Here is a 55,418-nt window from a genome sequence, read left to right as displayed (position 1 = left end):
TATTAAATAAGGGCATTAGCCAGTGTATCCCATTGGGTAATACATTTAAAAGAGCGAACACAAGTCCTGAATGGCTTTATTCCAGTGTAAAAATGCATATAAAAGCAAAGGAGAAGGCCTTCAAAAAAATACAAGGTTGAGGGATCATCATCAGCATTTAGACTTTATAAAGAATGCAACAAGAAATGTAAGGGTGCAATTAGGGCTTCACTTCTCCTCCTTCTTCACAAAGGGAATCAGGGGGCTTCAGTACCCAAAACTGCAGTGTTTATCCTTATGACACATTACAGGAAGCACCTCCATGGTTAACAGAGGACAGAATTAAAATGGGAAACTTAACATTAATATATCACCGGGACCAGATGGCTTGCACCTGAGGGTACTTAGGGAACTCAGTCATGTAATTGCCAGACCATTGTTCATCATTTTTACTGACAGTCGACTGGAATGGCATGCATTAAAAAGGGGATCAACTCCAGAGATAAAACGATAATTCTCCTGCTCTACAAGACTCTGGTCCGGCCGCACCTAGGGTATGCTGTCCAGTTTTGGGCACCAGTCCTCAGTAATGATGTACTGGAAATGGAGCGAGTACAGAGAAGGTCAACAAAGCTAATAAAGGGTCTGGAGGATATTAGTTATGAGGAAAGGTTACGAGCACTGAACTTATTCTCTCTGGAGAAGAGACGCTTGAGAGGGGATATGATTTAAATTTAAATTTTCCCTCCACTTCACAATTTTGTGCCATTTTGTGTTGGTCTGTCACATAAAATCCCAATAAAACACATTTACATTTTTTGTTGTAACGTGACAAAATGTGGAAAATGTAAAGGGGTATGAATACATTTTCAAGGCACTGTATGTATTTAGCTGTGTGCCTTGAGTTCAGCTATACGGCTCATGTGCACAAGCCCTTTTTGGCACGTAAAAGTAAATTGGAAGCGCATTTCTATAGAAAGCCTTTTGACGCAGACTGTGTGCTCCCAGGGTTGTATCTAAATTTAAAAAGGTGCGCTGTCCCTTTAAATGTATAAATTGGTGATGAGTGCAATAAAGCAAATCTAAAATCACAAATAAGTGCAAAATACACAAACAAGCAATGAATAAATGAATGCAATCCAAAACGCATGCAAAAAAATAAAATACAGTGATTCTTAGGCCTCGTACACACGGACGGACCGTCCGCTCGGAGATTTCTGTCTGATGGTTGTACACACCATCAGACAGAAATCCGCGCGGACACGATACGCGGTGACGTGGCCGCGCCGTCGCCGCGTCATCGTCGCGGCACCGCGGCCCTGGAAGGTCAATGCTTCCACGCATGCGTCGAATCACTTCGACGCATGCGAGGGCTTTCGGCCGAGCGGACATGTACGGTGAGTCTGTACAGACGACGGAACATGTCCGACGGACAGGCTTCCAGCGGACATGTTTCTTAGCATGCTAAGAAACATTTGTCCGCTGGAAACCTGTCCGATCCACCGGAAAATTGTCCGGTCGGACGTACAGACGACCGAACATGTCCGCTGAAACTGGTCTGCGGACATGTTCGGTCGTGTGTACGGGGCCTTAATGGTATCAAGTCTGAGGCCCCATACTCACGAGCAAACATGTCTGCTGAAACTGGCCCGCAGGCCAGTTTCAGCAGACATGTTTGGTCGTGTGTGGGCGCGAGCGGGCCGAATTCCAGCAAACATTTGCCCGCCGGGCCTTTTCCCAGCAGACAAATATTCCTGGACTTGTTTTAAAACAGCCCGCTGGAATTCAGCCCGCTCGGACATGTACGGTCGTCAGTACAGACCTACCGTACATGTCCAGCCGCCCGCCGTGCCTCGCATGTGTCGAATGACTTCGACGCATGCGTGGAAGCATTTTAAAGGCGGGCCGCCCACGTCGCCGCGTCATTGTCGCGGCGACACCGCGTCATCGACGCGGCGACACCGCGGACACGCCCCGCGTATTGTTTACGCGCGGACTTCTGTACGATGGTGTGTACAACCATCGTACAGAAGCCCTCTGGCAGACATGTATGGTGAAAACGGTCCGACGGACCGCTTTCACCATACATGTTTGTCCGTGTGTACCCGGCCTCACACAAAAGTCCCCTGATATAATACAAAGTCCTTGTGCAATTGATAGTGAACAAAGTGCTCAATGCTGCAAAATGGAGGGCGGGACTTTTATCACAGCGCGCCCAATCTTTTCACAGTGAGCTCCGTGACACAGCAGGAGCAGGAGGTGCCCAATGTGCGTAATGCACACACTGACTGGTGAGGCTACATTGTTTGGCACAGTAAGGCTGCAATGATGTTGAGGGGGGCTGCAATGATGGTGAGGGGGACAGTAATGATGGTGAGGGGGGCTGTAATGATGGTGAGGGGGTCTGTAATGATGGTGATAGGGGCTGTAATGATGGTGAGGGGGGCTGTAATGATGGTGAGGGGGGCTGCAATGAGGGCACAGTAAGGCAACAATGATGGTGAGGGAGGCTGCAATGAGGGCACAGTAAGGCGGCAGTGATGGTGAGGCTGCAATGAGGGCACAGTAAGGCAACAATGATGGTGAGGGAGGCTGCAATGAGGGCACAGTAAGGCGGCAGTGATGGCAAGGCTGCAATGAGGGCACGGTAAGGCTGCAATGATGGTGAGGCAGCAATGATCGGCACGGTGAGGTGGAAATGATGGGCACGGGTTGGGGGACTTTCAGGTATTTTTTGGCGGGGGGGGCGGCATTGAAGGACCCGGCCTTGGTGCGGCAAAGGGAGTAAATCCGGGCCTGCTGATCGGTGCTCATGTGATCGGCCGCCTTTCTCCTCTCTCGGCCTGACAGCTGCAGCCGGTGGGGCAAAGGATCCACCGCTGACGTCAGTCAGGATGGAAGGAGGAGAGGAGGAGAGAGGCGGCGGGTCAGCACTCGCAAATCAGGTATATAGCAGCTTAGCAGAAAATGACCGTAGTGGGCAATGCCCTTTATGGATACCGGAAGTAGGCAGCCTGTCCAGCACTTATGGTAAGGACAGGCCCCTCCCCCCTTTTTTGGAATTGTGCTCACAGTACAACTGTGACTGGCACTGGTTATAAAATGTTGAATGTTGAAAACGTTATGTTTGCTTTAATAAAGCTGTGGCCTTGCCCTTTCCAACTTAATGGTTGTAAGAGTGTTTATTTATTGGGATGAAGGGGCAAGGGGGAAGGTTTATGTACATAATTTTGTAGTAAGGGCTACCTGGGATCATTGCGCCTCAGCAGTCATGGATTTTATTTATTCATTCATTGCTTATTTGAACTCTGTTCGCTTATTTTGCCCTTGTCTTGTCACATTCGGCTCCCCATCACAGAATGCTCCGGAAGTGACGTTCCGTCGCCGCCATTTTGCTACACCCCACCCCACACTCCTGCACAGTAATGCTTGAGTGAGAAGGGGGCAAGTGGACATCTTGGGGCAGATCCTCGTACAGCAGCGCATTTATGCGCCGGGCGTAGCGTATCTAAGATACACTACGCCGCCGTAACTTACTTTTTTTTCCACAAAGAATCCGCGCCGTAAGTTACGGCGGCGTAGTGTATCTTTGGCGGCGTAATGGCGCGGAATTCAAATGGCTGTGATGGGGGCGTGTTTTATGTAAATACGTCGTGACCCGACGTAAACAACGTTTTTTTTTTAACTGCGCATGCGCCGTCCGTGGGGGTATCCCAGTGCGCATGCTCGAAATTAACCCGGAACAAGCCAATGTTTCCGACGGTGACGTCATTCTACGCAAATCCCTATTCGCGAACGACTTACGCAAACAACGTAAAAATTTCAAATTTATACGCGGGAAGGACGGCCATACTTAACATTGAGTACGCCTCATAACAGCAGCTTTAACTATACGCCGGAAAAAGCCGAACGTAAACAACGTAAAAAAATGCGCCGGCCGGTCGTACGTTCGTGGATCGCCGTAATTAGCTAATTTGCATACTCGACGCGGAATTCAACGGAAACGCCACCTAGCGGCCGCCGAAAAATTGCAGCTTAGATCCGACGGCGTACTAAGACGTACGCCTGTCGGATCTAGCCGAGATGCCGTCGTATCTTGTTTTGAGGATACAAAACAAAGATACGACGCGCAAAATTTGAAATTACGCGGCGTATCAAGAGATACGTATCAATACCTTTGTGGATCTGCCCCCTTGTTACACCCATCAGAGTTTTAGAATTCACAGTTATTTTCAACACAAAACAGAGCTTATATGCTTAAATACAGTATTTTGAAATCCGACGGACTGTTTACATGTTAAATGTGAAAATCAGAGGTGTTCTGTCTGTCACATTAGCATTCATGTAAGGTCAGCAGGTTTGCTGCTGCTTTTAAAATTTAACATTTAACCACTTCCAGACCGCCGCATGTACATATACGTCGGCAGAATGGCACGTACAGGCACATTGGCGTACCTGTACGTCCCTGCCTAGACGTGGGTAGGGGGTCCGATCGGGACCCCCCCCGGTACCTGCGGTGGTCCCCGTGGCTGTCCGAGCGATCCGGGATGAGGGGGCGGCTGTTTGTTTTTGTCCGCCCCCTCCGGATCGCTCTCAGCCAATCCGCGCGCTCCCCCTGCGTGTCACTTCCTCCTCCTGTGTAAACACAGGAGGAGGAAGTGATGTGATCTCTCCTCTCGGAGGTATTTTCAACTGCCGCTGAGGAGAGATCACATCACACAGTAAGTCGCACCAACACTACACTGACACACACTACAAATAGGCACATTAACCCCTTGCGATCACCCCCCCCCCCACCGTGTCACTGAATGCAGTGATCATATATGTACTGATCACTGCATTTAGTTTCAGTGTGACAGGCAGTTAGTGTTAGGTCCAGGGTAGCCCCCGTACCCCCCTAATAAAGTTTTAACCCCTTGATCACCGCCCTAGTTAACCCTTTCACTCCCTATTGCCAGTGTCACTAAGCGATCATTTTTCTGATCGCTGTATTTGTGTCGCTGTTCCCGCTAGGTAGCTATTTTTTTTTTTTTATTGCGATTGTTTTTTTACTAAAGAAATGTGGCTGAATACATTTTGGCCTAAATGTTTCACTAAAATTTAGTTTATTTGATTTTTCTTATAACAAAAAGTAAAAAATATTGTTTTTTTTTCAAAAATGTCGCTCTATTTTTGTATATAGCGCAAAAAATAAAAATCGCAGAGGCGATCAAATACCACCAAAAGAAAGCTCTATTTGTGGGAAGAAAAGGACGCAAATTTTGTTTGGGAGCCAAGTCGCACGACCGCGCAATTGTCTGTTAAAGCGACGCAGTGCCGAATTGTAAAAACCCCTTGGGTCATTTAGCAGCATATTGGTCTGGTCCTTAAGTGGTTAAACAGTCCGTCGGATTTACTGTATTTAAGCATATAAGCTCTGTTTTGTGTTGAAAATAACTGTGAAATTTAAAACTCCGGTGGGTGTAACAAGATGTCCGCTTGCCCCCTTCTCACTCTATCATTACTGTGCAGGAGTGTGGGAAGTAGTAAGATGGCGACGACATAACGTCACTTCCGGAGCATTCTGTGATAGGGAGCGGAATGTGACACTACACCCTCACTCACTAATTTATACATTTAAAGGGACAGCACACCTTTTTAAATTTAGATCAGTTATTGGCCCAGTGTCTGGGTTGCATGAGCAGCAGCAGTCCACTATATCATCTAGTTTGGAACTGAGTGCAAGAATTTTTCTCACTTACCAGGGTTGTATGCCCATACGTACGCCCAGGTTAGTAGCATCGCAAACCCGCATATAGCTATTTTTTTTACAGTTGTACGGAGTATCTGAGCATACTGAGCACAGGAATATACTCGCAGTTTGCGTTGCATGACAAAAAGCGCTCATTTGCATATGGCATTAGCTGTATTTTTGGAACAGCAGTTGTTTTCTTTAGCAGATTAGTCACTTTAAAATTTGTGTTCTCCTTTATTATAATAGTAACAGTTCTCAAAAAGGGACAAAATATTTGCCTAAAGTCTCCCACCGTGTAGGGCTTTACTTCCTGCTCAGGGACTTCAGTTGGCCCAGTGTAGATATATTCACTGCCGTGACCTCACACTTTCCATAAAGGGGATTTTTATTTGCTCCGTGTGACATTTAAAAGCAACAAATGTAACAAGCAAAGAGCATAACAGAAGTCTGAAAAAATGACTGCAGGCATGGAATGCGGAAGTATTTTCTTATGATGGCCTATATGGAGAATAAGCTGTTCTTTATCATTTGTGCTCTTAAATAAAAAGGTTATTGTTTCCATTTGTGTTTTGTGGTTTTAACCTAGGGGCCCTTTCACACGGGGCGGATCAGTAATGATCCGCCTCCATGTGTCCGTAAGCTCAGCTGGGATCGCTCCGTATATCCCCACTGAGCCGGCGGCTGATAGGGCGGTCCCCGCACACTGTGCAGGGACCGCCCCTGTCTTTTCTCCGCTCTCCCCAATGGGGGATCGGATGAACACGGACCGTGTGTCCATGTTCATCCGATCCGCAGACGGAAGAAAAAATAGGGTTTTCTTCAGTCCGCAAAATCGGATCTTTGCGGAGGCGGGTGATTACGGGTGTCAGCGGATGTTTATCCGCTGACACCCGCAATCACATAGGGACCAATGTATGTCCCTTTTTCATCCGCAAACGGATGGATGAAAAAGCGGACATACGGTCCGCACATGTGAAAGGGGCCTAGCTCTTGATGCAGTGCCATTTTCATTATTATTTATATATTATTAAACAGAATTTATATACAGTAGCTCCAGCAGTTTGTGCAGTTCTTTCAAAAATATTGGGAGATGACACAATTACAATGCAATTCAATATATGAGGGTTAGTTGGGCCCTGCCCATGAGAGCTTGTAATCTAAAAGGGAAGGTCAAGTGAAACAAAAAAACTTAAAAAAATAGGCAAAAGGGTGAGCAGTTTAAGAAAATACAATTTTAGTTGTTAAGGGAAGAAATGGAATAAGCTTCCCCGAAGAGATGAGTATTCAGGGATTTCCCCAAAGGCAGACAGAGTTCCAGAGGATGGGAGAGGCTCTGGAGAAGTTTTGGAGAAAACCAGGGGAGGAGACATGGGAGCTAGAGAGCAGGAGGTCTTGAGAGGAACAAAAAAGACGTCTTAGGCAATATTTGGACACTAGGGCTCAGATTCTCAAAGAAGTTATGCCGGCGTATCTCGAGATGCGCGGCGTAAGTGTATATATACACCGGCGTATCTATGCGCCGTACCCACAGAACCAGATACGCCTGAAAATAGGCTTCTTCCGACCGACGTAACTTTTCTACGCCGGTGTAGCGTGGGCGCATATTTACGCTGGGCGCTCACATTGATTTTGTATTCAAATATGCAAATGAGGGAGATACGCCGATTCACGAAAGTGGGGGGGGGGGCGTAGTGCCGTATAAGCCCGATGCAGGCTACGCGCGGTGCGCGTAAGCTGTACGTCCGGCCTAAAGTTACCCCTCATAAAGCAGGGGTAACTTTGCACCAGACATGTGCAGGTCAGCTGGAGAGCAGCTTCAGCAGCACCGTTACGGACGATTTGAGCAACCACACTTGCAGGACAACACATCCGTATGCCAACATGCCAGGGGCAGGCATGGTCATAGCACTACTAGTGTGTGCCCAGGCGCGTAGAAGGAGGAGGGCGCATGAACGTCTTTGGCATGGGGGATTCGGAGGTGCATCGTATCTTCAGATTCAACACTGATGCCATCCTGGAATTAGCCACAACCCTGCATGATGACATCACCAGCCAGACACACCACTCACATGCAGTGCAGCCACTGGTCAAGGTCCTGGCAACACTGCATTTCCTCGCCAGTGGATCTTTTCAGCGTACAAGTGGAGTTGTGGCTGGGATGTCACAAACCAGCATGAACAGAGGTTGTCCCCGCAATCCTCAGACGCATGTCCCACCACATCATCAGACCCACCCAGGAGCACCTGCGGCATAAGGCAATGGTGGATTTTGTCAGAATTGCAGGATTCCCACGCACCGTGGGGGCCATTGATTGCACACATGTGGCACTACGCCCCCCCCCCTCGTGCAACAGAGCACATATACTGCAATCGGAAGCACTGGCATTCTATCAACGTACAGGTGATAGTCGATGGCCAAGGCCTCATATGGCACGTCCGTGCCAAACACCCAGGGGCCAGCCACGACAGCTACATATACCGTCAAAGCACCATCCCAACGGAATTTGAACAAAACGTGTATGGGGACAGCTGGCTGGTTGGTGAGTGACATGGGAGTCAGGCATGACTGTCTGACCCCATGATGCAGACATCACGAGGGGCACATGCACGACTAACATTCTCCTGTCTTTTCCCTTCCAGGTGACTCTGCATATGCACTTGGGCCCCATCTCATGACTCCATTCCGGGATCCCCAAACCAGAGGAGAGAGAAACTACAATGAAGCACACATACGTACCCGTGCAGTGGTGGAACGCACATTTGACATCCTGAAGTCCCGTTTCCGATGCCTGGATAAGTCCGGGGGGACCCTGTTGTATTCCCCAAACTTTGTGTGCCAGATCATCGGTGCGTGTTGCATGCCGCACAACTTTGCCGAGAGAAAAGGGCCTGGAGATTGACATACGTGATGACCTGACCCCCGAACCAGACATTCCCCCCCTGCCCGAGGCTACCCCATCTGCTGAGGGAACAGCAGTCAGGAGATGCCTCGTGGAACGCATCTTTGCACGTTAAACACTCACATTCATCATGGCACAAGGATAATGCACACATGCACACCACTGTGGTCCCTAGCTCACACACACCACATCCACATCACATTGGATTAGCCCAAGTCCACCATGCAGGACTTGGGAGCAGCAACACCACGCCAAGGCCCCAATTATGTCCCTGTCCATTCATACCACATTCACACGGTCGTGGGGATAACTTCTCCCCAACGACCGAGGGTGACACCCCTTTGCTGGCAGGAGTGTCACCCCCCCCCATTCACACACCAGTCACACTATAATCTGCATGCCTCACTGTGTGCAGTAATTAAAAAAAAAAAACAACCTCATGACCTGAGGAAAAAAAAAACTCATGACCTGAGGAAAAATAAACAAAAACGCTCTTCACCAGAGCAAAAAAAAGGCAAAACCAAAAAATCAGTTGCCCTGTCGTGGGCCAAGCCTGCTGCCACGGCTCCGTAATTGCCTGGTAGAAGGCTCAGGTGGGGGGGGGGCATCAGGTGGAGGAGCATCCCCTGGTCTCTCCCTGGCTGGAGGCCTGCCCTCTAAAGCCACAGCAATGCGGGTGAGGATGGTATTTGTCTCTGCCTGCACCAGTCGCGACTGCCTCCCCTCCGCCTCAATGGCAGCTGTGTTGCCCTGTACGGCCTCTGTCAGGGACCTCACCTCTGCCATGAGCGTAGCCGTTGTGGCCTGCAGCTCCCCCCGGCAGGTGATCACCGCTACACTGTTGCCATAGAGATCTTGAAGGGCGTCATTTATGTTGCCCGTGGAGGCAAGGCTGTCTGCCACACGCCGCATCTCCACGGCCATCTTACCCATATGGCGGGTCTGGGAGTCCTGTGCCATGGTTAAATGTTTCGGAAGGAACTCAGGAACCCCCCTGGTCTTCCTGGTAGCCTTCCTGGGGCCAGGAGAGGCTTGAGGCCTGGCATACGAGGACGCACTTGAGGGAGTGGGTGTGTTGGGGATGGATCCTGAGGGGCTGGAAGAGATGGGGCTTGACGTCCGCGACGGCTCAGCCGAGAGGGAGGATTCCTCCAAATACAGGCACACCTCCTCACCCATAGGAACAACATCATCCTCCACCACCTCTTCATTGGAGGTCTGGGCACTCCCCTCCACCAATGTCTCTTGGCTTCCCAGGGGGTCAGGGGCATGATGCTCAGGGGATGATGGTGTGGGACGGGCAGAGGCAGATGATGGCCCAGCTCCCTCCTGGACATCTGTGGATGACACAAAACATTCACATGTTGGAGGACCCACACACTTGTCACATGTTCCCTTCAACCCCCTCACATGCTACACACCAGATAGGAGAAAAAACACACTTACCTGTCCTCAAGGCCGGCTCAACTGAGTGATAGCCCTCCACTCCCTCCACTTGCTCCCTCTCAAGGCACCGGGCAACCACCTGCTCCTCAGGAGTCAGCCTAAGAGTAGAGGCTGGTCCACCTCCAGTGGGGCTGGCATGCTTCCTCATCTTGCCCAGCTTCTCTTTGACCCTCCTACGCAGGTCGTTCATTTTTTTAACAATGTCCTTGGGCCTCCTCACCTCATTCCCAAGGGCATTGACCTGGGTGGTGATCCTCATCAGGATCTCATCCCTCTTCCCCTTGCTGGTGTCTTTACTTGCCCCATGGAGGCGAGCATCATACCTCTCCATGGCCGATATGATAATGGTCCTCTCCTCTGGGGAGAAGTTTTTCTTCCTCCTATCACTGCGACGAGCAGACATGGCACAAAGGAAGACAGCAAAAGCACTTACACCACTAACAAACAGACGGGTGTACTTTTGCACTCGACGGGCGCATGTCTGGGCGTATTTATGCCCTGGGCGTAAACGGTGGGCTGGCGTATCTCAGGGTTTAAGCCGGGCGTAGTTGTGAGCATGCGCAGAGGGGCGCGGGACATACGATTACGTCACGACGCATGCGCCGTTCGTTCGGCCCTTCATTTGCATGGGGTCACGCTTCATTTAAATGGATGACGCCCACTTCCTTCTTACTTAGAATTATGCCGGCTTACGCCAACTAATTTATGTTACGCCGGCGCTACGAGAATACGGACCTTACCTCTCTAAGTTACGTCGGCATAACACATATGAGATGCGCTACGCCGGCATAAAGATGCGCCGATCTTCATGAATCTGGGCCTAGGTTGGTAATGTAACTGGGGGAAGAGTTGTGGATGGCTTTCTTTGTTGAGGTAAGCATTTTGAGTTGAATTCATAGGGCAGGTGGAAGCCAGTGGAGGGATTGGGTGGAGGACACTGAGTATTTGCGAAAGGTGGATGAGCCTGACAACAGTATTCCTAATAGACTGAAGGTGGAATTGCCTGTGTACAGGTAAGCCATAAAAAGGCAATGAATTAGTGAGAGAGAGAGAGAGAGACTTGTAAAGCGCAACACATGCGAACTGAATCGCCTAGTAGCTCCCTGATGAAAATTGTTGGTGAAATTGGCTAAGAAGGGGCATATTTTGGAAATATTACGGAGGTGAAGGCAGAATTACAGCTACTACACAAGTATAAGGGGAGGTAAGGATAGCTGTGCTATTAATCTTGATGGAGAAATTGAGGGAGGGAGCCTAGGGGGGAGTGTGTGAATGCTCAATAAGCCAACTGTTGGCTTTCTGATGAAAGCGTTCAACTGCATCTCCTGCATGGTGGGTGCCACCGGGTGGAGTGGAACATCCATTTACTGATCTCTCCAAGCTGTCCAGAACCTGGAAGTGACATGTATAGTGTCACTTTTGTGTTTTATTGTAGGAAAAAAGATAAATGGAGCACATTAGCTCCCATGGAAAGCAGATGAGACGAAGGGGTTTAATAGACCCCTCATGTCCCATTAAAGAGAACCTATCACACCAAAACTATATAACTTATGTAATATAAATAAGATTTTAGTGTAAAAAAAGTGACATCAAATAAAGAAACATTCAAGCACTAAGAACCACCAAAGTAATTTTTGAGTCTGCCTGAGCCACACGTACACACAATCACAAACACTCCCATCGGGGGCACCTATGTGTGGGGTGGTGCAGCATGTTGCAGCGTTAGTAAACACTCCACATGCAGAAATAGAACTGTATTGTATATGTACTTTAAACCAGTACAAATACCCAGCGGGAAGTCAACTGGAACGGTGCACTCACGGTATGTTGCAGCAAACAGTGTAGCAGCAGGTTTTGGATTCGCTGACAGTGTCTGTCGCGAGGGATGGAATGTGGCCTGGCTGGTCTGCGCTCAAACGGAGAGGCTTCCATGATGAATAGCATATCCCTGCTTTTTCCCTACTCGCCTGGAACCTTTCCCCATTGCTGATACTGTCCCTGAAAGATAGGTGACCTGTCCCTACACTACCCACACGCGAAATATTGAGTATCCATTTACTTTGTGCAACCTTATATTTTTTATTTATTTTGGATAATATATTGCATGTGTGTACCCTAAAATAAACTTAGGTGACTTTACTGAACATGTGCTCTTGGTAAACCACAACTAGGGAGATGCTTGAATGGATGGGTAAGTTTTCTTTAAATAGTAAAAACAAATTAACAAGGCGTTTTCAGTTTGTGGTGTTCAGATACAGTTAAGTTCCTCCTTAATTTAGATTATGGAAAGGAATACACCATGTCAATATTATATGTCATTTTTTGCATAAAATAAAATAGATGTTATTCACAAACCTGTAACATAAATCCACACATTACAAAAATACATGGACCACAAAGAAATAGTCCAATAAAACTGTGGCTTTCCAAGTGTTCGATATGAAGGGCTTGTTCCTGAGTGTTGCATTTTAAAAGGGACATTTTCTGTGTAGCTTTGCCCTACCGTTTTCATCCCATGACTTCATCAGGGTCGCCCCTGATGAAGTCATGTGTCAAAATGATGTTTGAAGGAAGAAAAATTGTCGAATTGCACATGGATCTCAAATATAGGAATTCTGTGCTTATGTGACCTTCTGTAATTAAAAGGTCAACCAACTCTGGTTTGCTCTTCTTACTAGGCATCAATACTATAGTGATCGCTGCTAGCTTCCATGTCTCATGCCAAATGGCTGCCCTGCTGCTTAGAAACACAGGAGTTAACTTGTTCAGCATAGGAGCCATTTAGAGAACAGTGTGCATTTTCTCAATGAATGCAAAGCCTTCTCTGATTGGACAAGGTGGAGATTGAGGGAGCTCCCGACATTGATGCCCTTGGATGGCCCGTGGTCCTTGATATCATGTCTCCAGCTGCTATTACACTTGTAAATGATCTATTGGGGACGGGGGGGGGGGGGAGTTCCCATTTATGCCCAACTGTGACATATGGTGGACTCTGTAACCTTATCATGTTACCCCATTTTCAACCATGTTATTAGCAGTTATCACTGTTTTAGGAACTGATGCCGCATGTCATGTGTATTCCTATTTGTATATATATGGAAAATTTTGTGTGTAATTTTGTTATTTACGGAATATTAAATATCTCATATCCCACCATTGTATTCATTTCAACCACATGCTTCGCTCAAAGTCCCACCCTTCTGTTTCTAATTGAAACAAAAGGTGGAGATTGTGGCGTCACCACCGTATTTTCCAAATTTCAATAGTAACTAATGCAAAATAACGAAACAAAATTTCAGACAAAACTCTAATTAGATTCGTAAACACTTTCAAAATCAATTCAAATCATTTTCAAATTGTGTTTGAATTCAATTTAAATTAGAAAAGAATATAATAGAATAAAATGGAATAGAACAGAGAATACAGAAATAGAATAGAAAATAAAGGAATAGAAAAGAATAGCATAAAACAGAACAAAATGGAATAGAAAATAAAAGAACAGGAGAAAATAGAATAGAAGAATAGAAAATAAAGCAATAGAATAGAAAATAATATACCATATATATACTTGAGTATAAGCCGACCCGAATATAAGCCGAGGCACCTAATTTTACCACAAAAAAATGGGAAAACTTATTGACTCGAGTATAAGCCTAGGGTGTCCAGCTGCATGCCTCACTGTGCCCATGCCTCACTGTGTCCATGACTAGACTGACGTTTAACATGGGAGTCTATGGAAGGGGTGCCCGGCTATGAAAAATCGGTGCTCCCCAGCCGTAGGTCCCCCAGACAAAAAACTTTGCACACTTGTAGCGGAGAAATGTGGATACATGTGTGCCAAGTTCCGGGTCCAGGAGATCTACGACCGGCTGGTACCGGGTCTCCAAAGTCACTGAAGAAATGACCGTAACATGGGAGTCTATGGAAGGGGTGCCCAGGTTTGAAAAATTGGTACTGCCCGGCTGTAGGTTCCCCGGACAACAAACTTTGCACACTTGTAGAGGAAGAGTGGGGCTATATGTGTACCAAGTTTGGGGTCCAGGGAACCTAATGCTGGCTGGTACCAGGTACCCAAATACGGGAGATCAGGCACAAAAAGGTGACTCGAGTATAAGTCGAGGGGGGCATTTTCAGCACAAAAAAATGTGCTGAAAAACTCGGCTTATACTTGAGTATATACGGTAATCCTTTTCTGAAATTCGAATTACAAATGGAATAAATTCAAATTGGAATATAATAGAAAAGAATAGATTAGAATAGAAAATAATAGAATAGAATAGAAAAAAACAATAAATACTACTACTACTAATACTGTACAAAAACATCTGTACAACTCAGTGTACCAGCACACATCAAAACATTTGTCACAGTGTACCATTGCACAACACCTCTGTAATACTAGTGTCCCAGGAACATCCGAAGTGAAAGCTGAAAAATGGCCCAGGCAGGAAAGCATTGTCCAATATTTAGGTGTTAAAATGAAAAATATATGTGCAAGGGCTACCTGAGCTGACAGAAATAACAATCTAATATTTCAATTGTTACTAATTCCAATAGATTCAAACCGAAAACAGAATCAAAATGAGTAGTACATTATATTTCTACTGAATATGATGGTCATATTCAGGTTGGTCAGGTTAAAGCATTTGGAGATTATTATACCTGCTGTAAATACTTTTGCTGAGGGTTGCATGTAAAGTGACATTATGGCCGAGTGGATAAAGCCATTGGATCCGAATTTTGTGCATGCATTTGGTTTGAGTCGTGAATCTCTGTCTTCACCTCAGTTTTAATTTAACTACTTGAGAAAAAGAAAATTCACAAAGTTTGTGCTCTTGTGACAAATGAACTTTAAATTGAGTGCTTTTTTTCTTGCTGCTAACAGTTAACTATTCTCTTGAGTTCTTTGCTAATAAACGGTGGTTCAGAAGAAAATATTTCAGAAACAAGAAGAGAAAGACAGAAGAGGAAGACAAACTGAAGTAGACTGTGACTTCATGGGTGTTCTCTAAATAACCATCCCTGGGGACCTTCTGGTTGGGTGTGTTCAGATCTGCTTCGTTAAACTTTGGTGGGAAGATAGAGGAATGTTTGTTGGGTGGCAATTAACATGTAAGTGTGAAATCAAGCTGATATCGAAGAAGAGTGCGCACAGAGTGGGTGGGTCCACGTGATGCTTAAAGAATGGAGAAGTCTATAAAGAACATGCACACAATCTCTAAAGCGTTAGACTGGTGCTGGGAGCTCCGTGGATGCTAACATTTGCATATAGAATGCTGATAGCATGGATTAGAATACTGAGTCTGCAGAATCCCTGGGAATTTAGAGTGGTGTTAAAATAGAGTGGTCTATAGAGTAGGGTAGTCTATAGAGTGCTGATTGAGTGGAGTGGTCTATAGAGTAGGGTAGGCTATAGAGTGCTGATTGAGTGTAGTGGTCTATAGAGTAGGGTAGGCTATAGAGTGCTGATTGAGTGGAGTGGTCTATAGAGTAGGGTAGTCTATAGAGTGCTGATTGAGTGGAGTGGTCTATAGAGTAGGGTAGGCTATAGAGTGCTGATTGAGTGGAGAGGTCTATAGAGTGCTGATAATGTTGAGTAGTCTATAGAGCACTGAGATTTGATTAGTGTTGGTAGAGCTGAGTAGTCTTTAGAGTGCTGATAGAGTTGGAAAGTCTATAGAGTGCTGATAGTGTGAACTGGAAGATTGAGTACACAGAATTCCTGATTTACTTTGATGATAGAATAGGGTGGTCTAAAGGGTGCTGATTAAGTGGAGTATTCTTTAAAGTGCTAATAGAGTTGAGTAGCCTTTAGAGTGCTGAAAGATTTGAGTAGTTCATAGAGTGCTAAGAATTGATTAGTTTATCAAGTGTTGGTAGAGTCAAATAGTCTTTAGAGTGCTGATAGAGTTGAATGGTCTATAGAATGCTGAGAGAGTAGACTTGAATATTGAGTATGCCGAATCCCTGATCCTGTGGGACTACAAAGCGCTGGTAGAATAGAGTGGCCTATAGAATAAGGTGGTCTATAGAATGCTGATAGAGTTGAGTAGCCATTAGAGTGCTAAGACTTGAATTGTTTTGAGACTGTCAGTTGGGTAGTCTATAGAATGTTGATAGATTAGAGTGGTGTAAAGAGTGCTGATAGAATTGAGTAGTCCATAGAGTGTTGATCATTTGGAAGGGCATAGAGAATTTTGCTACAGTGGACAGGACTTTAGCTCTGCTAGTTTGGAAAGGTTTGCAGAATGCTTACATAATAGACAGTTCTATAGAGTACCTAGGCTGTGGACAGCTTGGTCCAGTGCTGGCAGTGTGAACTGGAATATTTTGTGGCCACATGTAGAGTACCAAAGTGTAAATGGATCTTATAGGCATACAGTGCTAAGTATAGCATGTAGAGGTTTGTAGAGCAATAATACATTCTCACTTTTGTAAAAGTATATATGGTGTCAGTAATTCAATCAAGTCAGTTGCATGGTTATAGGAATAGATTATGAACAGGACTGTAGATCTCTAATAATAGATAGCTGTACTTCTGAAAATGCACATAGTGTGTTAATAGTGTGCTAAATTAGTGCTGGTAGTGTGTTAAGAACACCCTTTACAGAATGCAGAACGTTTACTCAATAAGACAACAGAAAAAAGGTAACATGGATTACTGGGTTGGGAAACTTCTCCAGCTAATATCATTAGGAGAAATAATGCAGTCAATGTGCGTTCATCCTCAGCATGCGGCATAGTGGATGACGATGAGGATGATTATGAGAATGTGAGCGACATTACCAGACCAGTACCTGTGCCAAAACGAGAGAAGAAGATCGGCAACACATGCATGATGGAAGATCTGCAACTAAAATGTAATTATTATTAATATTATTATTCTGAATCCTTTACATAAATTCACGTGCTTCTTCCTTGGATACTGGTATTTACTGACTACTGCAATATTCTTTTCCGACTGCAGTTTTTAGAGCAGGGCTATGTATGTTAGTCCTACTTTAACTGGCTGATAGCAATTTCTCGCACGAGTCTCAGTACACAGAAGTGGCAGTTACATTTGCACAGAAGTGGCAGTTACTTATTGATGGCATCTGTTGTCATTTTTAACTGTAAATATCTGTTGGCCAAACTGACCCTTTTATCTGGCTACAATTCTGTTTCTAAGGACAAAATATTAAGAAAATGCTCTTATTTATACTCTCTCAGTCTCTACCTTTGTGATAAACGCCTGTGTAAGGACTGTGTTTGCCCACATGGGATGCACCGGTGTTCTATGCATCCACGTGTAGGCAGTCCCATTCCTGTCTATTGGGATGCAGCAGTTGCACGTATGTCAATTGGAAACACAGGAGAATATTTTCTGTTTAACACAGCATACAGAGGTACTGTTTATACTTTTTTCTGTGGACTATTATTTTTTTGCACATATACAGCGCTGCATATATTTTATGCTTATTTTGAAGGTTTTGGTATATTAACTTTTTTGCTAGCAGCTGTGTAATAGGGTACATAGCGCTCACTATTTATATATTATTTATGAATCAGTAGCCATGTTTCGCGGACACTGCTCCCACTGCTCCGTTTTGGTGCAGGTGTGTGCAGGTGCGTGTCTCTGAATGCAGACAGAGTTTGGAGACACGCACACACAAAACACCCGCACCCACATGGATGTCGAATTGAGAGCAGCAACTAGATCTGTGCAGCTGCTGTGTCTCAATAAGCATGTGTGGGACTGCCTTCACATGGATGCACGGAACACCTATGTGCTCCATGCAGGCAAACACAGCCCACGGATGGTTGTACCCTTAGATATGCCCATGTATACAAAGCCTTAGTCAAAAACATATATCAAAAAATATATCAATGTGGATTTAGCACAAAAGATGTTACCTTTGGGAAAAAGTAGTCACATGCCCCTTCTTTCAAGAAAACGTCATTATGATTTAATACATGACTTCAGAGACAATGTCGCATTTCCTTTTAAAAAAACATACCAAGTGTTGTAGACTGGAAAGGTATATAGTTAAAGACACTGAAGCTAAATAACATAGTGTTTTATAAAACCTAAAAAATAGTAGCAAGTCCATGTGGAAACAACATTTCTATGAAAAGCCAATTTTAGATTAGACTTGGGTCGCACAGAATCACATGAAAATAAAAATCACATTAATTTCGATGGTGTTCATTGCTATTGCTACTTTGGTGCGACGCAGTGCGTTTTTTCTCAGAAAATTAGAATATTACATACAGTACAGACCAAAAGTTTGGACACACCTTCTCATTCAAAGAGTTTTCTTTTTTTTCATGACTATGAAAATTGTAGATTCACACTGAAGGCATCAAAACTAAATATAAAAATAAATAAAATATATTTCATATTCTAGGTTCTTCAACGTAGCCATCTTTTGCTTTGATTACTGCTTGGCACACTCCTGGCATTCTCTTAATTAGCTACAAGAGGTAGTCACCTGGCGCAGCACCCCATCACTCTCCTTCTTGGTCAAATAGCCCTTACACAGCCTGGAGGTGTGTTTGACGTCATTGTCCTGTTGAAAAATAAATGATGGTCCAACTAAACGCAAACCGGATGGAATAGCATGCCGCTGCAAGATGCTGTGGTAGCCATGCTGGTTCAGTATGCCTTCAATTTTGATTAAATCCCCAACAGTGTCACCAGCAAAGCACCCCACACCATCACACCTCCTCCTCCATGCTTCACGGTGGGAACCAGGCATGTAGAGTCCATCCGTTCACCTTTTCTGCGTTGCACAAAGACACGGGGGTTGGAACCAAAGATCTCAAGTTTGGACTCATCAGACCAAAGCACAGATTTCCACTGGTCTAATGTCCATTCCTTGTGTTCTTTAGCCCAAGCAAGTCTCTTCTGCTTGTTGCCTTTCTTTAGCAGTGGTTTCCTAGCAGATATTCTACCATGAAGGCCTGATTCACACAGTCTCCTCTTACCAGTTCTAGAGATGTGTCTGCTGCAAAAGGTGGCTACTTTGAAGAACCTAGAATATGAAATATATTTTCAGTTGTTTCACACTTTTTTGTTATGTATAATTCCACATGTGTTCATTCATAGTTTTGATGCCTTCAGTGTGAATCTACAATTTTCATTGTCATGAAAATAAAGAAAACTCTTTGATTGAGAAGGTGTGTCCAAACTTTTGGTCTGTATTGTAAGACCAATTAAAAAAAAAGTTTTTAATATAGAAATGTTTTCTTACTGAAAAGTATGTCCATGTACTGTATAGTATGCACTCAATACTTGGTCTGGACTCCTTTTGCATGAATTACAACCAGGGAGCATTGATAGCGTACTTTTCAGTAAGCCAACATTTCTGTATTAAAAATTCTTTTTTTTTATTGATCTTATGTAATATTCAAATTTTCTAAAATACAGAATTTGGGGTTTTCACTAGCTTTAAGTCATAATCATAATAAAGAAATGCTTAAAATACATCACTCAGTGCGTAAGGCCTTGTACACACAATCAGTCCAAACTGATGAAAACGGACTGAAGTTCAGTTTCATCGGTTCACAGACTGATGGTCTGATGTGTGTACACACCATCAGTGTGGATTTAGCACAAAAGATGTTACCTTTGGGAAAAAGTGGTCACATGCCCCTTCTTTTGAAGAAAACGTCATTATGATTTAATACATGACTTCAGAGACAAGGGGTTATAGTTAGGCTGCGTACACACGGTCAGTCCATCCGATGAGAATGGTCCGACGGACCGTTTTCATCGGTTCACCGCTGAAGCAGACTGATGGTCTGATGTGCGTACACACCATCAGTTAAAAAAACGTTTGAGTCAGAATGCGGTGACGTAAAACACACGACGTGCTGAAAAAAACGAAGTTCAATGCTTCCAAGCATGCGTCGACTTAATTCTGAGCATGCCCGAGTTTTGAACCGATGCTTTTGTGTACTAACCATCAGTATCACTATCCATCAGTCCGATTTTAAAGCAAGTTCTAAAACTTTGGACTGAAGGGCAAAAGACTGACACACGGTCGGTTTGGATCGATGAAACTGAACTTCAGTCTGTTTTCATCGGTTTGGACTGATCGTGTGTACAGGGCCTAACACATCTATATAAAATATGAGTTTCACTTTTTGAATTTAATTACTTCAATAACTTTTTGATGATATTCAAATTTTATGAGATGCACCTGTATAATAAGAATTTATACATACACATACTAGGGCCAATTTAGACAGCAGTTAATGAACCTACCAGCATGTCTTTGGAATGTACAAGGAAACTGGAGTACCTGGAGGAAAGCCATGCAGGTACAGGCAGAGCATGCAAACTCCAGGCTGGAAATACCGACGTTGGGATTCGAACCAACATCCCTAGTGCTGCCAGGAAATTGTGTCTCAGCTTAAAGTACAATATTGGGCAAAGCCTAACTAAGTCTTCCTCAGACCTTTGCAATCCTGTCTCAGTTGTGCAGGTTTTCAAGTACAGGGGTTGCAAATACACACACAAACTGTTGCATAGACTTTGCTAAATGAGAGGCAGCTTGCTGTATATCTAAACGGGTCACTAATTTAAATTATATATTTCTCCCAATGCCTGTTCATCATCAGCATGCAGCATAGTCGATGATGATGACGATGATTATGAGAATGCAAGTGACCTTAGCAGGACGCCAGCTGTACCAGCCCGTGAGAAGAAGATCGATACCACTGGCAAAATGGAAGACCTTCACCTAAAAAGTGATGATGATTTTTATTATTTCTATTCTTAGGGCTCACCTCTCATTGGCGCATCCTCCAGTTTAATATAAACACAGTGGAGTATTTTGGTGCTCAGGCGCTCCTGGTGCTTCGTACAGTCGCCCATAGACATGAATGGTTGTGTGCAGCTATGTGCTATCACTTGTATAAAGCGGCACATGCGCACAGATGTATGTTTCTGAATGTACACTATCTGTAACTAGCGTGCACAAAGCTGTAAATTCATTACTGGGAAAGGATCACTGAATTTTTGGGTTTTAAACATTCTTAATGAACAGACGTGAAAGGACCCATGGGCAGTGTTTTCTATAAAACTAATATCCCATTGAAAAATAGTGGAGGTTCCATCAAAAAAACAATTTTCCTTTAAACTGTAGCTTACGACTAAAAAATAAAAAAAATAAGACATTTTTTTTTTTACTCATCTGGAAATGACTGTTGCTATGCGGTCCCACGAAATCTGCCTTTGAAACCACCTAGGATTCTGACATCATCTCCCTCTAATGCTCCTGGGAAATGTGTGTCATCATTTCCCAGGATGCAGTGCGCTGCCCAATTATCACTCCCCATCCAAGACTTCCAGGAAGTAAGTGCCTGTAGGCTTCACAATGCCCACAAGCAAAATGACAACGGTGTAGATATAGTTTTATAAACTATCTTTTTTGAATATCTATGCGGATCGGCGGCGGAGTGTAAAATAGTAAGTGACCAGATTTATATTATAAAAACGCAGGACGAAAGGACATACATTTAAAAAATGCTAATTGTGGTTGGAACTCCGCTCTAGAGCATTATCCTTAGACATACAAAATCACCTTCTCTGCCAAAAGTTTACAAATGGATAAAAGCACTCAATGCTTTAACATAAAAAAGAAAAAATAACAAATACAGCCATGTGTACTTTTCACCGCTTTATTGTACACCAGATGGATTGGTTATTTATTTATTCTAGTGAGACTTTCTTGGTGCCAGACCAATTAAACATCTTTAGCCATATAAAAACATATATTTTTATTGATGAACGTTAAAATCTTTGCAATAAAAAAAAAAAAACCTTACACACCATGCTATAATGTTCAATAAAATCTAAACCTGTACAGAACTGTTATGTGTCTAGCTAGTGCATTGTATATTTACTTGCAATAATTAGGGTGTAGTCCCTTCAAAATTTTAACACAAATCTTGTTCTTACACAATACAATTTTCATGTAGCACAATACAGGGGTGACTGCTCTATTTTGATACATTTGCAATTAGCTTCTTCAGAAATACCGTATTTGCCGGCGTATAAAAGGACTTGGCGTATAAGACGACCCCCTATTTTTTCTGGAAAAATGTTGGTTTTGGGATATACTCGCCATATAAGACGACCTCCTTCTTACTAGTCTTTCTGGAAGCTGAGGGGTAGCCGGAACAACCACTGACAGGAACATGCTTTTTTCAAATCTCACTGTGCCATTACATTACATTACATGCCTCCACTGTGCCATTACATTACATTACATGCCTCCACTGTGCCATTACATTATATGCCTCCACTGTGCCATCACTTGCCTCCACTGTGCCATCACTTGCCCCCACTGTGCCATCACTTGCCTCCACTGTGCCATCACTTGCCCCCACTGTGCCATCACTTGCCTCCACTGTGCCATCACTTGCCCCCACTGTGCCATCACTTGCCCCCACTGTGCCGTCACTTTCCCCCACTGTGCCATCACTTGCCCCCACTGTGCCGGCCAAGACGATCTCCCTACCTTATTTTGTTGCAGATTCTGGCATCCATGATTCAAAAGCTGTGCCTTCTCCTCAGACTGTTCCGTGATAGGCGGAACACAAATTTTCCCAGCCGTGCCTTTGTTCAGTGTTCCGCCTATCACGGATGTCCTCTCGTCCGAGGATGAGAAGGCATCCGTGATAGGCGGCTTTTAAATCATGGATGCCCGCAGCCTGATGGAGACTGTCACCGGAGTATAAGACGACCCCCGACTTTGGATGCATTTTTTTGCATCCAAAAGGTCGTCTTATACGCTGGAAAATACGGTAGGTTTAATTTTGTTAAGTCAATGGAGTTGATTTACTAAAACCGGAGAGTGCAAAATCTGGTGCAGCTCTGAATCTGCAGCTTCCAGGTTTTATTACCAAAGCTTAATTGAAGAAGCTGAACTTAGAAGATGATTGGCTACCATGCACAGCTGCACCAAATTTTGCACCCTCCAGTTTTAGTAAATCAACCCTACTGTGTGTTTGTATCAGTGGTAGCTGGTGCTAAACTTTGTTTTGGGGGGGGGGGGGGGCGGCTAACAAATCCCCTACCCTTCCAGTGTGACGGCACCATGGCTTCCACGGCTAATCTTCCTGGCTAACCTGGTCTTTTTTAGATCCGCCTTCTGTCCTGATTGGCTGGGAGAAGAAGCCGGAAACCGATAGCGAATATTGATTCGCTATTGTCACAAGTAAGTGGGTTCATTGCACACCAAGCCCAACCTTTTCCAATTAGAGTCTCAGGCTCTAATCATGTACTTGATAAAACAAATCTCATAGAAAGCTATGAGTCCGGTGCCCCACATGCCAACTGCATCCCCATTACAGACCAGCTGCCACTGATTTGTATCGTACTATAAGGGGAGAGATGTGCCAATGGTTTAAATCAGGGGTCTCAAACTGGTGGCCCTCCAGCTGTTTTGCGAAAACTACAAGTCCCATGAGGCATTGCAAGGCTGAAAGTTACAAGCATGACTCCCACAGGAAGAAGCATGATGGGACTTGTAGGTTTGCAACAGCTGGAGGGTCATTAGTTTGAGACCCCTGGTTTAAATCTATCAGTGGTTTCAAATGCCCTCACTTAATTGTTCATGTCTCACTTGAATTCACACCAAACTGTTTCTCCCTTAGGATTGCCTCCTACAGCAATACCTTCGTTATATTGGATCTAGGCATTTTTAAAGAACAGATGTGAGTTTAGGCACGTTTAATTTTCTAATACGCCTGTAATATCTATGTGCATGACCACATAGGCTAACATAAAGGGGCAATTAGAGGCTGAAAAAAAAGTCAAACTCCCACTGTCCCAGTGCACATGAGGCCTTAAAGGGGTTGTAAAGTAAAAAAAAAATCCTAAACAGCTTCCTTTACCTTAGTGCAGTCCTCCTTCACTTACCTCATCCTTCCATTTTGCTTTTAAATGTCCTTATTTCTTCTGAGAAATCCTCACTTCCTGTTCTTCTGTCTGTAACTCCACACAGTAATGTAAAGCTTTATCCCTGGTGTCGTGCTCACCCCCTCCCTTGGAATAGAGGAGAGTCAGGACTCCCACTAACACACAGCTCCTTTCTCTATCTGCAACGTAGAGAGTGTCCTGACTCTCCTGTAGTCCAAGGGAGGGGGCGAGCACGACACTCCACACCAGGGAGAAAGCCTTGCATTACTGTGTGTAGTTACAGACAGAAGAACAGGAAGTGAGGATTTCTCAGAAGAAATAAGGACATTTCAAAGCAAAATGGAAGGATGAGGTAAGTGAAGGAGGACTGCACTGGGGTAAAGGAAGCTATTTGGGGGGGAAAAAAATACCTTTAAAGCAGAAATAATGTTAAAAAGTAAGAAAGTAAAATAATTTGGCAGAAAAAAATGGCAACAGAGTCTCAGGGGGTTTTGTTTTGCTTTCCTTTGGACTGCACTTGATGAACATCAGACTTTTTTCAAACATAATAACTAGATAACTATACCTGTTCACATTTTATTATTGATCTGTCTTGACTGGAGTTTTTTAACTTGTTTTTTAGGCTTACCTAAACCTGTGAACTTTAGCTGTAACCAGGATCATCTTAATGTGGCATCAGGTAAAAGTATACATAATTATACCCTGTATATCTAATGATATATCGAATCCTGTACCAGTGGCGGCACGTCCATACGGGGTGCAGGGGCGCACCGGTAATCATCTTTATTCTTTTCCCCTCACTGTCAGCGCTAGGGGAAAAAAAGCTGATGACCGCCTTCGGTTTACATCATATGATCAGCTGTCATTGCATACCTCCAAACTGTCCCTGATTTAGAGGGACTGTCCCTGATTGGGAACAAAGTCCCTCTGTCCCCCTTTCCTCCTCATTTGTCCCTTATTTTGGTCTGATCTATATAGTTGTATATAAAATGCACCATTTATCTATTGAAAAGTGTTTCCCAGTGTTAAACCTTTCATTCAATTCCTAATTGCTGCATTTGTAAATTCCAAAAGCCAATACAAAGGAATAGTAGTGGTAATAAAAAATTGACAGCTGATCACGTCGTAAAGGGCCGTGATCACCCTTTACTCCATTCTGTGATCAGCCGAGTCCCAAGGACATCCATGGATGCCCACCTCGGCATTTTAAGCCTACGCTGTAGCCGTCTTTTGGGCTATAGCACGGGCGCCAAGAGGTTAAAGTATATGTAAACCCTAACAGACTTCTCTTACTTGCTCCTTATTGTTCTGTTAAATATACCATTGGAGGTGTTTTCTTACCGTATTTATCGGCGTATACCGCGCACTTTTTTGCCCTGAAAATCAGGGCAAAATCGTGGGTGCGTGGTATACGCCGATACCCGCTTTCCTGCGCCGAGTTTTGAATACTGCGCCGACATATACCGAGCGCAGTACACTCGGGTATAGTCGGCCAGTCTCGGCTCCTTCCGCGCTCACATCCTGGACGTACAAGACGTGAGCGCAAGTGTTGCCGAGCCTGCCCGACAATACACAAGTGTACTGCTCTCTGTATATGTCAGCGCAGTATTCAAACTCGGCGCGGGAAACGAGCGGGGGGGACGCGGGGACGCCGCAGAAGGACGCCGGACCCGACGAAGAGGACACCCGAAGCCCGCAGACGGACCCCGGACCCGACGAAGAGGACACCCGAAGCCCGCAGACGGACCCCGGACCCGATGAAGAGGACACCCGAAGCCGCAGAAGGACGCCGGACCCGACGAAGAGGACACCCGAAGCCGCAGACGGACGCCGGACCCGACGAGGCCGCCGATGGACGCCGCGCAAGACACCAAAACTGTAAGTACAAAAAAAACTTTTTTTCCACAGGATTGGGGGCCACTTTAGGGGTGCGCGGTATACACCGGAGCGCGTTATACCGCGATAAATACGGTATATCTGTTCCAAAATTTACAAAACACATGTTGACCCTACAAGAAATCTATTAAAGTGGATGTAAACACGATTCATGAAATTTGAGCTGGGCACATATATCTGCAGTATTTTGTTATCTCTTTTCAATGAGCTAAGTCTTATAGCCATCTTCTGAACGGTTCCTCTGTTATCAGCCTGAGAACTCCTGACATTTTTTTTTTACTTTTTAGACAAAAGCAGCCTGAATCTTTTGTCAAAGGAGGTTGCTAAAAAAGATTAGCAGAGAGCAGCTCCTATTAAAAAACAGCTCTGAGAGTCTCTGCCTATGAGGAGAGGGGGGTGTGTGCCTTTCCTCCAATCAGCAATGTTAGCTATCTTGGCTTTATGCCCAGACATCACACTCTGTGTTAACCAGGAAGAGAAAATCTCATAACAGGATCTCTACTTTCTAAACAGTATATAAATGTGAAGACAGCAGATATACATATAAAACTTATGTAGGGAGATTTGGTTAATCTCTGTGTATCATCTGAGGCTGTTCACTTCACTGGGTGTATGGAGGGTTTACATCCACTTTAAGCTTTTAACTTCCCGTGCCCTTTGTCTGCTCTGCGCTGCTATCTGTTGGCATTATTTGTATCTGTCCTTGTGGACTAGAGAACACCTCCACATAATGTATGTTATGGTAAAAATAAAAAGTGGAATGTGACAACAGTGATCCTCCACAGTCAGGTACAATATGGTGATTGGGCATGATTACAGGAAGTCTATTTCTAGGATCACCAGGTGAAAACAAGAGAACAGAAACCTGAAAAAAATAAAAAAATGTATGCAGACACCATGGCCCAGATTCTCAAAAGAGATACGACGGCGCATCTCCAGATACGCCGTCGTATCTCTGCGTAGCGCCGTCGTATCTATGAAACTGATTCTTAGAATCAGTTACGCATAGATATTTATTAGATCCGACAGGCGTAAGTCTCTTACGGCGTCGGATCTAAACTGCAATTTTTTTTTTGCCCGCTAGGTGGCATTTCCGTTGATTTCCGCGTCGAGTATGCAAATTAGCTATATGCGCAAATTCACGAACGTACGCGCGGCCGACGCAGTAAAGTTACGACGTTTACGTTAGGCTTTTCCTGGCCAAAAGTTGCCCCTGGGTCTATGAGGCGCAGCCAATGTTAAGTATGGCCGTCGTTCCCACGTTTAAAATTAAAAAATGTACGTTGTTTGCGTAAGTCGTCCGTGAATGGGGGTGGACGTCATTTACGTTCACGTCGAAACCAATGACGTCCTTGCGATGTCATTTGGAGCAATGCACACTGGGATATTTTAGGGACGGCGCATGCGCAGTTCGTTCGGCGCGGGGACGCGCTTCATTTAAATGAAACACGCCCCCTACCCGCCGAATTTGAATTCCGCCAGGTGATTTACGCTACGCCGCCGCAACGTTACAGGCAAGTGCTTTGTGAATAAATCCATTTGACTAAAAAACTTGAGGAGGCGTAACGTAAATTAGATACGTTACGCCCGCACAATTTTGCGGCCATCTACGTGAATCTGGGCCCATATCTACAGCTTGGCAAGCTGCAATATATTATATTTTTGTTTTAGATATGCTTTAATCTGTGTATATATTACTGACTTTCTGATGGTTTTTCATTAGGCACAAGTGCAGGACTGTCATTTCAGCCACCATTTCAGCCACCTCGTATAGGTAAGTACTTGCCCTGGATTTCTGTGTACTAGAACAGAAATGGACAAAGTAAGGAGGTGACTGAGAAGGGTGTATCTGTACAGGCCAGAGGCCATCTCCTATTCAACTTTGCAGGGCTGTTGACAGGTTGAAGCACACATTTTCTAACCACTTCAGACCCAGAAGATTTTACCCCCTTCCTGACCAGAGCACTTTTTACAATGTGGCACTGCGTCGCTTTAACGCAGTCATGCAATGCTGTACCCAAACAACATTTTTTCCCCCACAAATAGAGCTTTCTTTTGGTGGTATTCGATCACCTCTGCGGTTTTTATTTTTTGCACTATAAAACAAAAAAAAGCGTAAATTTGGAAAAAAAAAATATTTTTTAACTATTTGCTATAATAAATATCCCCAAAAATGTTTTTAAAAAACACATTTTTCATCAGTTTAGGCCAATAAATATTCTTCTACATATTTTTGATAAAAAAAATCACAATAAGCGTATATTGATTGGTTTGCGAAAAAGTTATAGCGTCTACAAACTATGGGAAAGATTTATGGATTTTTTTATTTTTTTTTACCTGTAATGGCGGTGATCTCTTCAATTGTGCAAATAAGTGCAAAAAAAGGGGAGGGGAAGAGGGGAGAAAAAGTGTCCAAGTGCAAATCAGCAGGGTAGAATGTAATAATAGCCTGTAGATAACCTTCAGAAATCCACACCCAGTGTGTTCTAGCCTCTCACCTCACCCCAATGGGTCTAGTCATGCAACAAGATATTGTAACATGGCAATCTGTGCTGTCTTCCTCTTTATTGAAGATATCCTGGCGGGATAAAAACAAATGCAGCCTTAGGGGATAGATGGATCTTTTCCCATGCGGTCCACGTTCCACAACAACTTCTTCCGATGTTCCTCCCGTGCTGCCACCTCCAGCAACGTCTCCCAGGGGTTAAATGTGTGTTCCCTAGATATGTTTTAACTGTATGGAGATAGGACAGACTGGGGGAGGAGACATATCGTTGTTCCTACTTAGTAGGTCTGGCGGCCGCAATGTCTACCAGGTACCCGCGATTGGCAGTGACAGCAGGGACGTGGAGCTCTGTGTGTAAACACAGAGCTCCACGTCCTGTCAGGGAGAGAGGAGACCAATGCTGTGTCCCTTGTACATAGGAAAACAGCATCGGTCACCTCCCCCAGTCAGTCCCCTCCACACACAGTAAGAATCACACCCAGGGAATACATTTAACCCCTTCCTCACCCCCTAGTGTTAACCCCTTCCCTGCCAGTCACATTTATACAGTAACCAGTGCATTTTTATAGCACTGCTCGCTGTATAAATGTGAATGATCCTAAAATAGCGTCAAAAGTGTCCGATATTTTCCGCCGCAATATCGCAGGACTGACAAAAAAAATCGCAGATCGCCGCCATTACTAGTAAAAATTAAAAACCAAAAAAAAAATCATAAATCTATCCCCTATTTTGTAGGCGCTATAACTTTTGCGCAAACCAATCATTATATGCTTATTGCGATTTTTTTTTACAAAAATATGTAAAAGAATACGTATCGGCCTAAACTGAAGGAACAAATAAAAAAAAAAAAATGGGATATTCATTGTAACAAAAAGTAAAAAATATTGTGTTTTTTTTTGTCTTTTTTTGTTTATAGCGCAAAAAATAAAAATCGCAAAGATGATCAAATACCACCAAAAGAAAGCTCTATTTGTGGGAAAAAAAATTATAAAAATATAATTTGGGTACAGTGTTGTATGACCGTGCAATTGTCATTCAAAATGCGTCAGCGCTGAAAATTGGTCTGGGTAGGAAGGGGTTTTAAGTGCCCAGTAATGAAGGGGTTTAGGATCTCCTATGAACGATCCTTTCATAAACATGCATGATTTTAGTGCCGCGTACACACGATCATTTTTCAGGTTGTAAAAAAGGACGTTTTTTTCAACTTCATCATTAAAACGACCTTGCGTACACACGATCGGGAAAAAAAAATGCTCTAGCAAAGCGCAGTGACGTACAACACGTATGACGGCACTATAAAGGGGAAGTTCCATTCGGAAGACGCCACCCTTGGGGCTGCTGTAGCTGATTTTGTGTTAGTAAAAGACGATTCGCTCTTTTCTGTCTGTTACAGCGTGATGAATGTGCTTACTCCATTACGAACGGTAGTTTTACCAGAATGAGCGGTTCCGTCTCATAACTTGCTTCTGAGCATGCGTAGGTTTTTCACGTCTTTAAAGCCCACACACGATCATTTTTTACAAACCGAAAAACGACATTGTTTCAAACCTTGTTAAAAAATAGAGCATGTTCGAAAAAAAACAATTTTGGCCAGTTATAACACCAAACTTTCACCCAAGACCAGGTGGACAGGAGTGTCTGCAAAACCATCTTTCTATCTATGGGAAGTTCCTTTGAGTCTTAAATCTTCTATTTGCGGTTAGCTCCCCCAGAGACTGATATCACAGTGCAATGTTCTTTGTAAAATGTTGCAGAGCAGGTGTAGTGACTTAGATAAGACACTAATAAATGAGGTCCATTGTGTATAGATAATTGAAATTAGATGACTTTGACGTGTTGTATTGGGTACTATGGGCCAGATTCACAAAAGAGATACCGGAGTATCTACTGATACTCCGGCGTATTTTCAAATTTGCTGCGTCGTATCTTAATTTGTGATTCACAAACAAGATACGACGGCTTTTGGCTAAGATCCGACAGGCTTACGGCTTCGTACGCCTTCGGATCTTAGGCTGCAATACTTTGGCCGCCGCTGGGTGGAGTTTGCGTCATTTTCCAGCGTCGGGTATGCAAATTCGCTTTTACGGCGATCCACGAAGCTACTCGCGTGTGTTACGTCGTCGCAAGTCGTTTTTTCCCGTCGCAAAGTTAAGGCTGCTTTTTCATGCCTTAAAGCGGAGCTCCACCCGATTTTTAAGTCATTTGTAATATTTCTAATACTAAAAAACAATACCGAAATGGATATTTAAGTTTAATAAATATGTACATTACCTGAGTTCTTCGTTTGCCTTCCGGTCTGGAGCCTTCGGGTTTTCCTCGGGTTATTCTTATTTCCTGTCCCACGCTGCGTCTTCTGGGAGCTTGTTTCATAGCTCCCTCGTTGTCCTATTCTGGCCTAGACGAAACATCGCGTGATTTCGCGGGCCATTGCTATGGCAACACAGACGCTGACGCCCATGGCCTGTGCTGCGTGTGCGCATGCGCGAGATCGAGCGGTGGATGCTGGGAACACAGCATCACCGCAACCAGGAAGTCCCTGCCCGTATCGAATGCCCACACTACAAATGGCAACGGAAGGAATATAAGTCTTTCTTCAGCACACAAAGGGAGCGGAGCGGACGTTAGAGCGGAGAGAAGTAAGTTAATTTAACCCCTGCAATTAGCTATGTAACTAGACAAAAAAAAAAAAAACGTAATTGCGTGGGAGATCCGCTTTAACTTTACACCAGCCATGTTAAAGTATGGCCGTCGTTCCCGCGTCGAATTTAAGAAAAAAAAATTTGGCGTAAGTACGTTACACACGTCGCCATTCACAAACACGTTGGGGCGCCGTAATTTCGCGCAAAGCACGGCGGGAAAATTGCGAATGGAGCATGCGCAGAACGTCCGGTGCGGGAGCGTGCCTAATTTAAATGGTACACGCCCCATTTGAATTGGGCGGGCTTGCGCCGGACGGCTTTACGTTACACCGCCGTAAGTTTACACGCAAGTGCTTGGTGAATCAGGCACTTGCGCTGAAAACTTGCGGCGCTGTAACGTAAACGGGTTACGTTACGCCGCCGCATTTGTACCTGAATCTGGCCCTCTATATTCAGTACATATGCATCATTAATACAGCTTTCTTTACTTTTTTTTTTTAGGGCTTGATTTCTCATCTTCAGCTGTAAATTCAGCATTTAAGGACTTGCCAGGTAAGACTCTAGCATAAATCTTAAAGTGACACTAAGTAAGCAATATCCTTTCTACTACCATAATCCATACACATCCACTACTTTATGGCCCTGTAATCTATTTTTCATTAAATAATTTCTTACTGTGTTTTTCTGAATCCTTGTAACATCCTTTGTGAGCTGATGAACCTCTCCCTTTTACTCTTACTGCTGTTTGTTTAGAAGGAGCAGTACTCATTAGTTACAGTCATGTACACTGCTCTATGCATACTACAAGTCCCATAGTCCATTTGGCAAGCAAGAGATGGTGGCCACGTTCTCACATACAGTAGGACTATGAAGAATAAATAAGAACAAAGCAGCAAAAAAAAGAACGTGGAGATTTGAGGTAGGCTGAGAACAATAGATGGTACTTTTTTGAGTTAAGAATAGTTACTTGAATAGAATTTCTTTTTATACCAGAATTAAGTGTCACTTTAAAGTGGTTGTAAACACCTACAAACTACTTTAACCTACATGTAAGCCTAGATTAAGGCTTACCTGTAGGTGCAATAAATATCTCCTAAACCTACACGGTTTAGGAGATATTTGCAGAAAAGAAAAGACTGCATGCGCCGTAGACAACGGTGCAGGCGCACTGACACTGAGCATGCCGTTAGTGAAGGCGATCGTGCCGTCACTGACGTCATTGCAGCTCTGGCCAATCACAGCGCCGGAGCCGCGATACCCGGGAGTCACTCGGGTATCATGGCGGCGGAGGAGAGGAACGAAAGTCGCTTTGGGGGCTTCGATCTCAGGTACTATGCATACTAGCTCATTATGCCTTTCTCTTGCAGTTTTTTTTTTTTAAATACATTTTTAGATGGTTTACTTTAAAGGGGTTGTAAACCCTCATTTAAAAAATAAAATTAAAATAACAAACATATCTATACTTACCAGCTCTGTGCAATAGTTTTGCACAGAGCAGCCCTGATCCTCTTCTTCTAGTGTGCCTTGCCGGCGCTCCCGGCCCCTCCTCTTCATCGGGTGCCCCAACAAAAAGCCGATTTCCCTAGAGTCACCTGTGCAGACTCGTTCCCGGGTCCCACTGCTGCATCCATTGACACAGACAGCAAGACTCAGCCCTGCCCCCTGCTCCCATCTCACTGGATTTGATTGGCAGCAATGAGAGCCAATGGCTCCTGCTGCTATCAATCTGTCCAATGAGGAGAGAGACAGCGGCAGGAGCCACTGCACTCATGCACATTGCTAGATCGGATCGGGCTCAGGTAAGAAAAAGGGGGGGGGGTTTGGGGGAGCTGAAGTACTGAAGGATTTTCACCTAACTGCATAGAATGCAATAAGGTGAAAAACATTAAGGTTTCCCCCCCACAGGAGCTACTTGGTAATTCGGGTTCTCTGTTCTGCACCTCAACTCCAAGAACACCCTAAGCCCCACTGACACACCTGGTTGAGTGAATGTCACTGCAAGCACTTATAGAAACATGAGCACAGATCGCTTTAATTTGGCTGTGAATTAGTATCAGTATAGCTTAGAATAAATGATGGTATGAGCATAAATAAGCACACACACAGGATAGATTTGAACACAGTCTGCTAGACAATGCAATCTATTTGCCAAAGTAACTTTGAATGGAATTCTGTACCACTAAACTCGGATTAGTTTATGAAATACTCGGATTAGTTTATGAAATAACAACAATAAACAGTGCATATAAGCATTAACTGCAATGTGAATACTATACTATACTACTATACTATAATCAGTCTGGAGTGCACTCTATGAGAATGGCTATAATATGGTGCAATGTCCCCTCAGAGGTACCTCTTAGCATAAGAAAATGGAGGAGGTCTGTGTCACAAGTGTAAAGGGACAGTCTTTAGTCCTAACTCCTTAACTGGCTAGTTCTGGGGTCCCAGTTGTACCGTTGGTGCCCATGAGACTAGTTTCAGTCAAGCCTGCAGGCAGCTATAAAACTATTAGATGGCTGTATGATCAGTTCCTAAATGGCTCAGTCTCTCTGGCAGCAGATAGTAAATCCCCACAGCAGCAGCTCACCAGTCACAGTGATATTGCAGCTCACCATCCGGTTACACACAGTGGCAAGTACATTTTTTGCTCTCCACCCAAGTGATTCTAACTGTCGTCACTCCCGAGCTCAACACTCTAGATCTGTTTTAGGCCACCTTTATGCAGCAGTGGTGGTGTGCACTGGACAGCTATGTGCACTCTCCAGTCTCCCTCATGGCAAGAGGAAGCGGTGTCCTCTGCAGTCTGAGAAATGCAGCTCTTTCCCCTCCTCCTGGCAATCTTCCTCTGAGAAATGCAGTTCAAAAGCTCTTTGTGGATCTGCCCCATAGTGTGTAGCTGCTGCTCCAGGTTGGTGTATAAACACAGTAGAAACATGAAGATCTGCATGGAGTAAGTAAAGAGAAGAGATGTTGAGGATTTTGGCTGATGGAGATCTATCCCCATCTATTCTATCAGGATCTGTTTGGATTGTTACACATTTTGGGTCAGTGAATTACTAATCCCTACATTTAATCTCTTTGTCTATAAGATGTACCAATCAGTAAAAGGAATCAAGGACCAGGATGGATGAAATTAGTCTTGGTGATGTGCCTCATTCTCATATTCTTGATGGTCATACTTATAACCAGCATTATGTTAATCTATTGTGAGTATTGTTCTTGTTTACAGATTTTATTTTTATGGTGAACTTCTACTTTAAGTAATGCCTGTACATATGCAAGGATGATTATATACACACTTACTAAATAAGGTTAATAACAATGACTCAGCTGACTTATATACCTGTACTTCAGATGGAGTAATGAATGTGTACTTCGGTCCCTGAAAAAACATATCTTCCTACCAAAAAATATATAGTGAAGAATTACAAACTGCAATGGACCTGCATTTGTGTGTAGCACTACCCCCGAAGGAGCTGCTGGTTAAATTTTGGGTTTGCACGTTACCTTTATAGCTTTGTTGTCAGGGTGCGAAAGTCCATAAGAAATGCAATGTCCAGACAGATGTAAAACCTTCAACAGTTGGGTTTTATTTTTACTGCAGGGTAACTTGAAATAGAGAAAGTAGAAGGGAGGAGAAGAGCAAGGGAAGGTTTAGGCACACAGTACAGAATGCTCAAAAATAGTCAATCAGACAGTCTCCACTCTCAGCTATTGAGTGGGTATTGCTCACCCGGATAGTCCCCTCTCACATGGCCTAGCAGCCGGGGTGATGCACGAACTAATGTCCAGACGGTCTCTGCCACAGACCTCTTGGAATGAACTTGGTCTCTGCCACAGACCCTTTGGATGAGCTTGGAGGTGTCCAGGAATCCTCTGCCACAGGATTATAAAGTCCCGAACCTCCAACCATGTTGTAGAAGAGCCTTTAAGCCAGAACTGGCAAACTGCAGGGCTTCAATGTGGTGGATCCCTCCTTAATTCGGTCACCAGGCCTCACCCGAGACGCCAGCACTTTGCCGGTCTCCTCCAGGGCAGGTCCTCCCCCGGTTTCCTTCATTAAGGCAGCTTCCTCCCTTGTGGACAGACAGCTTGGGATCCCCATTTAGGATTGCAGGCCCCAGCCAGCATAGCTGTGCTTACTAAACAGCGCACACACACGCACTTCGCGCCAGGAGAGCCACGAGGCGAAGGACCCGGCAAAATGGCGTCTGCCCCTTAAGTTCCCCTCCCCAGCATGCACAGCGGGGTCACCACTCCCACTGTACCGCTCCCGAGAAAGGACACCCAATACACCATGGTACACCTGCATTCCAACATAAGGCAGAGATGGCAACACCACTTGCAGGCAACAAGGGAAACTACCAAGCAGTACCACAGCCAGAACAGAGGCAGATTTGAGTTAATCAAATAGGTCTGGACTTCCTTTAAATTTGAAATAGCGCCCCCTAGATATGGGGTGGGCGATAAATGTGCAATGGTGATTGGATATTAACAACAGGTTTATCTGAAAATGGATACAGGCATACATCGTGTGAACTAATTGATTTGAATATATATATTATGATTTCATTTTAGATCCCAGTATCTCCAATCAACTGTCAGACATTAAACAGAATGGTAAGTAGCACTACAGTGTCATATACAGTGTCCACTTGACCCTCCCCTCTAGATTGTAAGCTCTAACGAGCAGAGCCCTCTGATCCCTCCTGTATTGATTTGTATTGTAACTGTACTGTCTTCCCCCATGTTGTAAAGCGCTGCACAAACTGTTGGCGCTATATAAATCCTGTATTACAATAATAATAATAATAGTAATAATAATAATAATAATAATAATAATAATAATATACAAACCACAAAGCAATTATATAAGATTCTAAGGCAAAATCTAGGCAGATTTAAAAAAAATAGTGATTTATCTTATCTCAGCTGTTCAGCAGTCAAACTAGCTGATGTAGTGCTACCCCCATAGGAGCTGCTGTAGATTCAACAGGCTCTTTATCAAGTGCAGAGGTTGATCATTTAAATGATCCCTTCCTAAGCTCTAGAAACTTCTTCTAGAGGCAGGGGGAAGCAATCAAACTCCCAGCCTTTAAAGCCCTGAACAGACCAGACCAACAATCACTGCTCCTCTGACTACAGAAGAAGCCAAAAATGTAATTTACTTAGTAGCCTAACTAGGAGGATGTTACATCAATATAATATGAAGATAACTTAAAGTGGATGTAAACCCGATTTTTTTTTTAATGTCACAATGTAGAGTATAAGATTTCCTATAATCTGTGCCCAGTCTTTGCCACAAAGAGTTAATCCAGCTCTGAGCAATCCTCTTTTATTGTTCAGTGAAATGAAACGGATTTACAGAGAAAAACCTTGGTCTGTTCCGCCCCATTGCTATGAGTGACAGATTATTTACATATCTCATGCACTAGCTTCAGACAGGCATTTTTTTTAATTCCCACCCCCACTCCTTTTCTGAAGTCATGTGGTTACTTTTCTGGATTTTGACTGGATGTTAGTGATCATAGCGGAATTCAGTGTAAGTAATACACAGGACAAAATGCATGTTGACAAGGGGAGTGTAGACTGACATCACGACTCCACCCACCGAGCTCCAGACAACAGACCCACCCACAGAATCTGCAGTTTTTCAGTTCTTATAACAGACAGAGGGGAAACATTTGACAGGTAAGGATACATGCAGGAGACATCTATATCCTTATAGATCAGCACTATGGCAGTAGTTTAGAAAGGATGAGAGTGAGTTTACATTAAGAGGTAGAAAATGCAAATCTGATTGATACATTGAATTCAATTCAATGTAGCATGGTTTTGGGTGTTTTTGTATTTCTAACTTCTTTCTGACCTGCTTCTGGCTTCCATTTGCTTGCATTATCTTTAATTTTGCTTTTTGCTTTCCAAATGCTTCCAAAAGCAAGTTGGAAGCAAAAGTAGAAATCAAATGCAGGAGCAAAGCATTAAGGTGTCATTACATAATGTTTCTGTATCAGGGCTCAATGGAGCGTGTGTGCATGTTTCTCAGGCCTTATGAATTAATATGACTAGCTAGCATTTTAAAGGTTTGTGAACTTTTTTGTATTGTGATTTTATAGTGTCTGAAATTGAGGTGACAGCCAGGATAGAAATGGATATCGGAGCTGAAAACCTGAGACGAGTGAATGAAACATTTGGTAAGCAAATTAATAATATATTTCACACTCCTGTATATATATTTACAGTAATACCCTGGATTACGAAGATAGTTCATTCCATGCTTGTAATCCAAAGCACTCGTATATCAAAGCGAGTTTCCCCATAGGAAATAATGGATACTCGGATAATCCATTCCACAGCCACTGCTTGTCTATGCAGTACCGCATGTGGCCAGAGGTGTGGGGCGCCAGAGACATTTGGAAACGCTTGGAGACCAGTCGGACATGCTCGGAAACACTCGGGAATGGAGTGTTTCCCAGCATCTCCGAGTGTCTCTGAGCGTCACCGGCACCCCCGCACCTCTGGCCAAATGTGGTACTGCACACCCCAGCGGCTTGAATCCTGCTCGTCTTGTGAAACAAAGCTCACAAAGCGAGTCAGATTAAAAATAAAATAAAAGAACTCGTATTGTGAAACGCTCGTAAACCATGTTACTCACAATCCGAGGTTCCACTGTATTTTTTTTAATCATTAAGACAGGTATTGAGGTTTTAAGAAATTTTAAATTCTGCCAGCTACGCTGACACAGTGGAAGGTGTCACCCCCACTTATGCACATTCTTTTTGCTGGTGGGGATCGAGCCCCATCAAGTACGTAGAATTTGGGGTTAGACAGAATTTATATATCTGTTTACAGTAATGTAATAATCTAAATATTATTTTTTTGTTCAGGAAACAAAATAAACAGCCTTGAAAAGGAAATCCTGTCCATTAAAAGATTTGTGGGTAAGAAAACAGACATTTTTATAACTGCTTTTAAAAAATCCATACCTGTGTTCTTTCTGATATAACCGATTGAAATCCAGAATTTAAGTAGGGGATTAGAAATGAGAAATTACTGTATTTTTTGGCGCATAACACTCACTTTTTTACCCTGAAAATAGAGGGTAAACTGTACCTGTGTGCTATACGCAGGGGGCTGTGGAAAGTTTTTTTCCTGAAACTTTCCTCTTAAAGTTAGGGTGCGTGTTATACGCCTGTGCGTGTTAATTTCTAGTTGCAGAATTTGCGGGCACCAGGGAGTCTGAGCGTGGGCTGCTGGGGGCCTCGGTGTGTGGGTGGGCGGCGAGGCGGCAAGTGAGAGTCAGAGAGTGGGTGGTCAGCTGGTCAGCTCTGTGGGTGAGCAGGCGGCTGGCCAATTAACAAGCCGGCAGCCGGGGGAGCAGAGAGATGACATCACCTGTCACCGCCCAGCGCCCACCCTGCATCCCTGCTGAAACTTCCACCCTCACTGTGCAGGCAGCAGAGAGATTACATCATCTCTCTGCTGCCTGATTCTGAGAAGCAAAACACCACCTTAGCATGTGACAATCCGCAAGGTGAGGTGGCAAGTGACAATCTGCATCTGGTGGCAGGCAAGTGGCATTCCAAAACTTGTGGCAGGTGATGTGGCAAGTGACAATCCGCAACATGTGGCAGGTGACGTGGCAAGTGACAATCTGCAACTTGTGGCAGATGTGACAATCCGCAACTTGTGGCAGGTGACGTGGCAAGTGACAATCCACATGTGGCTGGTGATGTGGCAAGTGACAATCCGCAACATATGGCAAGTGACAACCCGCAACATGTGGCAGGTGATGTGGCAAGTGACTTTCTATAACTTTCTATAAATGTGCCTTGATACAGCACTTTGGGAACATCCAACTTCTTTTGTAATTACCTTTTGAGGCTTTCCCTCCTTATGGAGGGTGTAAATAATGGTTTTCTGCACAAATGTCAGGACAGCAGTCTTTCCCATGATTGTGATTCCTACTGAACCAGACTGAGAGACTTGAATCTGATGCAGGTGTTATGGCTTAATTAGCTGATTAGAGTGGGACACTTTGGGCCAGATCCTCAAAAGAGATACTCCGACTTAACTGCTGTTCAGTCTGTGTGTAACTTTGGAAACGATCCTCAAAAGGCTTTTTCCAAAGTTAGACAGAAGATCCGGCATGTGTAATTGAATTACACTGCCGAATCTTAGGATGCAGTACCGCATCCGCCGCTGGGGGCATTTCGAGTCGAAATGCCGTTGCTAGTATGCAAATTAGCACTTAAGGCGATCCACAAAGCTTTCTAGCTTCCTTTTTGCGCCGTAAGTGTTATTTTGCAAGTGTAAAATTAGGGCTGGTTCTACAAAGTGTAAACTAGTCACACCTTGTAAAAGCCCATTCCAGCGACGGCATTTGGTATGCTTTCCCGAGGGAGAACTCCACGGCAATTTGTAAAAAACAAAACCGGCATGAGTTCCCCCCCAGGAGCATACCAGGCCCTTAGGTCTGGTATGGGTTGTAAGGGGACCCCCCCTACGCCGAAAAATCGACGTAGGGGTCCCCCTACAATCCATACCAGACCCGTATCCAAAGCACGCTACCCGGCCGGCCAGGAATGGGAGTGGGGACGAGCGAGCGCCCCCCCCCTCCTGAGCCGTGCCAGGCCGCATGCCCTCAACATGGGGGGGTTGGGTGCTCTGCGGCAGGGGGGCGCACTGCGGGCCCCCCCACCCCAGAGCACCCTGTCCCCATGTTGATGAGGACAGGACCTCTTCCCGACAACCCTTGCCATTGGTTGTCGGGGTCTGCGGGCGGAGGCTTATCGGAATCTGGGAGTCCCCTTTAATAAGGGGGCCCCCAGATACCGGCCCCCCCACCCTAAGTGAATGGATATGGGGTACATCGTACCCCTATCCATTCACCTGGAGGCAAAAAGTAAAAGTTAATAAACACACAACACAAGGCTTTTTAAAATATTTTATTATTCTGCTCCGGACGCCCCCCCTGTCTTCGTTATTAGCTCAATTACCAGGGGGGGCTTCTTCTTCCGCTCTCCGGGGGTCTTCTCCGCTCTCCGGGGGGGGTTTCTTCTTCCGCTCTCCGGGGGGGGGCTTCTCCGGACTCCGGGGGGCTTCTTCCATCTTCTCCCCTCTTCCGCTCTTGACTCGGCGAACCCCGGTTCTTCTGCAGCTCTCCGGTGCCTTCTTCTTCAGCGCTGGCTGCCTGCTATGTTTGTGTGTTAGCTCGATTTCAAACAGGCAGCCAGCGCGGTCTTCTGTGGCGTCAGGGTCTTCTCTTCCTTTCTTCCGATGTTGCCTCGTCGCCTGTTGTCGCTGTAATGATGGAAGCGCGCCTTGCATCCCATTTATATAGGCATCACCGTCCCATCATGCTCCGGCAGGTACCCACGTGGTGGGTGCCTACCCACGTGCACCCACCACGTGGGTACCTACCGGAGCATGATCCTCAAAACTCGGCGTAACGTAACTTCGCGCATGCGCAGTACGGCCGGCGTGGGAGCGCGCCTCATTTAAATGGGACTCGCCCCATTTGAATAGGAACGCCTTGCGCCGGCGGAATTTTAGTTACACAGCCTGAAATTTCTAGATAAGTGCTTTGTGGATCAGGCACTTAGGTAGAAACTTTAAGGCAGTGTAACTTAAATTGGATTTTTTAAGTTACGTCAGGTTTTTGTGGATCTGGCCCTTTGAGCCTAGAATATTGCACCTTTTCACAATATTCAAATTTTCTGAGATTGTGGATTTGGGGTTTTCATGAGCCATAATCATCACAATTATGACAAATCACGGCTTGAACGATATTGCTTTGTATGTAATGAGTCTATCTCATATATTAGTTTCACCTTTTAAGTTGCATTAGTAAAATAAATGAACTTTTGCACGATATTCAAATTTTTCGAGTTTCACTTGTATGCAATTTGATAAACAAAACATATACCATATTTATCGGCGTATACCACGCACTTTTTTCCCTTAAAATCAGGGGAAATCGTGGGTGCGCGATATACGCCAATACCCGCTTCCCGCACTGTGTTTGAATGCCGTCGCCGACATATACCGAGCGCAGTACACTCAGGTACACTCGGCCAGGCTCGGCTCTGCTCGCGGTCACGCCCTGTGCCGCCTCCTGGCCTTTATGCGAGAGGAGCCGAGCATGGCCGAGCGTGTCCGAGTGTACTGCGCTCGTTATATGTCGGCGGCGGCATTCAAACACAGCGCGGGAAGCGGGGATCGGCTCAAAAACAGCGCGGGAGAAGCGGGGAGGACACCACCAAGGCCGCAGGAGGACGCCGGGACCGGACAAGGCCGCCGATGGACGCCGGGCAAGACACCGACGAGGGGCATTCAAACTGTATTTTCTTTTTTTTCCCTTCTAGGTTGGGGGTGCGCGCTATACGCCGGTGCGCGCTATAGGAAGATAAATACGGTACATGTCCTGCACCAAGCCATTTGCAATTTAAGCAACTAAAAAAATAACCAAATGTCCAGTGACCACGACCACATGCATTTGGTGTATCCACATCTTGTGGTTGGTATCCAAAATTAGGTGGTCAAGTGAAAAATGTATACCAATTTATAATATGTTTGCTTCTTAGCTCATAGGGTCAATGATGCTCTCTCTTTGGTAATATGCCATTTAGATTAAATCTTAAGGGTACCCATATCCCTTACCTTTCTGCTTGTCTTCTGTAAAGGTCTCTGCACCTCCTGTCCACCAGACTGGAACATCTTGGGCTCCACTTGTTATTATTTCTCCAAATCCCACAAGAAATGGGAGGAGTCAAGAAAAGATTGCATCAAGCGTGGCTCTACTCTTCTTATCTTGAAAAGCAAGAAAGAACTGGTAAGAGATTATCAATCTAGGTGAATATTTCTTAAATGTTCCTGGGTCGGCACACATCCTGCAGCCATTATGAGGGTTCCCGCTCTCCCTATTATACTGTATATTTTTTAATTGATAGTATATATTGAAAAAGGAAACAGTAGGAACAAGAACAAATGAATGGGTGGCAGGAACACCCAAAACTCCCAGGTTAACGGGGACAGAGTCAGGAATTTTGTCAGGAAAATCCTGCTGTTAAAGGAGCCAAATATAAGAAGCTAGGGCTGACCATTTATATGTAGTATATAATAGTGTGATCTGATCCTTTAAAACAGTAAAATCAGTTCATAACCCCAATGGTAATTAGTAGGGGCACAAAAAAGGCTACTTCGAGAAGTAACCAGGGTATCAGGAATCAAGTACTCACAGAGACCGAACTGCCGAGGGTGGTTCACCTTTACGACCAAGCGCGCCCGCCCACTGAGTTTTGGAACAGGTGGCGGAAGCACGAGGCGGTACTGGTGCCAGTGGAGAAGCGTTGACCGGTGACGGTTGTAGATGACAGGTGCTTCTGGGTGACTGCAGACGGAAACAGGAACAAACGATACTGAAGCCGGATAACCGGTACTGAAAGAGTCCAAGAAACAAACTGGAAAGTCCGGGGTGCAAGCCAAGGTTCGGGGAGCAGAGAAGACAGCAGATCCGGGTCACAATACAAGAGGTTCAAGGGTCAGAAGAGTTCAATAGAGTGGTGAAGCAATCCGAGGTCAGGTTCCAGGTGAGAGGTGAGTCGAACGGAATTCCAACAGGAAATGGTTTCCAGAGACACAGGTTCAGGAAGTAGCTGACGATAAACCAGCAACCTGTCTACTGACAGGAGCTGGTTTAAATAGGGCGGTCACGCTGGTGATTGGCCCTGAGAGGTCACATGCGTATGCGCACACGCCTAAAGTGCCCAGTTAGCCGCCGGGAAGCCAATCTACTACGCTGGTGTGTTAAAGGAGGAAGTACAGCGCTTTGGCCCTGACAGTGCCCCCCCCCAAGGGGCGGACTCCGGACGCCTAAACTGGCCATCAACTCCGGATGCTCCTGGTGAAAAACACGAATTAGCCGAGGGGCATGCACATTTCTTGAAGGTTCCCATGAGTTGTCTTCTGGAGGGTAGCCCCTCCATTTGATCAGGTATTGGAGTTGTCTCCCCTTTTTTCTACAGCTCAAAATGGCCTCGACCTCAAACTCCTCTTCTCCATCAATCTCCACTGGTGGTGCAGGAAGAGCTGCCCTTCCCTGAAAAGGGTCGGGGATGGTAGGTTTTAGGAGGGAGGCATGAAAAACCAGGTGGATTCTATAAGAGTTGGGTAATGAAAGTTCAAAAGCTACTTCGTTGATCTTGCGTTTGATTCTAAACGGGCCAATGAATCTCGGACCTAGCTTCCGGGCAGGAACTGGCAACTTCAAATTAGCCGCGGAGAGCCAGACCTCTTCCCCAATTTCAAAAGAGGGACAGTCCTTCCTTCCCCTATCATAGAATTTCTTATAATCCTCTTGGGCTTGCTGCATTACATCCCTGAGTTTCCGAAAGTTAGACTGTAAGGTGGTTATACGTTCCTGGGCAGCTGGGACAGGTATCTCCGGGAGAGGGTCTGGCAGGAAGGCCGGATGAAAACCGCAATTAGCCCAAAAGGGTGTTTGGTTGGTGGTAGTGTGAACAGAATTATTGTAGGCAAACTCCGCGGTGGGCAATAGAGATGACCAATCATCTTGGGAGGCAGAACAAAAACATCTGAGGTATTGTTCAAGAGTTTGGTTCGTCCTTTCCGTTTGCCCGTTGCTTTGCAGGTGGTAGGCCGATGACAAACATGTTTTGACTTCCAGGGATCTGAAAAGCTCTCTCCAAAATTTAGAGGTAAATTGGACCCCTCTGTCTGAGACAATGGTTTTGGGGACCCCGTGAAGCCTAACGATTTCTTTGAAGAAAATTTTCGCCGTTTCGGCAGCAGAAGGGGTTCCAACCATGGGTAGAAAATGTGCCATTTTAGACAGGCGATCCACGACTACCAGGATTGTCGTGAAGCCCTCCGATGGAGGTAAATCTAAGATGAAATCTAGAGCAATATCAGCCCACGGACGTTCTGGAACTGGCAGAGGCTTAAGTAACCCCCAGGTCTTGGTTTTAGGACCCTTGTTGCGTTGACAGATTGCACATGAAGAAATGTAAGTTTTACAGTCTTGTTTCCTTTTTGGCCACCAAAAATAACGGGAAAGTAGTTCAGAGGTCTTCCTTGCCCCAAAATGACCGGCTAACTTACGGTCGTGGAAGGTGCTCAGAACTGATTGCCTGATCTCGGTGGGAACGTAGATCCTGTCTTGAAGCCAAAATAAGCCATCGCGCTCCTTTAGTGATGATGATACTGGGTCCGAGATTTGTCTGGATGCAATTTTGATGGAATTTAACAGATCAGTTTCAGAAACCAAGAGAAAATTCCGGGAAGGCAGGATGGTACTTGGTTCCACTGTGCAAGGAGTCTCTGGGAACATCCTGGAAAGTGCGTCCGCCTTTCCATTTTTCGAACCAGGCCTATAAGTAATATGGAAATTAAATCGTAAAAAAAAAAGAGCCCATCGAGCTTGTCTAGGTCTCAAACGTTTTGCGGAGCGCAAGTACTCGAGATTTTTATGGTCCGTAAAAATTATAATCGGGTGAATTGCTCCTTCTAACAAGTACCTCCACTCCTTGAGGGCAAATTTGATAGCGAGGAGTTCTCTGTCCCCTACGTCATAATTCTTCTCTGGAGTTGTTAGTTTCCTGGAGGCAACGGCCACGGGATGGAGTAGGGACTTTAACCCTTGCCTTTGTGAAAGAATGGCTCCTAGGGCTGTCTCAGAGGCATCCACTTCCAAAGTAAAGGGCAACTTTGGATCAGGGTGCCGTAAGACAGGTGCTGAAGAAAAAATCTTTTTTAGTTTCTCAAAAGCTTCCTGAGCCTCCTGCGACCAGTGAAAATGGCTGCCTTGGTGGGTAAGTTTGGTGATAGGAATCACGATGGCAGAAAACCCGACGATAAATCGCCGGTAGAAATTGGCGAAGCCAATAAACCGCTGCACTGCCTTCTTATCCACTGGTGTTGGCCAGTCTAGGATGGCTTTGATCTTCTGGGGATCCATGGCGACCCCGCCGGTGGAGATGACAAAACCTAGAAACTGTATCGTCGTTCTTTCAAATTCGCATTTTTCGGCTTTCAAAAATAATTTGTGTTTCCTGAGGATAGTAAGAACTTTCTTGACGTGGTGCCTATGAAGCTCAAGAGAAGGGGAAAAAATGAGGATGTCGTCCAGGTATACAACTAAAAAATCGTCCAAATACTCACGAAAGATATCATTGACCAGATGTTGAAAGGTGGCCGGGGCATTGCAGAGCCCGAATGGCATGACGAGATATTCAAAATGACCGAACCGTGACCTGAAGGCGGTCTTCCATTCATCCCCGACTCGGATTCTAACAAGATTGTAGGCACCCCTCAAATCCAATTTGGAAAACACCTGGGCATCTCGAAATCTCTGAAAAAGCTCTGGTATGAGAGGCAACGGGTACCTATTTTTGATGGTGATCCGGTTAAGTTCTCTGTAGTCGATACAGGGTCGTAACGAGCCGTCTTTCTTTTGAACGAAAAAGATACCTGCCCCCGCTGGAGAAGAAGAAGGTCGGATAAAGTTCTTTTGTAAGTTTTCGTCGATGTATTCCTTAAGAGCCGCAAGCTCGGTTTCAGATAACGGGAAGATGCGGCCGAAAGGTATTTCAGAGCCAGGTAAGAGATCAATCGGGCAATCATAAGGCCGATGGGGAGGGAGAGAGTCAGCCTGCTGTTTATCAAAAACGTCTTTAAATTCATGGTAAACAGAGGGGACGTGAGGTGGAAGTTCAGGTGAGGTTACCACAGTTGAACAGGTGGCTACTGTGGGTGCGCAGCAGTTTTGGGCACAAAAGGAAGATGTAAAGTTGACCTCTTTCTTCAGCCAATCGATGCAAGGTTGATGTGTTTGCAACCAGGGGAGTCCTAAAATAATAGGAAAAAGCGGTGAAGGAATGAGATCTAGTCGTAGAAATTCCTGATGACCTGAATCGGTAATGGCTAGAAGAGGCACAGTTTCCTGTGAGACTAGTCCCGATTTAGGAAGAGAGCCATCGGCCAAATGTATTTGCAGGCGTTGATCCTTATTGCGAAGGGGTATGTGGAGTTTAAGGGCTAAATTGGAGTCCAGAAAATTACTGCATGCACCTGAATCAAGGATGGCCGGGAGGCGGATGGTCTTTTCCGGTAGCTGTAAAGAGACGAAGAGTACAAGATGAGTTTGAGAACTATTTGAGACATGAAGGTTGAAAACGGGTTGAATCGGGAACTTACTCGGTCTTATGGGGCAGGTGCGAAGAAAATGACCGGTGGCACCGCAATACAGACACAAGTTATTCTGGCGTCTACGCAGTCTTTCCTCACTGGTGAGAGGGGTTCGAACCAGTTCGAGTTGCATGGGTTCCGGGTCTGGAAGACTGCCGTGTTGAGGAGCCACAGGAGGGGATGCAGCTGGAACTACCCTGGGTGGAACCCAAGCAGGGCGTGAAGTCTGGAAGCGCTCAGTGCGTCGTTCTCGTAAACGTCGGTCCAGCTGGGTGGCGGACTGGATCAAGGCCTCTAACGAAGCGGGAGCCTCGGTTCTTGCCAACTCATCCTTGAGAGTTTCTGAGAGTCCCTGGCGGAATTGGTATTTTAGTGCTGCGTCATTCCAGCCGGTGTCAGCTGACCATTTGCGGAATTCCGCGGTATAATCCTCTACCGGACGCCTCCCCTGGGTTAGATTATGGAGGACGGTCTCAGCAGAAGCCATACACTGCGGGTCATCATATAACTGAGCCATATGATCAAAGAAAGAGTCCAGTGAATCTAGGATCGGACTTCGTTTTTCCATTAGGCTGTGCGCCCAAGCCTGGGGTTCTTCGGACAAGAGGGAAATAACAAATCCAACTTTCACGGCCTCGGAGAAAAAAGTTCTAGGCTGGAGGTCTAAGTATAAAGTACACGCGTTTTTGAACGCCCGGTATTTTCGGCGTTCGCCAGAAAAACGCTCCGGAGGAGGGACCCGAGGTTCCGGGTGGATCAATCCGACAGCTGAACTGGGAATGGACTGTGATGAGGAAGTCCCGACAGCAGATGCAGCAGGTGGGGGTGCTACCCCAGGAGACCCAGTTAACTGTTGTAGACGGCCATCGACTTGGACATATCCCTCCTGAAGTTTCTGCACCGCCTCGGTAAGCGCGGACACCTGCTGGCAAAGTGTCTCGAAAGGTGAACGCACCCTGTCGGTCTCGGACATTTTTTGTTTTCGGCTGGTTTATACTATCAGGAATCAAGTACTCACCGAGACCGAACTGCCGAGGGTGGTTCACCTTTACGACCAAGCGCGCCCGCCCACTGAGTTTTGGAACAGGTAGCGGAAGCACGAGGCGGTACAGGTGCCAGTGGAGAAGCGTTGACCGGTGACGGTTGTAGATGACAGGTGCTTCTGGGTGACTGCAGACGGAAACAGGAACAAACGATACTGAAGCCGGATAACCGGTACTGAAAGAGTCCAAGAAACAAACTGGAAAGTCCGGGGTGCAAGCCAAGGTTCGGGGAGCAGAGAAGACAGCAGATCCGGGTCACAAGCCAAGAGGTTCAAGGGCAGGAGAAACAACAACAGAGTCCAGGTCACAAGCCGAGGTCGGGGTCAGAAGAGTTCAATAGAGTGGTGAAGCAATCCGAGGTCAGGTTCCAGGTGAGAGGTGAGTCGAACGGAATTCCAACAGGAAATGGTTTCCAGAGACACAGGTTCAGGAAGTAGCTGACGATAAACCAGCAACCTGTCTACTGACAGGAGCTGGTTTAAATAGGGCGGTCACACTGGTGATTGGCCCCGAGAGGTCTCATGCGTATGCGCACACGCCTAAAGTGCCCAGTTAGCCGCCGGGAAGCCAATCTACTACGCTGGTGTGTTAAAGGAGGAAGTACAGCGCTTTGGCCCTGACACAGGGTCGGACTTTTAAGGCATGGAAACAGTGGAGAAGTATATATCAAAAGATAAGTATTTGTTGAAAAAAGTACATAATAGAAAGCAGTATTCAAGAATTAAAAATCCTATACAATGATATAAATGATATAAATTGTGAACTGAGCTCTTGTGTGTCTACGCGTTTCACCGTTGGGCTTCTTCAGGACAACGATAAAGGTTCAAAAGGAATGACAAAGAAAGAACAAGTTTTACTATCTTACACAGGATTGAGCCTCATATACGCAATCTGATAGATAGAAAATTGTCACAATATGGGAAAATTCCACACAATTGTAAGGACGGTGTGCAACGCACAGAGGAATCTATTCGGAAAAACAATAATCCAAAATTGAAATCCAATGGTATACAGAATACCACAAATCTGTAAAACACTCTCAGATAACTCCCAACCGCAACATTGGTTCTACTAATGATAATAATAAGCTGAGGTTAGAACAGGGGCAACTTTACCCACACATCAAATCAAACATCGGAGACAATAGCGCTGAAGAGTTCACAATCCAATAGAGGACAGTATCTAGGCCTTATAAGCGCAGGCATGATGTCTAAATGTCCCACCTAGCATACATTGCCAGAAAAGAAGAGATAAACTCTCAAGATAGGTGAAAACACAGGCCCCTGGGAGACAGTGTCCTGCTGTACACAATTCATCTGAGGGCAATCCTGAAAACCTGACCTGTTGGAGCTTCTTGAGGACTGGAGTTAAGAAACACTGGTCTAAGAACTGACACTTCCTGTGAAGAAATACAATTACCACAATCCCTGGGTCTCTCAGTCTAGCTCTGGTGCAGGTGAGAGTTAAAAAGTAATTCGATCTGACATAGATACAAGCAGGCAGAGCAATTAACAGAGGCATCACCATTCTGGAAGAGGTGTATTTGATCACATTAGCACTCCCACATTTGTGATGCAACACAGAGGAAATGGCGAGTCATGGATTGAATAATATGTGATCTAAAACGAGAGGTCATCTGTCTCTTTAGTGAATAGGGACAAGCCAGGTGAATAAATACATGGAGATAGGAGAATCAATCAGCCATGATACCACATACTGTAGACACAACATATGAGTTCATCATTACAAGGTAAGGCCAACAAACAGCACATTGAAAATGATTGCGTTAAAACAATGACCACATTTGAAAATCTACAATTATTATTATTATTATTATTATTATACAGAATGTATATAGCACCAACAATTTATGCAGCACTACACTATAAAAGGACGAGAGTCCAGTTACAATATAATTTAATACAAGAGGGTTAGGAGGACCCTGCTCATGAGAGCTTGCAATCAATGCCTTTAAATTTACATAATCTGTGTCTGTTTTGGAGGAGCAGGCCCATATTTGCAGCCTAAAGAAGCAGATCTAAACAGAACCTGGCAATACTGACACAACCAGTGGGATTGGGTAGGTGACAGTTGCAAGGGTAGATATTTTTTGCAACTTCATTGATGGGTTACAGTGGTGGTCCACCACATGATATAGAGCTATCTCATCTGTCAATTTTATTACCTAATTTAATATATAAGTTCACAGTTATGTGTTTTTTTTTATCTTCTATGATATATTTAACTGTTTATGAAATATTTTCTCCCTTTTCCCCAGGATGTGTTGCTGCCAGCAACCGGTAATAAGAGGTTCTGGATTGGGCTAAGAAAAGTTTCCGGGGCTTGGAAATGGGTGGATGAAACTGTCCCAACATTTACGTGAGTGGTATACTGTAGTTTACATGTAAACATTGTAACGAATACATTTATGCTGTTAGTCCTATATTACCAAAAGTATTGGGACACCTGCCTTTACACGCACATGAACTTTAATGGCATCCCAGTCTTAGATTGCGTACACACGGTCGGTCAAAACCGATTGAAACGGACTGAAGGACCCTTTCATCGGTCCAAACCGACCGTGTGTGGGCCCCATCGGTCAGTTATCCTTCGGGCCAAAAATGTAGAACTTGCTTTAAAATTCAACCGATGGACGCCTAACCGATAGGTCAAAACCGATGGTTAGTACGCAAAAGCATCGGTTAAAAACCCACGCATGCTCAGAATCAAGTCGACGCATGCTTGGAAGCATTGAACTTAATTTTTCTCTGCACGTCGTTGTGTTTTACGTCACCGCGTTGGACTCGATCGTTTTTTTAACTGATGGTGTGTAGGCACATCAGACCATCAGTCAGCTTCATCGGTTAACCGATGACAACGGTCCTTCGGACCGTTCTCATCGGATGGACTGATCGTGTGTACAGGGCTTTAGTCTGTAGGGTTCAATATTGAGTTTGCCCACCCTTTGCAGCTAATATGCCGCGTACACACGATCATTTTTCGGCATGAAAAAAACGTAGTTTTAAAAAAATTTTATTTAAAATCATCGTGTGTGGGCTTCACATCATTTTTCGGGTTCTGAAAAACTACAACAATTTTTTTTCGAACATGCTGCATTTTTTTAACAACGTTTTAAACAATGTCGTTTTTCGGGTTGTAAAAAATGATCGTGTGTGGGCTAAAACGACGTTAAAAACCTGTGCATGCTCAGAAGCAAGTTATGAGACAGGAGCGCTTGTTCTGGTAAAACTACCGTTCATAATGGAGTAAGCACATTCATCACACTGTAACAGACAGAAAAGCGTGAATCCTCTTTTACTAACACGGAATCAGCTAAAGCAGCCCCAAGGGTGCCGTCACCTGCATGGAACTTCCCCTTTATAGTGCCGTCGTACGTGTTGTACTTCGCCGCGCTTTGCTAGAGCATTTTTCAAAAACGATGGTGTGTGGGCAACGTCGTTTTAATGATGAAGTGGGAAAAACTTAGTTTTTTCTACATGCCGAAAAACATCGTTTTTTTCATGCTAAAAAATGATTGTGTGTACACGGCATAAGAGCTTCAACTGTTCTGGGAAGGCTGTCCACAAGGTTTAGGAGTGTGTCTATGGGAATGTTTGACCATTCTTCCAGAAGCGCATTTGTGAGGTCAGGCACTGATGTTGGATGAGAAGGCCTGGCTCACACTCTCCACTCTAAGGCCGGGTACTCACGACCAAACATGTACGATGAAAGCGGTCCGTCGGACCGTTTTCACCGTACATGCCTGCCAGAGGGCTTCTGTACGATGGTTGTACACACCATCGTACAGAAGTCCGTGCGTAAACAATACGCGGAGCGTGTCCGCGTCGTCGCCGCGACGATGACGCGGCGATGACGCGGAGACGTGGGCGGGCCTGCCATTTAAAGGCTTCCACGCATGCGTCAAAGTCATTCGACGCATGCGAGGGACGGCGGGCGCCTGGACATGTACGGTAGGTCTGTACTGACGACCGTACATGTCCGAGCGGGCAGGATTCCAGCGGACGGTTCTAAAACACGTCCAGGAATATTTGCCCGCTGGGAAAAGGCCCGGCGGGCAAATGTTTGCTGGAATTCGGCCCGCTCGCGCCTACACACGACCAAACATGTATGCTGAAACTGGTCCGCGGACCAGTTTCAGCATACATGTTTGGTCGTGTGTACGGGGCCTTATTCATCCCAAAGGTGTTCTATTGGGTTGAGATCAGGACTGTGAAAGCCAGTCAAGTTCCTCAACCCCAAACTTGTTCATCCATGTCTTTATGGACCTTGTTTTGTGCACTGGTCTAGATCATTTGGTGGAGGGGGATTATGGCGTGGGGTTGTTTTTCAGGGGTTGGGCTTGGCCCCTTGGTTCCAGTGACGGGAACACTTAAGGTGTCAGCATAGAAGGACATTTTGGTCAATTTCATGGTCCCATGGAGAAACTTGACTGGCCTGGGCTGAACCTCAACCCAATAGAACACCTTTGGGATGTATTAGAGCAGAGACTGCGAGCCAGGCCTTCTCGTCCAACGCCAGTGCCTGACCTCACAAATGTGCTCCTGGAAGAATGATTGAAGCTGTTATAGCTGCAAAGGGTGGGCCAACCCAATATTGAACCCTACGGACTAAGACTGGGATGCCATTAAAGTTCATGTGCGTGTAAAGGCAGGCATCCCAATACTTTTGGTAATATAGTGTATTTTTATTGTGTGAGCCCAAACTAATAAAGTTTGCATGCACAGTTTTGATAAGCTACTCATTGTAGTTGCTCCCTATTGGATAGCCACAGGTTCTCAAAGATGTACCTGAAAGAGAAGTGCTGTGGCTTTCTGTTTCTTTAAAATAGGCCATTTTGGGCCATGTTCTCGTATAGCGGCGTATCTTTGCGCGGGCGTAACGTATCCGATTTCCGTTACGCCTCCGCAACTTAGACAGGCAAGTGCTGTATTCTCAAAGCACTTGCTCCGTAAGTTGCGGCGGCGTAGCGTAAATCGGCCGGCTTAAGCCCGCCTAATTAAAATTTGGAACAGGGGGGCATGTGTTATGTAAAATAACCATGACCCGACGTGATTGATGTTTTTCACGAATGGCGCATGCGCCGTCCGTGGACATATCCCAGTGTGCATTGCTCCAAATACGCCGCGAGGACATATTGGTTTCAACATGAACGTAAATTACGTCCAGCCCCATTCATGGACGACTTGCACAAACAACGTAAAAATTTTAAATTTCGTTGCGGGCACAACGGCCATACTTAACATTGGTACGCCGCATATACGCCTCATATAGCAGGGGTAACTTTACGCCGGGAAAAGCCTAACGTAAACGGCGTATCTGTACTGTGTCGGCAGGGCGTACATTCGTGAATTTGCGTATCTAGCTGATTTACATATTTCTAAGCGTAAATCAGCGTACACGCCCCTAGCGGCCAGCGTAAATATGCAGTTACGATCCGACGGCGTAAGAGACTTACGCCTGTTGGATCGAATAGAAATCTATGCGTAACTGATTCTAAGAATCAGGCGCATAGATACGACGGCACAACTCAGAGATACGACGGCGTATCTGGAGATACGCCATCGTATCTCCTTTGTGAATCTGGGCCTAAGTTTTTAGATAGAAGGTCATGATTAAAACCCCAATCAGTGTGTGTTTCCTATGGGGAGGTTTTCTCTGTTTCCATATCATGTTTATACTGTTCAAATATTCACTGTGTTCGTTTTCAATAAGAGTTCTGTAGTTTCTCAGGTTGGCAGTAAAAAATGTGCTCCGCCAGTAAATTTCCCATGTTTTGTCAGTAAAAAAATGCTGCAGGAGATTGGCAACCTTGGTTGAGACAAACATCCAGAACATCCAGCATACTGTACATTTCTGTAGAGCTTTGGTCTGGATTTGTATGCTATGCATGGGTTAATCACCATACAAATAACTATAGTTATCCTTTTCTGGACAACTGTACACACTAAGAATTTCTAACAAATTTCATTTTGTCTTCAGAAACTGGAATCCTGGTGAACCAAACAACTATGAATCTCGAGAGCACTATACAGAGATGATAGCAGGGAAATGGAATGACTTGGACAGCCAAAACACCATAGACTACATTTGTGAGAGACTGGCAGACTGCTGAGATACTACTACTATATGCTCATCTGTTACTCCTTCCTCTGAGTTCATTCTCCCAACCATAGGACTCTCATCAGTTACTCTAGCTATTAAAGTTCAAACTTTCAGTTCAAAGTGGAAATAAAGTCGGCAGATACTCATCTCCACCTTCCAGCGATGCGACCCTTAGATCCCTTGCCAGCCGCCCACATAGTTTCCCCAGTCCTTTTCTGGCACTTCAGCCTCCTGATTGTCTGGGAGAGGATGATGTGACTCCAGGATATGCACATGGGAGTCATGCTTTCTGGCACCCCTGCAGTGTGTCGGAAATGTTCACTGAGCTGCACATGCACAGCTCAGTTTTCTTTCAGTAGAGGATTGTGAGCAGAGGTAAGTTTGTCTTATTGCAGAAGAGACACTGCATATCTCTTTTGCGATATAGAGTTGCCTGCCGCAGTGCTGCTACATTTTTTTATTTTAGATTTTAGTTCCACGTTTAATCAGATAAATGCATTCCAGGTGCATCAACACTATAAGGTTCAAATCTTACAGGGCCAGATTCAAATAGAATTGCCTATCTTTAGGCGGGCGTAGCGTATCTCAGATACACTACGCCGCCGTAACTTAGTGAGGCAGGTACCGTATTCACAACGAACTTGCGTCCTAAGTTACGGCGGCGTAGTGTAAATGGGCCGGCGTAAGCCCGCCTAATTCAAATTGTCCAGCAGTGGGCGTGTTGTATTATAATGAGCCTTGACCCCACGTAATTCACGCTCCTAACGAACAGCGCATGCACCGTCCGTGAAGGTATCCCAGTGCGCATGCTCGAAATCGCGTCGCAAATAGTCAATGGTTTTGACGTGAACGTAACTTACGCACAGCCCAATTCGCGTACGACTTACGCAAATGACGTAAACGACGGAAAAATCGACGCTGTCCCGACGTCCATAGTTAACATTGGCTACGCCTCATATAGCAGGGGTAACTTTACGCCGAAAAAAGCCTTACATAAACAACGTAAATCAATGCCCCGGGCGGACGTACGTTTCTGAATCGGCATATCTAGCTCATTTGCATATTCTATGTGTAAATCTACGGAAGCGCCCCTAGCGGCCAGCGTAAATATGCAACCTAAGATACGACGGCGTAGGAGACTTACGCCGCTCGTATCTAGGCCAAATCTATACGTAACTGATTCTATGAATCAGGCGCATAGATACGATCGCGCTCATTCGGACATACGGCGGCGTATCTGGAGATACGCCGTTGTATGTTCTTTATGAATCTGGCCCACAGTTTGTTTTTTCATAAGAAAGCAGCCAAAGCCTATCTCCTGCCAGCATGCTACAGAGAAGGATCCTTGATCTCTGTGTGGAAGCAGTGGTTCATCTACAAAGGTCCAACACACCCCAGCTAAAACCAATCAGCGTGCAGCATTATCTTTGTTGATTGGAGATGTGCAATGTGCTGACAGAGGACAGGCCTTTCTCTTTTCTATCCAACTATTGAATGGATACATCAAGTTACATCCATGTTGGGAACATCAACCTATTTCAGCTGCTGCCTCGCAATATGGATTACTGCAGATCACAGGTCCACTGTTCTCTTGGATTCCTTTTTGGTATAATAAATATACCAACTAAAGTATTTTGTTATATTTGTTTAATAAGTGCAAAAGATACCTGCTGATCCTGCCAGAAATCCAGTGGCATCCTGTGCACAATGCAGTGCTATCTCAGAGTTATCAGGAAGTATATTGGGATTAAAGCACACTTCCCTTTATGTTATGTAGAAGAGTAGACGGTAAGCTGTTCCGTTCTAGAATGCCAATATTGCTCTTTTCTAGGTGCAGTGCAGTAGGGAACATTATCACTAGAGGATGATGCCAATGCCGATATTTAGAAATCGGAGTGGTGGATGGCCACTGGCAGTTGGCACTGGTTGGCACTGATTGGCACTGGCGGTTGGCACTGATTGGCACTGGCAGGTGGCACTGGTTGGCACTGACAGATGGCACTGGTTGGCACTGGCAGGTGGCACTGGTTA

General features: G+C 45.0%; 1 protein-coding gene across 1 annotated transcript; it reads left to right on the top strand.

Annotated features, from left to right (window-relative positions):
• The first annotated feature begins 14,804 nt into the window (after positions 1-14,804).
• On the top strand, positions 14,805-53,961 carry LOC120933218 (C-type lectin domain family 17, member A-like). The gene is made up of 13 exons (XM_040346305.1): positions 14,805-16,706; positions 16,790-16,918; positions 20,664-20,792; positions 24,593-24,649; positions 27,590-27,640; positions 31,513-31,563; positions 34,104-34,220; positions 35,593-35,634; positions 37,131-37,208; positions 37,902-37,955; positions 41,700-41,848; positions 49,543-49,643; positions 53,265-53,961. The coding sequence occupies exons 1-13, from the start codon at positions 16,670-16,672 to the stop codon at positions 53,395-53,397; spliced, it is 1,128 nt and encodes a 375-aa protein (XP_040202239.1). The 5' UTR covers positions 14,805-16,669; the 3' UTR covers positions 53,398-53,961.
• The last annotated feature ends 1,457 nt before the right edge of the window (positions 53,962-55,418 follow it).

This window comes from Rana temporaria, chromosome 3 (genome assembly GCF_905171775.1).
Source record: "Rana temporaria chromosome 3, aRanTem1.1, whole genome shotgun sequence".
In the NCBI taxonomy this organism is placed as follows: Eukaryota; Metazoa; Chordata; class Amphibia; order Anura; family Ranidae; genus Rana; species Rana temporaria.
Note: the sequence above shows the minus strand (reverse complement) of the source record. Positions and strands in the feature narration are given on the sequence as shown.

Bases quoted from the DNA above. Each gene is read 5' to 3' on its own strand.
- LOC120933218 (XM_040346305.1), top strand. From the start codon at position 16,670: ATGCAGAACGTTTACTCAATAAGACAACAGAAAAAAG. The intron at 27,641-31,512 runs GTAAGTACTTGC...TTTTTTTTTTAG, and splicing joins ATTTCAGCCACCTCGTATAG to GGCTTGATTTCTCATCTTCA. The intron at 35,635-37,130 runs GTAAGTAGCACT...GTGATTTTATAG, and splicing joins GTCAGACATTAAACAGAATG to TGTCTGAAATTGAGGTGACA.